The sequence below is a fragment of the Melanerpes formicivorus genome, unplaced genomic scaffold (assembly GCF_026170545.1).
Source record: "Melanerpes formicivorus ecotype bairdi unplaced genomic scaffold, bMelFor1.0.p_v2 SCAF_120, whole genome shotgun sequence".
Lineage (NCBI taxonomy): Eukaryota > Metazoa > Chordata > Aves > Piciformes > Picidae > Melanerpes > Melanerpes formicivorus.
This window is the reverse complement of record NW_027142472.1, coordinates 1,185,809-1,257,897: the sequence shown is the minus strand read 5'-3', so window position 1 is coordinate 1,257,897 and position 72,089 is coordinate 1,185,809. Positions and strand designations below refer to the sequence as shown.

The 72,089-nt window shown below is 38.3% G+C and overlaps 2 long non-coding RNA genes across 2 annotated transcripts; both read right to left on the bottom strand.

Moving 5' to 3' along the window:
- Nucleotides 1-24,101: 24,101 nt before the first annotated feature.
- Nucleotides 24,102-30,763, bottom strand: LOC137456267 (uncharacterized). The gene is made up of 3 exons (XR_010991001.1): nt 30,718-30,763; nt 27,343-27,501; nt 24,102-24,222 (listed from the first exon to the last, which is right to left on the bottom strand). It is a non-coding gene; the product is annotated as an uncharacterized lncRNA (long non-coding RNA).
- Nucleotides 30,764-43,777: 13,014 nt separating this feature from the next.
- On the bottom strand, nt 43,778-49,338 carry LOC137456275 (uncharacterized). The gene is made up of 3 exons (XR_010991007.1): nt 49,283-49,338; nt 47,060-47,191; nt 43,778-43,827 (listed from the first exon to the last, which is right to left on the bottom strand). It is a non-coding gene; the product is annotated as an uncharacterized lncRNA (long non-coding RNA).
- Between the last annotated feature and the right edge of the window lie 22,751 nt (nt 49,339-72,089).

The following is a 72,089-nucleotide window of genomic DNA, read 5'->3' as shown; positions in this document are numbered from 1 at the left end:
CCTTGACTGCTTTCACTTACTGCAGCTTTTTTTCTCCATAAATAAGAGACAATGATTGCTGGGACAGGGAGTCTTTGTATTTTATCACTTCCAAAGTTATGAGCACAGCAAGCTCCTAACTCCTGGCCACAGCTCCTCAGGTGCAATTGCAGTAAGTTATACTAACATTACAGGGAATTAGAAATTAAGTAAGTAGTGCAAAACTAAACCAATATATTTTAAAAGCATGTGTGAATATCTTTGCCACTAAAATATGCTTGTTCTCTAATACCCACAGCACTACTTCTTGCGAGCCTACAGGGAGGACTTTTATTTCCAGGTATCTCACAGGTTTCAAAGAACACTGGAGCAAACAAATGCCTGCAATAAAAATCACATGAGAAGTTTTCTCACGCCTTTTGTTATGCTGGCTTACCACACGCTCAAGGTAGGATTAGTCTTACCTAGCCTTTGGCATGTGCAGTACAGATGCCTACATCTGAACCCCAGCTTCTCTGGTAGTCAACAGAAACGGACAATTCAGTAACTACTAATCTTTCTAGCAGATGTCTCAGGTAAGTAGTGTCCTGAAAGTGCCTGTATCATTCCATTCACTGTAAGGTAAACACAGTATTATCACCCCAGGTATATCTATACTGACATCTATATTCACTTAAATGAAATCTTAACCAGAAAGGCTAGCATTTCTCAAGGATTTTTATAGACCATTTGTAAACAGAAAGAAAGAATGATCACAGCACAACCATGTTATCAGAACAGGTAAACTACAAAGTATTCCTACACATCCACTAAAGAACAGGCTGCTGATAACAACCTTTCTGTAATGACCTGCATGTAAAATATTTATTTACTTATATGCTTTATCAATGAATTGCAACCAACTGGTACATTTTTCACAAATGGGTTAGAAGCAGGATTATTTGTTCAAATACAGGGTTCATCAGAAGGTGTAAAAGCACTTTTATGAATCTGCTTTTCACAATTTCCCTGCAAAAAGGAGATTATGACAGTTTTACAGATGGATACATTTAAGTACAGAAATATGAAGTGTAAAGCCTAGCTAACAGGGCAAGTTATCAGCAAAGGTAGGTAAGTACCAATTTTCCTCTCTGTCCTATTCTCTGAATGTGATGTGACAATGTCTTTCTGTAAATGATACTTAGCAGAATACCTCTTGTTAAGAAAAAAGATAGAAAAAAAGCCAGCCTTTTCCCTCTCCCAAGTTTTAGTTAAGTGTGTATGCTTCAATATTTAAAAATTAACTTACAATCACTTCACCAAATTCACATGCTTTGAATAATCTCTCAAACTGATTCACAAAGCATGAGAAAACTAATTCACTGACCTTAACTCCATGATGAATGTGCTAAACTTTATCAGCTATACTTTGTGCTGCAGGAGCTCTTCCACTCGAATAGCAAATATTCTCTGACTCCCTTCATGTTTGAATGGCATCAGCAAAGAAGAAGTTGTTTGCTTGATTTGAGTTCGTAACTCATTCTTCAAAACACTCTTTTTTCCCCTCTCACCATGTACTGGGTCATTAGAATAAGTTATGCTGGGAAAGGTTTGCTTAGTCAAATTAAAGGATGTTGGGTTCTTTGTGGTATAGAATAGAATAAACCAGTAAATACATTCTAAGTGAAACACAATTCAAAACAAAACCCATAAACCTTTTTATACTGCTGTCTGCATCTGACAAAACACAACCAGGGTATATTATTATGTACTTGAATACCTAGTTATTGCCTGGTAATTTTGTATTTCACTTGTGATAGGCAGACATAACTGGTATAAAAAGCACGACTTCCCAGGCTGCACTGCCTCTCTACCTGCAACACTGACCTCCCATTGAAACTGTGGTGTTTACTGAGGTCAGTAATAGGAAGGAATGCCAAGAGGACTAATTTGTTTAGTTGTTATTAGTCATTTACCTTTCCTATTCTCAAATGAAAGCATCTGTCTTCACAGTATCACAGTATCACTTAGGTTGGAAAGGACCTCGAGGATCATCGAGTCCAACCTATCAACACAGACCCCATGACTAGACCATGGCACCAAGTGCCACATCCAATCTCCTCTTGAACGCCTCCAGGGACGGTGACTCAACCACCTCCCTGGGCAACCCGTTCCAATGACGAATGACTTGCTCTGCTCTTTTCCAGAATAACACAATATAGAGAAAGGGTGAAAATGTTTGGGTTTGGATTGTGTTAAAAGAAAAACAATTAATAAATAATCTTAAATCAAAGCAGTAGCACATTCTTTCATTCACTTTTTAAGCTTTATTTGCAATTCAAAGCAGAACTGTCAAAGTTCTCTGTTATCCTAGATCCATGCTCTAGAGAATTCCAACTTTAGTTGAATTTCAATATGATTCAGAACTTAAAGACAATGAAATGGTATTGAAAAATACTATACCAGATATATATAAAATATATTTTTAAAAGAGCTTAAACCTTAAAATAAATTAACAAAGTACTTTGGTTCTTATAGTAAAGTTAGTTGGGAAAGAGCTGATGGGACGAACAGAGTATCAGTTATGGAGCTGTTTTTCCTTATGCAGGCAGCCATGTTTGAAGTCAGCCAATAGCAAGAATCCAGATGCTCATGAGTAAAGCTGTTTCATAGAAATACATATTATCCTTGCTGGTTTGCATCTTGAAAATACTCTTTGCAACTTGAGTTCATGCAAACTCTTAAGAAAGGTGGGGGGGAGGAAAAAATAAAGGCAGAGAGGGGAAAAAGAGAAGTTGCAGGAGTGTTTTGGTGAAATCAACATTATTTATTAACACACTTTTCCCCCCCTCTGTTCAGAAGGAATAAAGAGAAGCCCCTTTTTTTATTGGTGATGAAGACAGGTAAAAGGATCACACATTCTTTAGTATTTTTTTTCTGCCTGTATCTTCAAAGGACTTCAGGATTTGGACTGAGAGTAATTTAAATGGTGAAGCTCTAAGCTGAGGATCAGTATTGAGAGTTCTATACAGGAGAAAAATGCAACTGTCCATCACAACAGTAAAGCTCAGTGGGAAAGAGCCAAAGTGACCCTAAGGCTGGTCTAAAAAGTCCTAGAACATTTAAGAACTAGCACAAGCTTCACCCTCTCTTCAACTTCACTCTCTACAACTACCTGAAAACAGGTTCTAGGGAGATGGGGCTTAATATCTTCTCCCTAGTAATAAGTGACAGGATGACAGGAAATGGCATCAAGATGCACCAGGGAAGGATTAGGTTAAGTATTAGAAACCAGTGAAAGGGTTCTCAAACACTGGAACATGCTCCCCAGGGAGGAGATTCAGTACCCATCCCTGCAGGTATTTAAAAGATGCAGAGATGTAGTTGCTGAGCACATAGTTTAGCATGGGAGTTGGTAGAGATAGATAATGGTTGGACTTGATGATCTTGAAGGTCTTTTCCAACTGAAATTATTTTAGATTCCACAACTTTGTTCCAAAGCCAGGAAATAATTTTTGACCTTTATTTCTCAGAACAACACAGTACACTGCACACAATTGAAACACAGAACCAAGCCAGCACCAAACTCTGTAGCCAGGTGAGAGAGAGGGTGGAAGAGAGAAAGAAAGAGATGGATGGATGGACAGAATCCTACATACAACATGGACTTCATCCCATTCAGGAAAGCTGCTTGGATATCGAGATGAAAGGTGAGGAATAAAAATCCTGCCCAAACCAACCAATTTAGCTTTCTTTGGTAACCTCTAAGACACAGATGCACACATCCCTGCCCATGGATGTCATCAGACTTGCAGAGAGCTTGACCTTTCAAGTGCTGCAAGTCATCAACAGATGGATTTAGTCAATTACATATGTAACATTTGATCTCTTACAGAAAGAGTGTCCTACAGTTAATTTGTCAAAGAGGGATAATAACTAGAGAGATATGTCTTGCAACATGGTTACTCTACCAGGTGAATTTCTCAGACACTAATCTTACTTGGAGTACATTTACTTGAAGCTTCACTTAGAAGTGTTTCTTCTGACAGACTCTATCTGCAGAAGTAGCTGTCATAACTATAAGCTAGGCTATAAATGCTGTCTCCCCAAGAGCCACCCCTAAATCAGTATTTACAAGTAAGCTACAAAAGGTCTTAGAAAAAGTCTCTAATGCTGCAATATTGATGCTGGGAAATATGTAATTGGCTCCCTTGAAAGCCTTATCTGACAACAAATATTAGTTCACATAAAATTGTCCAATTAGGAGGAAAGGAAGTTTAAAAATAATTTTCCCAAAGGCATTTGCTTATGTTTTTTCTCTAGTTAAATATCATCAATACGAATATCATTGGCAATTATTACTGAGGAAACTCATGATCTCATTTTTGAAAGCACATTTCAGCTTACCAAACGAGGTTTCAGGATTGCTAAGTAATTTTTTTTTCCCCCTGGAATTTTCCATTTCTTCTACCAATAAGCAGAAATTATTGGAAAGCACTGGAACAAGAATAACTTACATGCATGATGGCACAAAGTGCAGAACAGAATACTTCACATGGCACAAGACAGATGGATTTCAATCCACGTGCACAGCTGGACCTACAGGAGAATTTTGTGTGTGTGTGGAAAAAGCTACACTTTCCAATGCTGGATTTTTCCACAGTCATGGTATTTCAATCAGTCATTCAAGTTACTCAATCACTTACAGAGACAGAACTTTGTTTGCCGTGTAAGGTGACCAAGAAGCACGTAGACCCAGTTTTCCCTTCCCCTGCATTTAAACAGTCATTTATACAGCTGTTGTGATAAACAACATGACTTAAACCTGGTGCACAGATAAAACAGCAGCTTTTGAGGGACTTGCACAAGAGCAGGGTGGTTTCTTATGGAAGTTTCAAAGATGTGATAAAGCAGCATTTTACAATGATGAACTTGAGGATTTTCCATCAACTCTACTGGCACCTCATAGAAAACTTTTCAGAATGGCTGTGGAACTGATGTGCTTAAATATTCTTGTTCTAAATACCTGGGTCAGGAATGAAGAAATGAAGGGAATAAAAGTATTTCAGCTCTGTGGTCCATTGATTCAATTAATGTTTTTCATATGCAGCCAAGCACATGCATAACTAGCTTGAACTTCTCAATCATGTCACTGAATGGCTCAGAAAGAAACAGGAACAAACAAACAAAATAACAAACCACATAATTTCCACAGGCTTTGAATGCACTCTATAATTGTATAGTTTATCAACATTTATCTGTTTGAATAATAAAGCAATGTTTTAGCAGACCACTGACTTGGGGTCACATTCCCAGGATTTCAGCTTTCAGAAATGCTGTCTTCCAATTCAACACATTAGCATTTCCAAGTGTGATCATTTATTTGTCAAGGTCAACAAATTTGGGAAGCCTCCAAAGTATGTACTTGAGTAAAGTCCACTTTTAATCAGTTTGCAAGACTTGAGCATCACCACAACATAAGCACATACATATCTGTGCACAGGTGCAACACATCTGCACAGAGCAGTGCATGGGTAGCTGCCTCCAGAAGCCTCAACATTGCTTCTGTTATTATTTCAGCTGACACCAAGTATCTCTGGTTTCTACATCATCCATCTATGAAACCATCATGGAATATGTCCCAAAAAAAAGGACAACAGAAGTTTGCCTTAGGTATTTCCCACTTAAAAGCTGGAGATGACAGACTTCTTTACATGTTCCTTTTCATAGAATCAGTCAGGGCTGGAAGGGACCACAAGAATCATCTAGTTCCAACCCCCTGCCATAGGCAGGAACACCTCACACTAGATCAGGCTGGACAGAGCCCCATCCAGCCTGCTCTTAAACACCTCCAGGGATGGGGCCTCAACCACCGACCTGGACAACCCATTCCATGTCTTCACCACTCTCACGGTGAAGAACTTCTTCCTCACATCCAGTCTGAATCTTCCCACCTACAACTTCATTCCATTCCCCATACAGGTGAGCTGAAGACCAGCAAGGTACTTCACATTTTATGCATTTTGTTCAGCAAAAACTTATTTTAAAACATTAAGAGGGTGATCAGAGTGCCAGGGGTCACAATAACTGGATGATTTTTAGTGTATGGTTTTGCACTTGCAACACTTACGGGAAATGAAGATTTATACCAGAGCACCTACAGTTGTAAGATTTCTTTCACCATTGCCCACCCCTGTTTAGGGACTGGAGCAGTGAAATTACCCAACAAATAGGAAGGAATCTGCCAGCCAAACTGACTTCCAGACTAATCACAACCACCTGGTACATGGGAATGTTGCACATGTGCTAAGAGAGGTGAAACGAATGGGCTGTCTTACTGAATGCAATCAGCAATAATGGGATTTTACTTGCTGCTGAGTTGTGTTAAAACATTGGAAAAAGCAACATTTTTTTGAAAGAAGAGGAAAACTAATACTGCTTACATAAGAGAAAATAACCTGCAAGAAAGTTGATGAAATAAATTAAATCAATGCAAATAAAGCAGAGATCCTGCATCAAAAAAGCAGAGAGAGAAAAAAAGTAACCCAGAAAGAGTGAACTACAAGCACAAAATAGATCAATAATTCTTGACCAAACAGTAGAGAAGTTCAGTGACTTTAAATCACACAGTAAGTCTTTCATTTCATTTATCCAAATATGAGAGCCAAGCTTCTTCACTTATGCACTGGATGTCAATCCCACTATTGACCTGCAACATTATCTCACCCAAAAGCTGTTAAATGTCACTCAGACATCTGTGCTGTCCTGCAGGTAAGCGAATCTTGGCAGATTTTCAGAATTATTAGAAACCAAACTCATTGTTTGGAGAAAGAAACACGATCATTCCAACTATTTGGTCAAACACATTAAGGCATTTTGGATTATACCACAAACCAGGTTATTGTTACTTGAAAGCGGAAGTATGCTAAACAAACCATACATAATCTGGGTTCAGTGAACACGTTGTACGCATCAGATTTTGTCAGCTGTTGGTCAGATAGCCAAGTTATACCAAACAAATCCTTCTTGCTTTGCAAGGTAATGCTCCTGTCATTCACTCAGTGGGTTCCTTCTCTGCTCCACTGAAGCTGTCTTCTAGGTCCACAGTGTTAGGTGACCCTGAAAAAAGCTCTTACTAAATGATGTTACCAAGTATCAGTTGAAGCTGAGGCATTTCAAGAAACCCTGGGGCACTGAACTAAACAACATATTTAGGATTTCAAGGCTTGCTTTCATTGTGATGCTCCCTGTCTTAAAGAATAACAGAGCTTTCTCAACACAAAATGCTGTTATATATAAAGGATATATATGCATGGCGATTATGACATTTTGTGTCTTTATTTTTACCCCTCTCTCCTTCTCCTTGACACAAACTCTTAGCTCTGAATGATTACCACTATGTGAAGAATTACTCCATAAACCACATGAAAATCTTAATGTGTTATTGGAAGACCAAAGAAATTTTTAACAGACAAAGAGACGTCCCTCTAAGAGCAGTGGTTTGTGAAGACCACAGTTCTAACAGACACAACAGAAAAGACTGGTTAGGAATTTCACAAAATCTCAGGCATTTTCTGTGCCACATTTCCAGTGTTTTTTGCCAGTGTCCACAGCTGTTGGATATGGGATGTTAGCTGGTTGTCTACACCTATTCCTCTTAGTGTCTGCTGCCCACGAATTTGTAAAATACCTTTTCTGAACCTGGCAATTCCTCTTCTGTTTAGAAGTTTGCTGACATGAAAGTTAAATATGTACCTTTCATAACACCCTGAACCATCCTGCTTTTCAGTATTCAGTATTCCTAAGGTTGGAAGGGACCTCAAAGATCATCAAGTCCAACCTGTCACCCCAGACCTCATGACTAGAGTAGGGAGGACACTACTGCCCACTGCAGGGTGTTCTATTCTGCAATGGAAGATCAAGATGCCTTTTAATGGACTCCTTGATGGCTAGTGAGAAAGGAAGTATTACTCCACGTGTGTACTTAGAAATGCAATGTAAGGGCTTTCTTAAGCACTCACAGGCTTCCAGTATTTTAGGAAACACAGTTTACAAAGTAAATGGCCATTTCATTCCAGGTGTTTCTGTTTTAACTGAGACTTTTTTTTTTTAAGAATAATTTTAATACCTTCATTCAAACAGGCTTTACTCCAGTCATTTTGTACCAAAAATGGGTAAGTATATGCTTTGATTTTTAATGAGCAGAAAGTTGTTAGCCATTTTTCATAGAAGGCTGTGACTAATTTTATTTTATAACCTTGGCTAATAGATAATTAGGTGTTTCACTCAAATTAGCTCTGACACAGCTGGAGGCAAAGTGGGAGGAAGCATAAAGCTGGCTTTTGCCATAAATTTTGTACTATCAGCTTCTGAACACCTCTGTGAAGCAGCTGATAGGAAATGCTGTATTGGATATGCACAACCTGTGTTTCCATTTTTTTAACAGTATTCTCAGTTTTTAACTGAAGAGAAGCTTAATAAAAAAAGATATACAGAGGAGGAGGATCTCCCATTGAGATCATTAAGTGGATCACTGAAGCTGTACAAATTTCAAAACAAATTTCCTGGATCAGGTACTTCCTCAGGCTTCACACAGTGCACTGTCATCCATTAGTATTATTACTTCGGTGTAATCCCATCACAACACAACAGCACAAATTGTGACTCGACTCAGTCCATCTCCCTCTAGCTTAAAATCAACAGAATTATTCTGACATGCTTACATACATACACTACTGCAGTAACTGTTCCCTGATGCCAAGCACCCACCCTCTTGTGGTGTTTTTTTTAGTGGCCACCAGGTAGAGAACTAACACCACAACAGTAACAGCAATTCTTAAGCCACTTAAGCCAGAAGATGTGTTCCTATGTGCTGCTCCTAACACCATCCTCTGGGTACAAAAGAAAATGTACACAAACCACACCAGCAGGAGGTGGTCTCAACATGGTGCCCAACGTCAGCAGATCTTGTAACACACAAGAGTGGCCACTTACATGAAATTAGTACCATTTAAAATAATAACTCTTCAACTAGTGCTTTAAAAAGCACATCCATCATAGACTATCACAGTTGCCTTAAAGCAGTGGTTACATGGGTTAGTTGATTAGGTGGTGTTGGGTGATAGGTTGGACGTGATGATCTTGAAGGTCTCTTCCAACCTGGTTTATTCTATTCTATTCTAAATGTACAGTGGTCTCAAAACTTTGATGATGACACATTAGAGCAGTCAGTCAAGGAAGACCCACCTATATTTTTGTTCTGTTTATCCAACTATCACTTACCAGATCTGAAGGACATACTGTCTGTGTCTCATTTCTGCTCTCTGAATGAAGGATGTTGCAGGTTTGTTTTTATATTATGTTGACGTGAGATTCCATTGCATGACAAGTTTAGCTGAATTTAGAAACCTGGTCAGATGCCAATATATAATTTCATATTTAGGCAGCAGATTATATATTGTGCTTATGTATTATGTATTTTCTGTCACAGCCTAGTAGCTTCCTCACTAATTATTTTTCCATCTTCTGCAGCTCGTGATTCTTTTCTTATGATGTCTAAAGTGAAAATCTGATTAGTTTCCTAGTAAATGGAATAGGCATTCTTAAATTAAATAGGGAATCAATATATCAAAAAAAGACGACACACAAAGACCACAAAGAAAAATGAAGGCTAATGATCATCAATTCAAGTGTACACAACTGTCTCATCAGGAGAGATACACATATTTCAGATTACTCAGGCTCAGCATTAAATTGCATCGTTTTACTGGGCACAGTATTTGTGATTGGCAGGTAGCTGGTATCTGGTTGCCCATAATGTGTTTTTTGTCAGCATTGGTACCTATCCTTTAAACATATTTGTGTATTTATGTGCCTGCAGTCCTTCAGCATCAGGTTAGTTACTGATCACAAATAGTGCACTTGACAAGAGCTACTTTTGATTGACCAAAATGGTTAGAAAAGGTAAGCACAGACATTTCCAGGCTCATTTAAGCAGCATCTGAAGAATTTAAGAAGAATTATTTCTAAAACAGAGAAGCTTTTTTAGTGAATAAAATATTCTAAGCAATTTATCATCCATTGCTTGGACAAATCACTTCTAACCTGGCAGAACAAGGTGACCAATTGGTGTTCAAAGCATCACCTCTGAAAAGCCTTTCTCAAAGTGTTTTTTGCCCTTGAAAAGCTCAGAAATCTGTTACCTGCCCCCCTACCTATGGCCTACAATTTATTTGAGGTCTCTTATTCCAATGATGAACTTATTCACTTACATCACTTGCACATTCAGAGCACATTCATGTCAAAATAGTCCAATCTTACCACAATCTCCCATTCACATAGTATCAGACTTAGGAGAACATCATCATCACCTTGCTGTTGTACTGCTTTCTATGTAGACAACACAAAATATGAGTCAAGTACCAAATTATGTGGTCTTTCTGTGACGTCAGCCCACCTTTCTTGTTGCTGCAACTGCCAGATCTAACAGCATACTACTTTACTTCATGGATGTTAGAGGATAAAGGCTCCATGATCTTGTTTGGTAACTTCACGCATCTTAGAGTGGTTTTCTAGTAGAGTCATTTGCTGATACCAAAACACAAGAGAGAAAGTACTTTTCACATAGATGCCTTTTATTCTTAATGTTATATGCATGCACAAATATTTTTGTCTAGATGCAAAAATTAGCATCATCTCTTACTAGTGCCTTTAAAGCCTTTCCTCTCCTCCCCTGCTCTATGATCCTTGCTCTAATTCTCAATTCTCTTATGCTTCTGTAAAAGTCAGCCTCTGCCTAAGTCATCCTCTGCCTCTTGGCAACCACACTGTTTTGACATTTTCTTAGCCAAAAACAACTACCAAATGATCATCCCCACTTCTATTGATCATCTGGCATCCACCCAGCTTCTCTCAATCAATTGATCTCTTGCTGCTTCTGAGCTTCCAACAATTGATAATATGTTTTGCCCTGCAGTACCATGCTGCTTTACCCTCTGCTCTCTGAAAATTGATATTGTGCTTTCCCCAATTTATGTACTGGCTTTCTTCCAAACCAAGGAATCCAGTAAGGTGTTTAACGGAACTTCCCTTCCTCCTGTGGTTGGCTGTGATCTCTGAATACCCAGCTGAATGAAAAGAAAGCTTATCTCTGAAAGCTAATAAGGAGTTATGCTAAGAAATCATCCATGCAGCAGCTCTCCCTACAAAGCAAATAAGGAATGTCAATAAACTTTCTTCAGGTAGTGTCTTAAAAAGAAAACAAAAACAAAACAAAACAAGTCCTTCACTCAGTTTGGCAACATGGCAATCCCAGTCTGCTCCAGAAGGGTAGATCTCCCCCAAATCTGAATTTCTCTGCAAAGATTGAAATCCCCTCACATCTCACCCATGTCTTTGGAATTTTGCAGATGATCAAGAATTGCCCAACCAAGTAAAAAGGACTATTTACATAAAGGCTTCCAGGTTGTCCGAGATCCTCTTTTTGTATCTCATACTATTTTGAAGAGTTATCTGAAGAATTAGATTTGATCATGTGTAACAAAGACAAAATAACACAGATCAGTGGAAGCCTTTTCACACTTCCAGAAACAGGTACAGCTCAAGCTACAGAATTTGCACTAAATTAGTTCAAAACACAGTGGATTTAAAGTTAATATATTATGGAAGTTGGTGCAAAGTCTATGGGAGATTCATATCTTTATTTAATGAGTGCACCTTGTCCAGAATGCCTTTTTTGTTTTCTGTATGTTCATTTGCAGTCAGTAGTGCAGCAAGGAGGTACCCATGTTCAGTGTGAAGCTGTCTGTTATCAGCTCTGTTGATATGCATCTGTGTCCTGCCTTATCCTGCTGCAGACATCTATAGAGCTAGAAACTTTCTGTAAGAAACCTCTCAAAACTTTCAGCAATGACATTATTCACTGAACAGAACTTTAACACCGCAGGGAACAAACTGCTTATCTTTGAATTATACTCTACAAAAGACAGAATGAGCAATCACAACTGCCTAACATATGCATCCAACTTGAGTACCGCGACCACTTCTCCCCAATGATCCGACAGGGTGGTAACCTGAATGCTCTTTGATCTAGAAACACAGATTATGAACAAGACCACTGAAGGCCCCAGAGGGTTAGCTCTGACCACGACCAGACTCTCTCTTCAGATGTTGTTATAATACAAAATGAAACATACTGACATTTTGTAACACAACTATATGAAGTGAGAGCAACACAAAAGAGGGAATTTCTGTCATATGTGTGATTAGAAAAACAGTAAGAGCTCTGCTTATTCCTGATGGACCAAAACAGAATCTCCCACTAGATATTTATATAAAGTTTATCCAACTTATTGCTGAGATTTCTTGATGAGCATATTGTAATAATAATCCATATTTAAAACATTTTTAGTTCAAATTATCTAAAATATGGTAGTAAAATGATGCAACAGCTGTTGCCAAGCTGGTACTGTGTTTCACAGGTAACCTAGGCACACAGGAATGCTCCTGGAATTTAACTCATCTATGCCATCCACAAAAAGAACTGGGCAGCTAATAAAGCCCTTACAATATCAGTTCCCTCATTACCTACTTCTGGACTCATGCATAGATGTAAGGAAATGGAACAGCCTCCTTGCACTCCCAGCATGGTCAGTCATAGGATCTTGCCCTCACTGGGGGGGAGGGAAATGTAGGAAAATAGGACAGCAACTACGAGGGTGAACAAAAGGCCACATCAAACCTCAACACTGCTTAAAAGAAACAGTTTGCAAAGCACTTGGTCCTTGCCTGAATCAGCAAATATAATCTTTCCACAATAAGCTATCTGCCCTGATTCATTGTAAATACTGAAAGCAAAGCAATAGGGAGAGTGAACCCTCAGGTAAGAAATTAAACCTCTCCAATGAATTTAAACTTGTCTAAAAAAAATAAAATTAAAATAAATTAAAAAATCTACATTTAGGATATTATAATTTATTAATATCTGTACTAAATCCTCCAGTCCTGCTTGACTGACACGACTTCTTTTAGTCATTTGCTGAAAGTAGCAGAAAGGTCTCACATCAATGGTAATTCCCCAGCTGACATTTGTTCCTCAGTACCTAGGAATAATGAGCAAGCCCGAGGAGCTCCATTAACATAATTTAGTCATCAATGATAAACTCCTAGGTTTTAATGTATTTTAATTATGCATTTTAATTATTTAATCTATTTTAAAATAATTTTAAAGTAAACTCAAATTCAGTCATGACACGAAATCATTATCCGCCTCGCTGTTCAGCTTAAAGTCTTCCTTGTGTATGGTCGCAGCTATTATGCTAAACATTCAGAATTACTCTGCCAGGCTTAAAAACTGTTTTCATGCCACTGTGAAAAGTAATTTTTAGGGGGAGGGAAAAAAATCAATCACTAACTTTATGTGACCTTATCCTAATCTTACACGAAAAAGTTATTCCATGTGTTAATTTGTTTCAGTAAAGTTAAGTTTTAAAGGACATTCATTACACAGAACGGTTTCAGCTGGAAGGAACCTACCACGATCACACAGTCCAACTGCCTGACCTCTTCAGGGCTGACCAAAAGTTAAAACATGTTACCAAGAACAGTGTCCAAATGCTTCTTAAACACTGATAGGATTGGGGAATCAACTGCATCTCTAGGAAGCCTCTTCCAACTTTTGACGACTCTTTCCATAAAGAAATGTTTCCTGATGTCCAGTCTAAGCTTCCCCTGGTGCAGCTTTGAACCGTTGCCACATATCCTTGCACTGCATACGAAAGCTCACAACCTCACTCTCTACATCCCCTCTTCAGTGAGCTGCAGAAAGCAATGAGGTGGCCCCTCAGGCTCCGTTTCCTCAAACCAGACAAGCCTAGAGTCCTCAGCCACCCCACAGAGGACATTCCTTCCACCCCTTTCACCAGCTTTCTAGTCCTTCTCTGGATGCATTCAAGAGCCTTAACAGACTCACATGCTGCTTTTAACTGCACTTCATTGATCCTTGTCTTCAAGCTTCCCATTTCCCTTGATCAAAGCCCAAAACTAGTGAGCTGAGGTGAAAACAAACAAACATCACAACATAACCAAATGCAAAAATATAAAATTAGAAGTAACAGACTACTCTGCATTTTACAGTAGGAAAATAAATGGATTATGAGTGAACAACAAACTGCTGCTGCAAGAAATGAGGTGCCATAGTAGTATGTATTAGTAGGAGTGCCACAAGTAATGCACTTCTGCAACTCAGGACTTTTAATCCTACTGAGATAACTGTGCTTAGCTGGGTACTGCCTTTCAGAACAAATAAATGAACAAACAAGACATAAGCAAGTGTCTTCAGGAACACAAGAAAACTGATAAAAGTTGTATGTTTGTAATCACTTATGAAGAAGTGATGAAGAAGTGTTGAAGGATTTATGTGTGCTTGGTCTAGAGAAACACACCGTATCAAAGGAGGGCCTGCAACAATTTTCCACTATTAAAAGCCTACTATAAAAATTGCAATTTAATTGTTCTCCATGGCACCTGGAGGAAAAGAACAAATGCCTTCTTAAAAAAGCCTTTAGTATGACAATAGGAACACAGGCTGTACCTGAGTTAGGAATTACAGCTAACTGTCCTTATTTAAAGGTGTGAAGAACAGACTGGACAACTATTTGGTAGGGATAGGGTTACAGTTAGAAATTCAACTATGCTTAGCTGTTTTGGGGAGTAGGATAGACAGCTCTTCCTGCCATATACTGCCACAAATAAACACCAACCACCCAAAACAAGCAAACAAAACCACCACCAACAACAACCCTAACCAAGAAAACTAAAGTACCCCCAAAACAATTGATCAAAACACTACCATAGTCCTGGAATTTCCTGAGAACTAAGGAGACATCCAATTTTCCACGCATGAACATTAAGAAACAGTTGGATATCTTCACCTAGAAATTGATTTTTATCATATTTATACATCTGCATCAAAAAAAAACCCAGAAGATACCATCAAGAACACTGACAGACTTTGGCAAGCAACCAGTGTGATTGTTCCCATTTACAAGTCAATCAAGTGACCTATCCAGTTAACACATCACCTGCTTAGCAGAGCTGCAATAAATCACAATCAAATGCTGTCCTTAGACATCTTTTCTATCCAGCAGCTTTACCAAAGACCTTCTTAAAGGGACTTGTGGAATCTGTGTCAACTAAAATGCAGTAGAACCACGCCTTAGGCTCCCCTGCCTGCATTCAAAAAGCAGCATAGACCCTGCAGTCTGCCTGCCCAAATGTGCAAGCTATTTATTCTACTCATCCCTGGACAGCTTTGCCTTCCATGAACCACAATTTCACCATTACACCAAATCCCTGAGCATGACAACAAACTGTTTACTGTGAAAGTTAATGAAAAACATTAAATATCAATTCCTCCACTACTGAGCTCATCAAGGTGAAAATAGACACCCTAGAATATCATACTGCCGCCTCTCCTGCCTTCCCACTTGCCAATTAACTACTATCCGTTATGTAACCCACCTGGCAAATTCTCTTGTCAGTTTCATGTTTTACTGACTTTTGAAAGTATGGGAAACAGCACAAGGAAAATCTTGTCCTCCTATTGAAATTAAATGACATGACATGACATGCTGATTATTCTACTCATTTTACTTTGTCACTGCACATAATGCAAATTTGATATTGATGTGGCTTATTTATTTCAACACATAGATAAAAGATTTCCTTCAACACCTTCTCTTCAAAAGGCCTGCAGAATACAGCAGGGACCTCCATACCCAAAACTGTGGAATTCATAAAAATCTAATTTTGGGAATCCAATACACACACCAAAAAAATTCCAAATGTAACACAATTCTAGCAGCTTTTGTTTCTTCCCTGTTTATAAGCGCAGGAAGATACCACTGTTAATTTACAGCTGGATCTCCTTTTCATGGTTCTCTTCACATCCAGGACAGCCAGTAACACATACATTAATGGAAGTTTAGTATGATGAATCAGCAGGTGTAACTGCAATATATAATAATTTGAAAGCCTGTATTAATCACTGCTTAGAATTTAAACAGGAATGCAGCGTGTAGGTTTTTTCTTTCGTGCATTTTACAGTTTCAAGAGGGGTGAATGGCTTATCTTCACCATCAGTAATGGCATGGTTCCATACAACAAGGATTAGCTTAACATCATGCTAGATCATACCAACATATGGGGCTGGAACCCTGGACACATCTGGGCTCTCTTTTCTATGCTGCACTGTAGCAAGAGCTTGACAAATTAAGGCATGAACTTCAATCAGAAGCACCCAGAGAAATTTATTTAGGCTCTCCACAGATTTTGCTTTCTAGTTCATTTTACCGTAATTAAGCATTTACTGAGCTTTAACCATTTTTCTGAGATATATAAACATGGGTAAAAACACACTACAGTTACCACTCTTAACTCCGTAGGCAGCTGAAGAAAATATGTATCAGAACACAAGGATTTATATTACTTGCCAAGTGTTTCAAAACCATCCACCTGCCTTGATGAAAAATCTTGAAGCTCTGTATTTGGCTAACGCATGTTAAAACGCCATTTGTATTCTAAGCATGGACTTTGGCCAGAGAGACAAAAAGAGCTCTCTCCAGATGCCAACTGGGACAATCAAGAACCATTAGCAACCTGTGGATAATGCTCCAATCACTGAAGCTATTGACAGGATAGCTGGATCCTAATTATTTCTGGAACTAAAATAACTTTTTGTAGCTTAAAATGAAAAAGCTAGTACTTTTACATCAGGAAAAAGAAATAGATCTAGATAGGATTAGGAAATAGCTCAGTTTTATTCAGCACCCATTCAGACTCTCTATTCCAGCCCCTCCTGCATATACATGAACTACACTTACAAAGAATGTAGCTGAGCACCTAGAAAAATGAGGTAGATGACCTTATGAAAGTGGACCTGTAAGATGAGACATAAATCAGAATGCTGACAAATACTCATAACTGGAGGTGGCTTCCTCCCCTGCCTCTTTTCTCAGGGGAAATTGCTGGGGGGGATTGGGAGGGAATCTTCAAAATGGACAAGAGGACCTTAAGAGAAAAATGCCATTAAGAACCATGACAGTTCTGACTACGAGTAAGGTACACGCCCTGTTCCAAGCCACTGGATGGTTTATACTGTTTTATACTCCAGGAGGAAAGAAAGTTCCTGCTAAAGGTTGGTGGTCCTCAGATGTTCTATATGTGAAACATTGCCTCTTCAAAGAGGTGATCAGAAGTGACAGATGGTTACAATGAAATGCTTTAAGGATAACATCCTCATTTCTGGGTGCTTTTTTTTAGTTCTGACGAAAGCTATGTGAAGGCTGAACAAGCAAGACAGCTCACAAAGATGCTTGAGGAATAATGGTCACCACAAAAGAAGCTAAAAATGTGTTTTGCAGAAACAGTGACAAAGTATTTTGATTTACGGAGCATAAAAGACAGAAAGATGAGCACAGAATTGGATTGAGTCATACATACAATTGAATACATGAAATGTAAGACCTTGTGGACAAAACCAAGAAGTCTGCCTGTGACAAAAAGCACAGAACCTTTTCTCACTTCTGAAGAGTACTACAGTTTTCTAACTGATTAAGGTGCTTATTTCTTTAACTGTTGCTCTTGATGTTGCTACTGCATCACCCCTCAGCCTCAGTTTATTCAGCTTTGCAGAAAAAAAAAACCAAACCCCAAGAACTTAAAATACCAACCCCAAAAAACAAAACCCCAGCCTACAGTTTTTTCTTCTTCTCATCCCACACAAAACATAAAATAAAATTAAACATTAAAAAAAATCAACTCTATTTGCAGCTTTCTGTTTCTGAGCATACAGTGCCATCTATATTCTCAGGATGATTTCACAGTCTCTGCATGAAAACAATTACTTTGCCTGTCCTAAATGCTCAGCACATTTAAAGGCACTCTTTTCTACCCAGATCATAAAGTAACACATACACATGGAATTTCTAAAGTGACAACTGATTAGGACTGTTTTGCTTTATGGGTTGTTAATTTGAGAACCCTTCAAAAGTCTTGAGTGTCAAAAAGCATTAAGCAGCTTCTTTCTTGACTTTTTAAGACACTTCAGGACAGACAAACTAAAGCATTTTTTTAATCAGTAGCTGTGTGCTCTCTTTGTGTAAACTCTGTAACAACAAGCCATTAAAAAAAATATATAGCCTCTACCTGGAGGTTCAAAGCAGGCTATGTGGAGCCTACTCCCATTCTGTACCCAGTAAGAACAGTTGTGAAGGTCAGGCCTGCTTCAGGGATTTGAAAGTGAAATTAACATACAGAAGGACCTGTCTCCAGGAGATACCTTCTGAGCTCAAGTTTCACTGGAGAATAGGAATTTTGGAAATTGGCTCAAGTTTCTGGAGCTGAAACAGCAGTGAGGGCCAAAAAATCCAGTCCTGTGCTCACCAGAAGAAAATAGTCCTGGTGCCTACACTCCTGTATGTGACTGCAGAAGAAACATCATTGAATCTAAGAAGCACACAAGACTGCAGGAGTCAAACTCCTTTCTTGTAAAGGCATTAGAGCTTCTTCAAGCCTTTTTTACTTCAGCAGCCTTCCTCTAAAGATCTGTATCCTGGAAAAGACCAGTGACAGACACAGACCATGAAAGAATAACAGAGACTTGACTTTCCTACGACCAGCAGTATGCTGTATCAACCCAGAACACAGGAGCTTCTTTCCCATTGCAGCAGCTGAATCGCTCCATGTATGCGAGACAGGTATAAGGATAAATGAAACATGGCACCAGAAGCCTTTTCCATATGCAACAGCAAGTTTACTGTGATGAAAGAAAAAACATAGTGTTAAGTACACTAAAGACCTTTTCCTTCCATCCCAGATATACCCAGACCTACAAGGACAGGTAAGATGTACTCCTTAAAAAGATGTATTGACAAATTCCTTTACTTTACAAAGCATTTTGCCACCTGACTGCAGGATTCCTTGACAGTGGTGAGAGGCTTCTTCCTTCAAGGTACTTCAGCTTCTACTTTTAACAACTGACTGAATATTTTGTGAGTGACACAGGTCAGTGCCTTAATAATATACTTGACAAAGAGCTGTACAATCACAGCAAATGCCTAAGAGCATAATTATAGATATGCCATGAGCAGTAACAGCAAAAATTATGAATCAAATTCAAAGCAAGTATTAATCTTGTTTGCAATTTTGTTTTCAGTCTTCCAAATCACCAGATTAAAGTACCACAAAAAGAAATTAGTGATGAGAAAAAGCTTGTTAGATCATATTGTACATCTCCTTGGCAATATAAAATTCTCTCTACAGCACACATCTCAGTGCTTTGTCTGAATGACCGAAGGGAAGCAGATGCTACTGATCTACTGCAAAAGAAAAAAATTCTATTGAAATTTTATTAGGAGCTGGGTTCTTATATTCCATCCAAATTTTCCTTTGCTCAATTTAATCCTATTTTTCCTATCTCCTCAGACCTTCTAGGTGGTGCTTCATGACTGACATTTACCTCAAGTAAATAGTTCTCATCTTGCCCTCTTAGTGGATGAAATCATTAGGCACATGGAGAAATTATTTAGGTGGGGTTTTTTTTGATGCATTTTACTTTCTAGGCACAGAACTAAAACTGCAAGTGAAAATTTTCTGATTAACACTTTAACAGAGACCAAATTATGAATTTGGCATTAACACTCCCCAGTATCTATGAGAAATACAATTTCCTATGTTTGCATTTGACTTTTTTGTGGTTCTGTCACACTGGTAACAGATAGTAGCTGCATTCAGACAAACCCACAGACTATTAACTGATCCTCCTTTGTGTTATTAATTATTCTTGTCATTAAAATTCACTTTCTAGGCTTGCAAGATCAAGACTAACAGGCATGCAGTTACTCCAACCGTATTGCCTCTTTCACAGATGTAAAAAGGTTACTAACATTTCTCACCTGGACTGTATTTTCATAGCTTGAAGTTTTTAGGTTTTGAAAAGTAGCTTTTAATTCTACCATTAAAATATAGATCACATAATGCACACAAAGTAAGGGTAGCATAATTTTACAATGACCACCTAAATCTTATGCATAATCATGTTTTATTTTTATAATTAGCATATAATTACCTTTTTACAGAAATTTCCACTAGTTGCAAACCATTTACTGAAATAGTAGTTGAATTTTAATGATCATCCAATAAAGCATCCAGATTTTATTTCACAACCCATTTTTCCCCTATAGACACTTGGCTGAAGGAATAGATGTTATTTCCTCAAAGCAGAAATATTTTCCCCATGAGCACTGTTTTTAAGATGTGGCAATATGATTAACCTGCTTCTTAAAAGAACCATCGGCCTGTGACTATCCTTATGGCGCAGGGTTTTCCCTTTTCTATCTTCAAATTGAAGGTTAACTGAAATGAATCTTTGGCAATCATCCTATCAATAAATCTCCATCAGCAATCACCTGATCACTGTAGGGTGAAGCAGTTTACCCTCCAAAGCGTTTGTCTAATCCCTCGTGAAGACTCTGTCCCCCAACTGGATGTCCAAGTCAAAGACAGTAACAGAATTTTATGTTGATTGTGTCTTCAATCTGTCCTTTTAAAGAGCTTGCCCTTTGTCTTAACCACCATTTCAGTATTCTTCCCCTTCTTTTCTTCCCTGTAATACTGTGGACTACGAGTGCAATGGAAGTTACATAATAGAACACTCTTGAAGCTAAGAATACATTGGCTGGAAAAACAGAACACAAATACAGCATGAAGAAAGGAAAGAGAATACTCAGATCTTTGCGAGAAAAGGACCAGCAGTACAGATGGATCACCTACATCTCACAGTCAAATAAACAAAATAGAGAGGATAAAGAACAGTTTTTAAAGTACTACTGCAAAATTCACAGTGCAAGGAACAAGACTTACAGTTATCTTTCTCACTAATATTGTTTCTGTCTTCTTGTTTGGCATCTGTTATGATAACAGTAGGATCCTGAAAGTAAAAGAGAGAGTTCTGTGAACACTGTAAAACAGAATCCACATTATAGGCCCAGTTTCCTTCCACAGCTTAATTATACCAGAAATAACTGTGCCAGTATTCCAACAAGTCTGTCTTCGGTCTGACTCACTTTTCCCGTTCCTTCAGTGTTCTGGAATACAAGTTCTGTTGTACCATACAACATTGTCTATCGCTGTATCTATATGAAACCTGACACGTTCATAATAGTCTCTGCAGTATGTGTCATCTGCCAATAGCCATCACCCTTCAGCTAAACCCAACCTCTGGGCAGCTTTAACTACCATTCCAAATAACTGAAAGGAAGGAAACAATACAACAAAAAATGTGTAACAGATAGGGAACCTTTCCCTCTTCAAAAACATGTAAACACCATTCAATATAATCATGACAAAAAAAGGACAGTGCTGCATCATTTACCAGCATATTCTTTCATAACCCAGGATAATATTAAAAATCCTGTGTCATTGAATATGGAAGATTGTTTATCTTGAAAAATCATAACCCAGTTCAACAGGACCTAGTCACACAGCTTCTGTCTTAGTTACAATCTCACATCAGAGCACTCAGCTGGAAAAACCTTCACAGCTAATGCTCAGCTACAAGTGTCATCAGCAGTCTTCCAATAATACGATCACTCTCACAATTTTATATCAGTGTTGTCGTATTTGGAGGCTTTACTAAAGTGTCAGCTCTAAACGGTTACATGATTTGCAAGACTCTCAGCTTTCGTTCTTAAGCCAGGTTTACAGATCTCAAGATTCATAGACCTTAAAACCAAAAAGGACTGGTGTGATCATTTATAACTCCACACATCATTGTAGGATTTCCCTAAAGTTAGTCAAATTTGAACCAGAGAATATTCTTTAAAGTAAAAACTTGAAAACATTGAGTCTATCTATCCAATGGGAAAATGAGAAAAATAAATATGAAGAATTACTCTCAAATTCAGAGGGCTTTCTAAAAGCTACTTTTCATTTTTGTGTTTGGCACTGGAGATTGTCAGGGAAATTTGATTCATAATTTATTAATGTTGTTAATGTTTGGAGCTGAGAACAGGATGCCAGTAAAGCTTTTAAGACACACCACTTCCAAAATACATCCATAGTATCTTAGCCCTCGATTCTTCTCTCTAAAATACAGGTAAAGTGGTGTTGAAGAGACTAAGATTTTTTGATGTTGTATTTCATATCATCATCTTTTTGCTCTTACTAATTTTCACACTGGTTGCTCTGGTATTAACAAGGTATTACTCGCTCACTAATGAAATCACTGCCAGAGAATTGACAGGGAAAGGAAAACATTTCAGACTCACTCTTTTTTCTTCTCATTTAAATTCAACCAGTTATGATAATGAAGCAATTCTTTCCACAGTTATTGATAGTGTACAGATACATGTGGCAATAGGTTAGAAGTAATTAACAAATATTCACTAAATATTTGTCAAGATTTTTGCCAACAAGTCTGAGAAGCTTACATTACAGGTTTCAAAAAGGAACAGATGTTAAATGAAATAAAAACTTGCAAGCAATGTCATGTTGTTAATTAAGAAGAAAAAGGTTTCTTCAAAACATTAAATCCTTGCATGACTTTACACAATTCAAGGTTTTCAATGCTGGCAAGAACAGGGTCCAGGATTCTTCTTCGTGATGCTTAATATAGTTTCTGGATTTGTTATATTTGTTTGGTTGGGGTTTTTAAACTGAGTTTCTTCTAGTTACTGCAAAAAGCTGAAAAGCTGTGACCAGACTTGGGACATGGCATGTGCACATGGGTATTTTGGGAGACATAAAAAAATCTTTTAAGAGTGTAAAGATATTAGAGCATTTCACTGGTTTATCATCCTTCCACACTAAGGCTGAATCAGTAACTAGATTATTTGATTTGATAAATGCATACCACATGGTTGCCTGTGATGACTACACATTATATTCAATGACATTTTTTTTTCTTCCCCAGTCCCATCTTATAATGGAAAAGTCTTATTAACACAGACTGGAGTATTTGTACAATGAGGGTCCTATTACTTTCAATGGTTAGCATAGAAGAAACTTCCAATCCAGTTTGCAATTAATCTGAACAAAATTTGGGTACATTTACCCTCTTCTGCATAATTCATCATAAAAGTACAATTGCACCAGGGTTTTCTTACATCAAGGCTTTCATCAGACTGAAAATCTTTTAAAGCACAAATTAAAATCTTACTGTAGCGTATTTTAGCAGGTACAGGAGTGAAACTCCAAATCTTTACCTCTGTATTCTGAGCATTCTCCCCAACAGACTAACCTGAAATTAAAATTAATACTATATAGGTGCATCAAAATGCTGTGCAAACAGAAGGCAACAATAGTTCTGCCAGATTCCAATAATTCTTGTGTAAGGCAGAGAAAAAAAAATATTATTCACTGATTTCTGATGTTGATCTCTCAGATATAGGCTTTTAACCACAAGGACCTGCAATAGCAACACCTTTTTTTCTCTGTTTATTTCCTAAGTACTCAAATGTGAAAAATGGCTACTAATCATGCTAGACTTTACTATCTTGGCTCCTTCAACTTTATGCTCTTTAAAAATGTGCAGTTCAATATAGCAGAACACATTCCACTCCCTTCTTTGACATATAAACTTTTGAAAAAGTAAGACTACAAAAATGTGAAGATAATAAGGTGATCGATAAACTCCATTGCTTCTCCACTGGAGAGGACAGGACGCAATTCTTCACCTACACTGGTCTCTTCCAGTATTCAGAAAGTTTAAAAACTGATGATTCTTTAAAGGAAACTTCAAGTCATTTAGGTAACTAAGATCTCATTAGAGAGTAGCAATTTCAGTTAACTGGGTCTTTAATTAATATTTAATTTTAAGCCCACAGAACTGATGATAGGACCAGGTCTTATGCAGAGTTACTGTAAGAATGAGTTTACCGTGACAGAATTTAGAGCATAAGAAGCTCTGTTATTCTAGCTATTTGGTTATGAGGCATTTGTGAAAGTCATGTTCCTCAAATGTACAAGGGCACATAATCTAAATTAAAAGTCAGATTCAGGCTGAGGGAACAACTTAATACACAAGATAAGTGAACTATGCAATGACTGCAAATGTCATGTAAATATCAAGAATTATTTACCTTGGCTTTCATTCTTAAGCATTTTCCATGTATAATACTTCATTCCAAGGTACTTCAAGAATTGCAGCTTCTTAAAGACATATATAGTTTCTGACTTTATTTTCATGTTGCACCCCACACTTCCTTCCTTTGATAAAGAAAAAAACCAAAAAACCAGACCACTCATATCAAAATCAATATGGAGTAATAAGAACCTTGTGCCACAAACTAGTACACAGACTTACAGATCAGCAGAACTGTATCGACTTTGCTAAAAAGGGAAAAAAGTTACTGTCACTTTTTCTGTAGTCTTCTCTGTTATGCATATTACATTCTTCAGATTTCAAATGTTTGATTTCTGAGGGCAATTTTCTCAAAGGAAAATGCAGAAAAGGTTTGCACACAGATGCTGCTTGTTAACAGAATTCATGTACATCGGAATACATCCTCCTCAGCTTTACACTGGAAACGATGCATGTTGGTCAGTTTAGGGTCACCTGCTCTCTCTCTTCCCCACAGATGCAATCTTTGCAGCACCCCAAATTGGCATACAGGATTTCTCATTGATCGTTGTCTACATCAAGCCTGATCAAGAGCCCTTCTGCACACCCACACATCTATACTATTACAACTCTGAACAGCAACATCCTCATGGCTGGAAGCAGACAGAGCCTGCAAAAATATGCTGCTAATTCGGAAAGTGCAGTCACTTAGAAGAGACTACACTGAAAAGCAAAATTACTGAACTTAATCAGTCTGTTCTAGCTCAAACTAAGGCACTAACCAAAAGAAAACGGGAAGAAAATTCCCTTGCCAGGAGAATGTATAATATGTTAAGCATTACTCATAGAGAACTTTAAAGTATAGATGCTACAGGACCCTTACATACCATCCATTCAACCCTAATGATTTAATAATTCAAGATCCGTGCTTCCACAAAATTTCTGACCACATCACTGTAAGTTGTGTTTTTATTACAAAATCTGAATAGGCAAGGTACTTTGGGGACAAGCTTTCATTTATCATACACATAAAACTGCAACTAAAAATAGAAAATGTGTAACAAAATCCTGCATGCCTACATACATGAGAATGAGCTATCCAAACCCAATGTAACTCTGTCATGCACTGTAGAGGTGCCAGATCCTCTAATGAATGCAGACCCAGGATACTCTAGCATAATCAGGCAATGACAAAGGCTTGTTTCTGAGAACCTTGCTGCAGTGAAAATTACAGGGATAGCTGATTTGAAATTACTGCCTCTAGGGCTTTTTTTTTCCTTTTTTCCTTTTCTCCACTCTTGAAATTTGATTCAAAACTACATGCAGCAAGTTCACTTTATTCATATGAATGTGTGCTACATGCATAGTGTATGAGGTGTTCTACATGGCATTGCCTAATTTATTCTCTAAAATAATAGGACTCTACCACTGGCCATCATTTTAAAGTAAAACTCAGCTGCTGCTTTTTGCTTTTAAAAGAATGTAAATATGGAAGTCGGGGGTTTTTAACAGCTGAAACTGTGAGTGTGTTCTGATTCTTTGGTCCAGTTTTTAAAGATTTCATTTTAAAAGAATACATTTTGTTTCTATCACACTCTATTGTTCTACCACCACCTAGGCAAGAAACGAAAGGATATTTAAGAAAAGAATAAATCATCCTAAAAATAGATTTTAAACACAGAAAGTGATGCAAATATGCATTTTTACTTGTATATCATTTTAAGCAATAGAGGTCACAGAGATGTGTTTTGAAATCTGCCTTCTCATTTGGTAAATAATACCCATTTTATGAAGAGGCAGATGTAGAGGAACACCCTAAATCCACAATCACCTTTTCAAGTGAGTTTCATTTCTCTTGCAGTATTCCTTTAGATTAAAGGAACTTGTTGTTAAAGTATTTCTCACAATAAACCACTTCAGTCATGTTTGCTGGTCAAAGAGGCTCATCAGCAGTGGCAAGAAGAAACAGCAGACCCATATGTTCAAGTTGTTAAGTGAACACATTATTATTAAGTCTAGAACTACTTCTGTTCAAAGCAGTCTCTGCTCCAGGTTGTTAATGTAAACTCCTGAATGCAAAACAGAACCGCCTAGCTCCTTTAGTCCACTGTAGTGAAGAGCCTCTTTTTATTCTCATGAAAGAAAGAAATTCCAGCAGATTTTCACCCCAAAGCTCTTCCTTTGCCTTTTAATTGGATTGATAGTGTTCTTTTGTTCTTATAATATTCTATTTCATATAATTAATATGCATTGGGGGCAAAATTCTCCTTTCCAAAGCACAGACTCAGTTAAAGGAGAGAATTTTGTCTTGTTCACTACAACACAATAAAATGCTTTTACGTGGTTGGGAATAGCTTGGCATATAAATTATGTCAAGCACTGAATATCCCAAGGAAGAGAAAAAAGCCTGTGCTACAAAGTGTTTTTCTTACTACATTTTGTAGCAGAGACTTAAATAAAATCAAACCTGTACATTCTTTAAATCAATGCTATCAGGAGAAAAAAAATGCACTGTTGAAATGTACACTAAGATACAAAACAATTAAATGCTTAAATGAACTCTTAGGAGCCCTTATAGTTTGGTGGGGGGTTTTTGTTGGGTTTGGGGTTTTTTTGTTTGACTTTGTTTTGGTTGGGTTTTTTTCAGGTTCTCCAAATTATCCTCCTTTGATTTTATTACTTCCTTCTATTAACAACACAAAGAATTTCACATTTTCTAATCCAGAAGGTTGCCAATGCATACAAACACCTTGACAGCATCTCTGCCTATGAATGGCAGACCCACCTCAGAGTTTTAAAATATTCTAGAGCAGGGAAGCCCCAGCTTCTTGTTCAATGTTGTTTCTGACTGCAGAAGGCAAGGGAAGGGGCAAAGAAGGAAAATGAAGGGAAGGTGGGATAGATGCTTGCCCAAGACTGTATAATGAATGCTCATTCAGCACAAGCCCATGATAAAGTACAATGCTGAAGCAGAGGGAAAGAGGACATTAGGGCATCTCACAATGTGTCTTCTCACAAGTCCGTGACAGGAGTGATACTTCCTAGACTACAAATCTGTTTATGTAAGAGAAGAGCCACAGCACTACTCAGCAAAACACAGCAAAACCCCTTCACCTGTTCCAAGAAGCAGCAGCAGAAAGTGAAGGATCCTTGAAAGCCTGATTTCTTATTCAGGTTTTAGCATAAAAGCAAAGCTATGTACATTGTCCCAGAAGGAGTGTGACAGGCAAGTAAAACAAACTTAAGACTGTGGTCAGAACAAGTACCTGTAAGGAGAGGAAGAAAACTTATGAGTTCTGATACTTTTTTGGCAGAGAACTACGTCTGCTTTTTGCTTTCTTTAAAGTTCATGGCTTCACGGTTGTAAAGAAAATGAAGCTCATGGGTATCCATGAAATTCACTTCCTGGCAGACAGAGCATCCACCTGTGGGAGAGAGAATGCGGGAAAACACACTCATCATGCACTGCTTATGTTGCTTCTAAACATATAGTTTCTTGACTTTATGCCAGCATAAATGAAAGCTTTATACAGAGAGAGATATATTCACACACATAGATAAACATATACACACATATCCACACACACAGAGATACTTGATTTATGCTAGCTACATATCTACATGTAAATATGTATATATATGTATATAAATCCACCCAACTAAAGTTTCAGTCGGCAAAAACATAATTTCCTGCCTACTCTCAGAACAATAAGTTAAGTAGTATAACATGGAAAGGGTGATGCAATCTACAACTCTTTCATTCAAGCATCTATCACAGATACCAAATCACTGTTGCATACATGCTCAAGTCTGGGGTCTCCTCTCCTTGAGTGATCTTGGTCTTCCAAAGTCAAAACAAAAAGCAGTTCCTACGCTTTTGAGCTATATGACACTTTATTATTTCTAGAACATTCTTAGCATAAGAAACTGACAAGAAGTTTAAAAAAAAAAAGGAAGGGGAAAAAAAAAAAAGAAAAGAGAAAATGTTCCCAAATTAAGTTCACTTAGATGAGAAGGTTTGAAGTAAACACCTTTCATCTTGAAGCACGGGTTGCAGGGAAAAACGAAAACTGGTTATTATATGAAACAGTTCCTTGAGCTGCTAAATGCAGATTCACTTAAGTAAAAATGAATCCTCCTGATATGCCTTTCAGCATTCTGAGCTTTAATGATGCCTAGGACAGCAGTGTAATTAACAGTGCCAGTGATATATAACAATTCTGTGCTTTCCAGTGTCAGAAACAGAAGGCTAATGCCAGATTGCTTGTTAAAGGTACACCCGGCTGCAAAGTACACCAGATGAGACAATACCCCCGGTAGCAACGTAATGAGGTAACGACATCTGTAAGATTATTTCAGAACTTTGAATATGAAGATTTAAAGTCTTTGGTGACGCTGCAGATGTTATTATTGTCATCCCTGCAGCCTTTGTCACTGGAAATAGATCAGCCCTCCAATCAGACTGGACTGCAAATGGCTCAAAACTTCTTCTTCCTTAAATGCCAACTATTCCTAAGTTACTTAAAGCAGTTCAGACTGTTAACAGAAGATAAAACATTCCCTTGCATATGCTGTTCCTTCTGAGAATTGTGCCCTGCTACTTTAAGAGAATACTAAGTGATCACTCAGTAACAACCATAAAAAAAAAAAACAACCAAAAAACAACCAAAACCAAACACCAAAAAAACCCCAAACAAAACCTAACAAAAATCCCCAAACCAATCTAATAACAGAAACAAGAAAAATTCCATTCCAAAATAATGAGAACAAACCCCACATGATTAAAGATACCACTACAAAAGAAATACAGGTTTGGGGAAACAAACAAAGGAAAAAAAAAACCCAAACCAACCAAAACAAAACCCAGAGAACTAGGCAAGTTTAGCAGATACACTAAAAAGACTACAATTATGACAATTTTGACTGAAAAAGCAACAAAGATAACACACCTGCCACGTAAAACTTTTATGAAACCTTTCAGAAATTTTTTTCAGACCTGAAAATTATGCTAGGAATTGAGCAGGGGTTTTGTTGCTTTTACTTTCCAGCAATACCAAAACACCAATGTACTGTTATTGGCAGGGGAAGAGAAGGATCTAATTCTCATTCAAAAAACAGTGACACTTGGCATTATTGTGTCATAGTAAAATCACTTGTGCCCAGTTTCAGATCTCTTTGTCTTGGCACTGTGATTGTTGCCTACAACTACCTCAAGGATGGTTGTAGCCAGGAGGGGGTTGGTCTCTTCTCCCAGGCACCCAGCACCAGAACAAGAGGACACAGTCTCAAGCTGCACCAGGGGAAGTTTAGGCTGGAGGTGAGGAGAAAGTTCTTCACCGAGTGAGTTGTTAGCCATTGGAATGTGCTGCCCAGGAAGGTGGTGGAGTCCCCATCCCTGGAGGTGTTCAAGAGGGGACCGGACATGGCACTTGGTGCCATGGTTTAGCAGTCATGAGGTGTTGGGTGACAGGTTGAACTTGATGATCTTTGAGGTCTCTCCCAACCTTATTGATTCTATGATTCTACAGTGGTGAGGGAGTAATGAAATTTAAGCAACCAGTTTTCTTATAAGCTCTATCCAGTTTTCAGTGCTGTAAAAAGCCAAAAATGATTGAACTCCTTTCACCTGGTGAAATAATTAGACTAAATTGTATAGGGCCTATTGGAACTGAATTCATACTGTTAAAAGTAGGATAAATATTGATAGATTAGTATTACCAGTTTTTGGATTCTTCTACATCTGAATTGATCGATATAGACCTAAACTGCTAAATTTTCATGAAGAAACATTTTCAGTTACTCTTTGCAAATAAAATACATTTCTATGAGTAGAAATTATCATAACAACTCTTAAAGCTCCATAAATCACTCACAGTAATAATGTGATCAATTTAATTCCATTTCAGTTAATGAACTGTCTATGAACTGGTTTTTATAGCCTCTGCTTAATTAAAATAACACCCATAAGAAATCTATTTCTTCAAGATATCTTAACAGGTATTTGCACCTACAGATGAATGTCTAAAAGCTTGCTTGTATTTATATTCCTGTTGAATGAAATGGCTTCTGAGAAGGACTGGCAAATATTTCAAGGCTGTGGGATGGTCATCAGGCATATCTGAAACATCTGTTAAGCTTGGATATGGAGATGATGTGCTTTCATTCAGAGATTAGAATACTGTAACTTGGTTTCAATGCAGACATACAAATTTAGCCTTCATTTGCACCATCTGCAAAGTCACTCTCACCTAAATGTGACTTCTACAGTCAAAGCAGCACACAGAGACATTTGTCCTCACCAAAGCCATCCATAGCTAATTTGGATGTTTCCTATTGCCTGAAATCTCTCTACCCTTTCAACTGCAAATTCAGAAGCAAATCAAGATATTAGCAGTAAGTGGTCCATCTCATTCTTAAGATATACATTTTATGACTCTTACACACATAACACATGAGAGACAGAAAAATGTTGCAACATGAATAAATTCAACCAGTACACGCTCTTCAAGTGAATAACTGTGAAATAATACTAACAGGGAAAGAAACTGAGTGCAAGGCAGAGAGCTTTTAAAAGGAATTACAGATCAAAGAATAAAAGTTCATCACAGGGTTAGGAAGTAAAAATATTTACTGCTACTTACATTGGGAGTTTTGAGGTCTTTTTCATTAGTGTTAAGATGCAACACTGCAAGTAAAGAAAATTAATTTACCTTTTATAAAAACAAATTATAGCCAATCACATCCTACAAGCCACTGACTGCAGTATAGAGCAATAGAGTGGCCTTAAATCAGCCAACAGTAAAAAGAACACCTGGACAAAATTATTTGCCCAGTCATATTTTCTAGTCAATAGTTATGTATTTATTTCTAAGCCTTTCTTACAGGTCTCTTACTCCCAGGGTCATTCTGACAAAACATTCAAATCTTCCATCATTCTCCTCCTTCACATTTTTCTTGTTTTCTTTTTTGGTTTTCTTTCTTTCCTTCTCCCATAGGTTTTTCCCTTGAAAGACGTAAAAATTACAAGCAATAACAGGATTGGCAGGACTTCTGCTAACTCTCATTGAGACAGCATTTTGCAAGCCAGCCCCTTCTTATTCATCTCTCTTGATTACACAAGCCCATATTCACCAGCTGAATGTAATGAAACTGTTTCATATAACTAAAAGCAAGTGAATGCTTGAGATTTCCTTAAGCTTTTCCTTTACAGGATCACAAGGAAGGAACCTTCTTCAACTGCTAACGTCATAAGCAATTGCATCATAGATTTATGGACTCAGATTTTGTAACCTATTGTATACCCTTATCTAAGTACTACTGCTTTGACTGTTTCAGGACTGAATTTCTGAGAGAGTCAGAAAGCTTACATTACCTTACATTAACTTAATTTGGAGGAGTATTTGCAGGTGAAGTGAGAGAGGTGGGATGGAGAATGAAAACTCATCCCAGCAGCACCTCCTGGCCACTTGAGGCAGACTTTCTTGAAGGTGCTGGAATTTCAGGCAACATTACTATTATTAATTGATTATCTTAGTTAAGATAAACATTATGTGACCATATTACCATAAGAGAAAAACAGAAGCAAGTGAAGGGGACAGTCAGCTGAGTTAAAACTGATGCAAGAAAGAAACTTGCTTTCAAGAAAGCGCACAGTGGCATGAGCTCCCAAAGGGAGTAGAAAAACTCTAAGAGGGTTATATAAACCCCTCTATCAGAAACATGTTTCCACAGCTATAAAAGTGCTTTGTAAATATTTATAAAAGAAAACCTTTCTTTTTTTTTCCATGAGAGCCTACACAAAAGGATTAAAAAATGATGCAAGCTTTATCAAGTCAAAAAATTAAAATTCAGAGGACCCAACTGAATAAAAACCCCAACAGAACAGATCTGCTTCTTCACAGAAGTAGTTACTTTATCTTAGGGTAGGAGGAAGAACAACAATTTGTTTGCTTCTGTAACAAAATACCTACCCAACTCTAATGTTCTCCCTACAGTTTTATTCTTTTTACATTTTCACCCACCTCCCACACTCCCTTGTCGTCTATGTTAATAACCTTTTGACAGAATTTTCCTCTCTATTGTAAATTTCATTTCACAGAAGAAAAATATGAAATACAGTTACAGCTGTATTGGATCAGTGTTTCTCCATGAACAGAGGAGTGTTTCTTCACAAAGTATTTTCAAAAGAGTCCATATATTACATGTTCCCACAGAATATCATAGAGTGAAATAAATAAAAGCAATTGGGGGGGGGGGGAAATCAAGAGAACTTTTGTTGTTTTCCATTTGCACCCTGGTTGTCACTTTATATTTGTTAATATTCCTAGGCCTGATCAAATATCAACATTTCTTGCAGCTGAAGGAACTCATACAGCTTGGAAATTTCCCTTAGTCCTAAATAAGAGAGCAAGAATGCAAATTAAATGCAAAATAAAACCCTCCCAAGCTTATCTAACAAAATCCTGTTTCTTAAGATAAACATTCCAAAAGTTTTCTGTCAGTTTTCTGTGACAGACATTTTCTGATAGTTAAACATGTTGAAATTTGTCTAAACCCACAGTTTTCTTTTAGTTTTTTTGCAAGGATTCAAAAACGCTGTCAAGGGAAAAATAGGCAGTAAAACTCAAAAACAAGTTGGCAAAGGAGCAGAATCGCATATGGCCTGCAAACTACAACATTCATCAGGGTGTTACTTTTCTGGGTTCAGAGGGAACAGAAAATGATCAGCTAGCCTATCCCAAATTCCACTGCTACAAGATTATTGCTTCTGTAATGAGCACTATGGAATATATATTTCCCTTTCTTATATCCTTGGGACTAAATCAGGTCTAACTGCACCACTATGACACATTTACTTCCCCCCATCCGTCCAGCACATCATTCTCTGTTTATTTAGATCTACCTAGTGCATATTTTTCCATAGCAAACATTAAAAAAAATCAAGAGAAAAGGAGTTACTTAAGCTGAACTATCTCAAAACCAAAACAACTGCACAAAATGAAAACTTCCATAATTTTGCTTTCTTCTGTAATTGATTGTTTTAGTAAAAAAATAAACATTAATCACAGAATCACCAAGGTTGGAAGAGACCTCAAAGATCAAGTCCAAACTGTCACCACAGACCTCATGACTAAACCATGGCACCAAGTGCCGCATCCAGTCCCCTCTTGAACACCTCCAGGGATGGTGACTCCGCCACCTCCCTGGGCAGCCCGTTCCAATGGCAAGATCCTACATGGAAAACAGAAGTATCAACATTCATAACTCATTGTATGCCAGCACTTCAAGTTACCACATCATTCATTAGTAGCCTTGTGTAGGTCATATCTCTACCTGACTTGCTGTTACAAAAAGAATGAACATTTGAGACAGAAAAGCCTACACAACAAAGTGGCTGTGATAAGCTCTCTTGTGTCAGGGAGAAATTGACGTCATTTTGATGGGTTTTTTAAAATAATTTGTTGGTTTTCTTTTTTTCTGTAAATAATGAAACATGTCACAGAGAGAGTTGTTAGCCATTGGAACGTGCTGCCCAGGGAGGTGGTGGAGTCACCATCCCTGGAGGTGTTCAAGGGGGGACCGGACATGGCACTTGGTGCCATGGTTTAGTAGTCATGAGGTCTGTGGTGACAGGTTGGACTTCATGATCTTTTCCAACCTTATTGATTCTATGATTCTATGTTTGCAGGGACAGATGGCATTGGCTTAATGCTGGAACTGGACGTGGCACTTGAAGCCATGGTTTAATTAGTCATAAGGTATTAGGTTAGACTTCATAATCTCTGAAGTCTTTTCCAACCTGGTTGATTTTATTCTATTCTATGCATTATAGAGAAAAAATCTACTCTATGGTTTAAATATGAGGTCAGACAACAAAATGGTGCTCTCTACCCTTAGAAAACATAAGTGATTTTTTTTTAATTAAAAAAAAAAGATCTTGAAAGGGCAAAGAATTTCACACAGTCACTTAGTCTGTGTTTTCTCCATTCCTTACCTTCATTATCCAGTTGGTATATGCTGTCTTTTAGACTATAAGCTCTTTGAAGCAAGAGCTGTCACGTTTTATGTGCTTCCACAGTGCCTAGTACAATAGGGCCTGACCTAGTTAACTCCTAATCAATAGTGCAATAGAGATGTTAAATAATTATCATAGGACTATTGTACGTCCTACCACACAGTTCAGTTCACTGAGTAATCCTGTTGCAGTACAAGGGTACCTCTATGCTACACAAGCCAACACCAACAAAAAGCCCTGAGAGCTTCGTGCTCGAAAGCATGAAGAAAAGCTGGCATTTAAAAGGGAAAAAAGCTTATATGGAATCAGGTAGAGATTTCTAAACATGCTCTTTTCACTGTGTTCTAACCCAGCTGCACTGAAACCAAACTTTGATTGCAGGTATTTTTATTCAAAGTGATTAAAGCTCTACTGCACTGCTGAGAACAAATGCATGCATATCCAAATACTTCAAACTGAAAAGAAAACTTTACTCTTTACAATAGCAAGCAGTTTTAAATTGCTTTGCCATTTAATTCCACCTCAGTTGCACACAGAAATTAACAAATCTGCTTTCAGACATCCCTGTTATTCTTCAGAAAGTCCCAAAGGTGTTTCAGTGAAACTAAATTTAAAGCATGTTAAGTGCATTACAGGAAATGTGTTCCCAAACACACAGTCCAATTATGTGCCAAATGATGCCTTCAAGTCTCACCCATGTAAACCATACAAGGCGAGTGAGATTTTGCTGGGGAAATTTAAGGCAAAAATTAACTTTCGTTATCTAGCAAATCATGAATAAAGATTTATTTTTTTCCCTAATTGAGTTTTTTCCCATTTTGAAACTTACCCTATCCTGCAGCTTGAATTACTAATGGAGAAAAAGAAGAAGTCACTAAATCAGGAATTTGTGGGGGGCATGAAAGATGATCAGATTTTTATTTCAGGGCTACACAGACAGAAAAAGATGAAGAAGTCCCCAGAAGAAACACTGACTTGGAGTCTCTGACTTTGTTTTGTGACTCTATCAGCCAGAATATTAAAAAATATTTTGTATCACAGCTACATGCCCCTACAAACACAGTATGGGTTGTGTTTATACTGAGCCTCTAAGTCTTTTAATGTCCCAGAGACCCTAAACATTTGCTGCCCACAGTGCCAGTCTGAATGAGACAGAGGATCCTGACTGACCATCATTGTGCAGTTTCACAGACTTATTTTCTAAAATGATAAAAATCAGCTACTTCTGTCTTCCTAGTCATCATCACTGCGACATTTGTATTCTTACACACTTCCATCACAGTGCTTCTTAAAAACATCTGTTCCAAACACAGAACTCCTAAACTGTTTAGTCTTTCCTCACATACCAGCTGCATCACAGCTCTGACCATCCCTATTGCCTTGTCTAGTATTTGAAAGAGAGTTCTTCCAAATGGCCTAATGGACACCGAGAACTTGCTAACCAATACCCAGAACCAAGTTAAGACAATTTCAAGCTCTTATATACACAAATGTCTGGAACCGATTTAAGAACAAGGCAGTTGTTTTGCTATCTGTTACAGCAAGAAAACCTTCCCTAACTTAAGAAAATCCCAATAATTTCCAGCTTAGACATACAGGGAATGCAAAGCAATATTGCATTCACTGTCTCCTGTGCAGGTTCTGATCAGCAAATCCTTACGCTTCCACAATACACACAAACATGGCACATCTCCTCTCAGCTGAAAGGATCAGCAAACCTTCCTGGAAGCTAGAGAGGACAACCATTCACATGAGCTTGTAACAATTTCTCTTGGTGCTTCAGATTGATTGGTTCAGCACAGGCAGACTTGCAAGACCAATGTACAGTTTTAGATACACGTCTGGTTTGTGGTGTGGATTTGTTTCTAAATAGATGTGTGTGTGTATATTTGAACAGAGCTAGTAAAAAAACTAAAATATGATGACAAAAGTCATTGTCAATAGCATGAAAAAGTTATTCAGTTTACAAATGTGCCCTTTATATGCTAATAACTTTTATAAGTTACTTTGTTCTAGTCTGATTAACAGTTCTCAGTTAAACAAGTAAGAAGCTGTGATTATTACCAATCTCTTTCCATGTCACCTCTCTTTAGTATCTGACCTCTCAATGAAAACAAGCAGCATGCGTATTGGGGCAGAACAATGTGGAATTTTTTTCAGTAAATCTTGAAGTCCTTCACTTTAGAATCTGTAACATTGTATTTGGAATTTGTCACTGATTCCATTATATAAAGATTAAACATGACTTTAAAAGCTATGAATTTAAAAGGCTATTTGACCTTTCTGAATGTCCGTAACAAACCAAAGCAAATATCACTTACTACTGCATCACTATTATGAAGGCAACAAGAGAAGGCACTACAAAAATCCTGCAAGTGGTATTGCTTTCCTAGCAAAGGAAAACCAGAATAGTCCTCACAGAGAAATTGATCTTTTGTAAGAATTCCAGCTTGAATTTCCAGACCACATAAGTCTAAGTAATATTCAATAAGCAATGATAGCCTTAAGGCATCATCTTTAAGTGGATACTACTTAAAGGAAGGTTCACAGCACATTCCAGGGGATAACCTGCCAGTCACAGTGCAAAGATGTTTTTTTTTTCCCAAATTTGTATTGTTATGAACCATTTCTTCCATTTCATCATCTGCTAAGGCGATTCATAAGTCAGTGGCAAGCTTTGGTATAGTAGTACCTCAGAATTCTTGCAACCTTTTGTTAACATTCTCCTGCAGCTCTGACACACTCTGTATAGTTTATGCAAGCTACTCTCCATCAGGCTTTTGTGACCCAGAGAGGAAAATCTGCATGACCTGCTGGAGTGCACTTGAATTGTCTCCACTGATAGTGTGGAAGAGTATTTACATGCTAGCAGTACATCCACTTTTGTAGTGAGGACAGAAGTTCGGCACCGAGTCAACTAAGATAAAGAACTTTTTACCAAACAGGCAGGCATTTAAAGGATATGTAGAAGATGATGCTTTGCCCAGAGTGAAGAAAGATGTGATTTTAAAATCCCACTGGAATAAAAGTGTAGGATTAACCTTCTTACAAAAAAACATCTGGATAGAATTTTGGTCTCTACTACTGGCGACTGAATATGAAAATTAAAATCCCTTTAAGTTACCTAAATAGGCTCTGCATTTTGTTATTTTATCTCAGTCCAAATATCAGAGCCTGCAACTGTGATAATGCTTTGACAATGGAAGCAAATCAACTTTCTCCATGCACAGAATATAATTTAGGGTTTTGTTTTTATATTTTCTTTTCCATTTTCTCTTGTACCCTTTTGTTAACTGCAGGAAAGACGAATCCTATCAGGCATTACTCATTTGTCTAAAACCTGTGATAGCTATGCCTAGTCTCACCTGCTCAGCACTGAAGCCCATGATGGGTTGCAGGAAAAAAAAGCACGCTTTGCAAAGCTGATTCTTTGAGGTTGATAGTTGTAATTTCCAGGGAACACAATAACTTTATGAAGTCACAGTCATTAAAAGGGACCAGAGCTATTTTAGGTCACTTCCACAGAGAGCTAAAGGATATTAACATCCACGATATCAAAGCACAAATTCATCAGTATAATCAAATAGGCTAGTTCAAGTAATTACTCTTCAAAAACTATAATCACAAGTCCTCTAACTAAACCTCAAATCCACTGTAAGCCACACTGATACCACTGTGGCTTTTTGTCCTCTTGTGGCTAGACCACAACAGACTTTTATGAGCTTTTTACTGTCTGCAAAACGTAACATTCTAAATGAAACCCACAAAATAAAGTCTTTTAACTCAAGCTATAAGGGATCCAGGATTCCTTTCAGAATCTGAAGGCAGAGTAAAGACTGAACTTTTCAGTCTACAAGAGTAAAAAGCTATAGGAAACAAAACACACAAAACCAGTACCGACCACAGTTACTTTACTTATGTTAGTGACAGATTTATAGAGTATCTTTCTGTTATTCACTTGAACTCTCAAGGCAAAAGATTGCACAGAGTACAAGAAAGTTTTTCCTTGACAGCTGACATGAAATAAAAGGCAACTTGGAAATAAATGAATAAGATACAGTAGTATTTCAATGCTGATATTGAATATTCAATTCTGCTTACAGGTGGGAAATAATTTTTCAATGCTCCCTTTCTTTTTATGGTCTGGCTTAGACCACAGAAACCAGGTACCACCTCAGCAATTCTCCCATTCATGTGAAGTCAGAAAGCAACTGAAGGCCCTACAAACAGGGACTAGCCCTTTGGAGTAAGACTGGAATGGGCAGACTCAGGTACAAGGAGTCTTTGGCCTGGTCAGAACCCAGGCAAAATTAAAAACAGAAATACATAGTGAATACTCCCCCTAGAAACCAAGCAGCATGCCACAGCATGCTCTTGGCAAACTTATAGGTCGGTCATTTGCCTGAGCTACACCGATATCAATCTACTTTTCAGTTTGCATCAGTTTCCCATTCTTGAGCTTACAGTTTCAGGGCAGATCACACTCCAGAAAAATCTGAAGTGAGGGCAATGTAGGCAGCCCTTACAAATCAGCAGTCAATAAACCAGAAACTACACCGACTTTTCAGGAACTTGTAAAGATTTTTCTCTCCCTCTTTTTTCTTTTAAGATAAAAATTGAGGCTGAGAGACAAATAATAAAATGTTAGCACGGGTTTCTAGGATAAAATTTTGAATAATTGGTGCAGTGTTAAAAGAGCTGTTTTTATTAACCACTCCTCACGTGACTTGCAATATCATTTACTCTGTAGGTTGTGTCTCATATAACGCTCTGCAGCTGTGCATTGCACACGAAAGAATAATGATATGCATACAATACTTAGTGGCAGAAACCCCAAAATATATATTTCCTTTCGAATCCTAATGGAGCACTTTTTCTTACAAAGCATCAGGGAGCGTACATTCACAATGTGTTATTACAGAAGCTACATTTCTCATTAATTATTTTGTAACTGAGTTTCTTTCAACATCAGACATAAAAGTGAAGGGCTTTTTGTTTTTGCGTTAATTGGTGTCTTTGTGATAAAACACTTTTTGCTCCTGTGGCTGATAAAATAATCAGCATTAGGGTATGTGTGTGAATAGTCCCTTAGGGTTCACTTGAAAGACTGGAAATGAGGCAGATTTTCCACACGCATGAAGAATTGGTTTCAAATTCTATGACGTGTTGTTTGATAAACATTTCTGAGGCACACCTTACAGCATGCAATGTACAAACAAAGTAATATGTCCTTTTAAATTAGAGTTATGTTCTTTAATCAGAAAACCAGGTTTTCATCAGTACATCACAGTGGAAGATGATTACAGCCTAGAGATTTTAAACCTTCTGAAGATTGGTATGTTCTGTTTATTTTCAGAACACAAAAGATGTTTGTGTACTCCTGTTTACACTCACGGGAGCTTTGTTGTGGACTGAGATCAGAAAGGGTCTACAGATCCCTATGACATATAACCTCAGAAATATTTTCATCAGCCTTGTTCTGAAAATGAGTATTCATGCTTGTAAAGTGTGCCTCTGTATGATCTTGGTAATCAGCCTGAATTTTGCATGCAGAAGACTGTTAGGAAAAAAAAAATAGCCCTTCAATACATGGACAAATGTGACTTGGGATGTGTGGAGATCGATGAGGACCTTGGTTGGCGCTCTTAATCGTCTCATACAAAGTAAGTGCTGATAGATGTTGCTAGTGCAATAACATGAGGCAATTGTAGTTACACAGAAACAAAAATCACAAGGGATTATGTTAATCAGAAAAAGGATTAACTATCAGCAATCCTTTGCCCTTACAGCATTTGCAGAACTTTTAGTAAAACCACTGAGGAATTTGTAGAAAAAACCCAAGTGAGCTTATCTACCGCATCTAAATCCTTACACTTTGCCCCTTAAAAGCCTATTTTATTATGGAACTAATGCACAGCTCATGAAGTGGAACAGAGTGAAAAAGGTCACTAAGAAAAGCTACCTGCTTGCAGCACAGACTTTTTGTCTGCTAAATAGTGATAATAATGTGATGGGTTTGAGATGTATTGTTTTGTATTCATTTATTTCATTTTTTTTACAGAGAAACATGACCAAATGATGAGGCTGCCCTTGAGCACAACAGTGGAACATAAAATTACCCTTAGGTTAGGACTTTTATTTGTATATCTACAATTTTGCATGTACAAATTACACCTTGTCCACTACAGCAAAGGGATTTTCAGTGGCAGGATTACTACCTGACCATTTGTGTAATTTAATCTATCAGAATTCCTGTACATGCTACATGTTGAGTGGTATTTTCAGTTTGAGCATGGCAAAAAGGAACCCAGAGGTGTCTGAGGACTGGAAAAAATCCAGTGTCACTCCAGCCTTCAAAAAGGGCAAGAAAGAGGTTCCAGGAAACTACAGACCAGTGATTCTCACCTCCATCCCTGCAAAAATGATGGAGCAGCTCATTCTGGAGCTCATCTCTAGGCACTTGGAAGAAAAAATGACCAGGAGTAGTCAGCATGGATTTACCCAGGGGAAATCATGCTTGACTAATCTGATAGCATTCTGAGTAGATGCAGGGAGACCAGTGGATGTAGTCTACCTTGACCTTAGTAAGGCTTTTGACACTGTCGCCCATAACATTCTTAGGAGCAAGCTCAAGAAGTGTGGGATAGAAGAGCAGACAGTGAGATGGATTAGGAACTGGTTCCAAAACAGAGCGCAAAGAGTGGTGGTCAATGGCGCCAAGTCCAGCTGGAGAGCTGTAACTAGTGGGGACCCCCAGGGATCAGTGCTGGGCCCAAACCTGTTCAACACCTTCATCACTGACACTGATGAGAGGACAGAGTGTCTGCTCAGCAAGTTTACTGATGATACCAAACTGTGAGGCTTGGCTGATATACCTGAAGGCTGTGTGGCCAGTGAGACTTGGACAAACTGAAGGGATAGCGATAAGAGAATCTAATGAGATTCAAAAAGGACTGTTTGTAACTAATACCTTGTTCAGGGTTTTTTCCAATCAAATGTCATGTCTTTTTTTCTGAAGATATGACCAGAGTAACTTGTTTGGTACACAGTGATTGACATTTTGCATGAAAACATTCAGATTGTGTTCATGTTTCAGCAGGCTTTTGTCATTTTCTTCTCTGCTCTGTATCTGTACTGTAATGTCACTGAGGAGGAGTTTGATTCCTATCACTTCTGTTAGTATTAAATGTACCAATTTCTGAAACACTTTCTGTTCCAAATGGTATCTAAACTCGATGGGATTTGGGTTTTTTGGTTGGGTGGGTGGTGATGGTTTGGTGTTTTTTTCCAATGCTGCTAAAATAGTTTGGTGTTTGCAAATATTGAGAGTAACTTCCAAGTACCAGATCTGTACAGAGATGACAGAATGCGGGCTGAAAGGTTTCCACGTTCCAGTGCTGCTTCTTTGTTTGAACACAGGGCTCTGTGAGTATGTGAAGTGCCTTGGTACTTTCTCTCGCAGTTGTAATTGCTGAGTTAATCCATCCTAATAATCCTTCCATCTCTTTAACACTGCGGAACTGTGCCATACTGTCGAGTTCTTTATCTGCCTTAGACCTTCTTGTTAATCTTGAGAGCATGATCCCCAGTACATCTCAATCATACAGTATTTGTACTTTGTATAATATCCCAGAAGACATGCTATGCATTCAAACATGTCAAACCAGGCTAGTCTCTCCCTCCTCATTTTTTTTCTACTATGACATATCCTGTGATAAACTCCACTGACATTATGACTTTTTGTCAATTTAGCAAGCTTTTAATTTTGACTTTTTTTGTTGCAGTATTTTACTCCTTAGAAAAAGGTAAATATATGATCTGACATTTTAAGCTCTGTGCCATAATCTTGTATTTAATGCTTTTTGCTTTTGAAGAGTGTAGGGGGAACAGATCCAGGAAGGCTTCTCATGGCTGTGTTTCCATAGCTCTTCCCATAAGGTTACATGGCTCCACCTTGTCAGTGCTGATCTTAAGCGTAGGCAGATGAACTCTTAGTATGGGGCCTGACAGTGAGGGCGCAGTTTACTTCATCTCCACGTCATTGACAGCACTATTGCACAAGGCAAGTCCCAAGATGGACCCCGAGGAACCCAACTTCTAGGTACAGCATGAGCCATTAATCACTGCTCTTTGTTGGTTTCAGTGGGAATCCTTTGTGAATGATTTCACATTTAGCAGAAAGAAAACTTCCAAGTCTGGACAAAAGACATTTCCCTTACATTTGAAGAAGTTTTTGTGGCAAAATGAAGTCTATAAAAAGGAAGAGCTTTTCATCATCTTTTCCCTTGGAATTACTTTCGCTCCGCTTTTTACATTAGATTGCAATCCTTTCAATAAATGCTCAGCAATCTGACTCCTAACATTGCTCCCGAAGTTCTTTGCGTGCCTTATGAAAAAGGCTTCACCTAAATGAAGAGGTTATTTTAGGCAGAATGGGGATACTGTCAGTGTTTTGGGCTCAGGTAATATGACATAAGCTTCTTTGTGCAGTACATCTAAGAAGAAAATATGGTCAGTATTACATGATGAACAACTAAGCCTAAGAGTCTATGATTGTGCACCTATGAAGGTGCTGGTTTTTTTCCCTGTTTCAAAAGACTGATGTGATGGTGTACACAAATTTGTATTTCTACTTGTGGGTGTATTCAAAATTTCATTCTCAAAGGCTATATTTATCATCTCTGTTTTACTACATTCACCTCAGGAGTCCTATGCTAGTGATGGAGAAGTGCTGATCTGGATAAACAATGATATATGACACGACTGGCTGGTCATCTTTGTTTGTAAGAATGGGGACTGGTGAACACAGCTGCAAACAGTGTTTTACAGCCATTACTGAAAGGAATAGAGACAGGGCACCTGGGACTTGCTGTAATTCACAGGGGAAACAAAGTAATTAATCAAACTAGAGTACATTGTCTTGCAACTTCTAAGTTTTTCTATGCAATAAGGCTGACTATATTAGAACACTGGAAGGACAGAAAGTGATTCTGCTTTTACAATTTGCCCTTTGTCCTCAGATGAGAATTTATGACAAAATATGAATGCAAAAATTTGACGCCAAGTTCAACTAAAAAAATTCTTGACATCTCCAAGACTCAGTCTTAAGTAGAAATGAGCTCTATTAATTGCTGATATAATTTAAGCAACTCAGGATGGCAGTTCATAGGACAATAATGTGAGTTATGCTGATGCCCTTGGACTTTGTCCCCTTTTATGCCATACTGGAGTCTGTCTGCAAGGTCTAACCCAAACCTTACTCCTCTGGTACTGCTTGATATGCCTAGATCCTGCGCACTTCATCCAGACAAAGCATTGAGGCCCTCTCTTTGAAGCATTCTGGAACTCTGGCACTGCTGAGTGATAGAAGATTAAAACAAGCACACAGATATCTCAGCACCCGTCTCCCTTCTGTTCAGCAGTAAGAGAATCATTCTCTGCCTTTTCTTGACCTGACACCTCTGTGGTTTTTTTTCTCTGGTGCCTCCCATTGTATAAGAGAGAGTTCCAAGGAAAAACGTGGAGCCACAAAGAAGGCCTTACCTTCGTTCGTTCAGCTGCTACCTCAAGATGTTCCCAGTAAGTTGAAACCTGATAATGGATAGGCAAACCAAAGAGAGTAGTCTCTGCTTCTGGTACTTAAGGGTTCCATATGCATTAGACTTTGTTTTGCTGTGCTCATTTGCTTTCCTTTGCTTCTCAGCTACCTCTTTGGTAGAGGTCTGTTGCATTTAGTCTGTTCCACGAGAAGAAAATCAACCTGATTAAGGTCAGTAGGAGCTTAAAAAAAGACATGCAAACAACAGGAATGGTAACAACGGTCATAATCCTTATGATGTAGAAGAGCAGAGTACCTGGGAACAGTGGTAGAGAAACTATAGCAGTTTTCTCTGTAAGGAACTATAGAATACTGCTCTCCTCAAGGAAAAGCTCTGCCTAAAAAGAATTCTCAAACACTTCAATATATAATTTATTCTGCAGTTCAGGTGCTGCTGTTAATTTTACTTCCTGGCAGTCCTTTTTGTAGCAATTGCTATTGCTATAGCAGACTTCTGTATATCGCTTTTATCTGTTCTTGATACAGAAGCTTTGAAACTGAGTGCCAATAATGTTACATGCAAAGTCTGATATGAAATTCTTCCCTCTCAGAGCTCTGTTCCCATTCTTGGTAGGTGCAGATTCTGAAGTTTCTTTTATCCTCTTTATTTTATCACTTCCCCTCAGTAATCTAAATTTCTCCCACACTCCTTGTGCTCACTTCTCCCTTAAATTTTGCTCTCTCCTTTATTGCTTGCTTCACACACAAAGATGCAAACACCAGTCTTTAAAAACACCTCTTACCATTATCCCAGTTCACTCTCTAGCAGTATCTCTATCCAGCATCCCATATTCCTTTTTTTTATAGTTAAGCTGATTCACATATGTGCTCTGAAGCAACTTTACTCAGACTGTCCTTGGCTCGCTCTGTTCAGTGCCTTCACTTCCTATGGCTAAGTTTTGGTAAAGTCACCTTTAACTCCTTCCCAGCCAAGTTTGCTCCTCCATCACTTTCAGCACAAGTGTCTATGCTTCCTTTTTTCCTCAAATCTTTCTTCTCCTGGTTCTCTGCTACACCCAAACCCAGTCTTAATAGATCCTTTGGAGACAAAGGCAATTCCCTTTCATGTCCCTTTCAGCTTTCTCTGGCGCTCTCGTTGATGTATCTGTTTTCATCTTTCCATTCTTTTTTCCTCTTGGGGTAATTTTATTTGCAAACACAAATAAAGGAACGATCTATTTTTCTTCTGTCCAAATGGTATTAGTCTCTCCCTGACATCTCCAGCTGAAGATTATTTATCCTTCAGCTTACTGTGTTTCAGAGAGAGATTGTACTCCTGTTTCCCTCATGAGCCCTTTTTATGGTATCTGTTATCAATCATGTGAACATCAGCAACACTTCTGTGAATATCATTTCCTTGTTGACACAGACATGTCATTTGGGTTTCCAGACTATGACTAAGTTTCGCAGGCAGTTTCCACATAATGGAACTTTTCTTCATACTAAACTCTTACCTAACAACTTGATTATTATCATGTTAATTTTCCTGAATTTGACAAGTTGACTTATTTCACTGTGATCTCTCTAGGATGTTGCTTCAAAGAGCATTGATTGTTTTGATCATCTACTTTTTTTGTATCTCTCTCCACTGATTATCTTCTTCCATATTCTATTAGCGGTTTGTTTGATATACTTTCAGCATCCTTCAGGGACCATAACCAGTCTGGTGTGTTTCAATGATCTCTCTCTCCCTGTCACTCATAAACCCACCATTAATAACTTCTATTTTCAGTTGTGAATATTCACATTGTTCCTTTACTTTCAAAAGACTTTTCCCACAGATTTTCAGAAAATATTTGTTGCAGTCCTTCAAATCCTACTCTAAACTGCCTGGTTTTGTGGACAAAACAGGTTGCTAGTCTTCTATGAATGTGGATGAAAAGTTTTGGGTTTTTTTAATAACTTGTTGATAACTCCCTAAATACTGCCTTCATCTGAACTGTCAGAAATTTTGTTTGTAGAAGGTGGCTTTGTGTTGTAGGGCTCTTAGAGTGCCTGGAAGGGTGAGGCACTGGTGTGCTGCCAGGCATGTAGCAGCACGGCAGAACACATCAAAGATACACAGAGATACACAAGAGACCTTTTAGTTGCCTTTTTTCCCCTCCCAAGTTTATTTTCAACTTGAGAATGGGCTCACTGCTCTTCAGTAGTTTGTAATGAAGACAATAACTATGTTCTTGGGTGGTTTATGATCCAAACCATCTTGTGTTGAGAACAATATATTACAAAAAAGATTGTAGTCCTGTTAGCAAAAATGCACTCTCCTCTTAGCCTTTAGCATTCCTAAGACCTATGCTTTTCAGTTCTGATATATACAAAATGAATTACTGTTGCCCTTTTTAAGATAACACCTCAGGTTTTCAACATGATTTTGAAAAGCTTTGTAGAAAGGTTGCTATTAAAACTTGTACAACCCACTTACAGACTGAAGAACGCAGTTAGGTACAATTGTTTTCTCACAACATATCAGACATGCCATGTAATCATTAACTTGTAAAAGCAATTTCTGTTACCCATTTATTATCATTAATAATAAAGCTATTTAGAATTACTACTTTATTTTTAAGTATTGTTCATTCCTCTCTCTCATGCTAGTCTGGCTGTACTATTTCAGATAAGAAAAGCCATAACAAAATAGAATTCAGCAGCTTTCCTCAGTAAAGCCACATATTTCACTTTTAGTTTTCAGAAACATCATCTTTAAATGTCTTCCACCATTTTAACACCTGCACACTTTGTGTGCTGTAACACAACATACAGGATTAGGTAAAAAGATGTTCTAACATCCTTTGTTTCTTTGCCTTTGTTTACAGCTTTACATGCACCTTCCCAACACTACATCATTAAATATATTTCTAAAACTAATAAATGTTAAAAAATTCATCTCTACTGCAGAAGGACCACTTGGTGTGACTAGAATAGAATAGAATAGAATAGAATAAACCAGGTTGGAAGAGACCTTCAAGATCATCGCGTCCAACCTATCATCCAACACCACCTAATCAACAAAACCATGCAACCAAGCACCCTGTCAAGTCTCCTCCTGAACACCTCCAGCAATGGCGACTCCACCACCTCCCCGGGCAGTCCATTCCAAAGGGCAATCACTCTCTCTGTGTAAAACTTCCTCCTGACCTCCAGCCTGAACCTCCCCTGGCACACCCTAAGACTGTGTCCTCTTGTTCTGGTGCTGGCTGCCTGGGAGAAGAGACCAACCTCTGCCTGTCTACAACCCCCCTTCAGGTAGTTGTAGAGAGCAATAAGGTCACCCCTGAGTCTCCTCTTCCCCAGGCTAGATAGCACATACCCTTTGGCAGTGTGGATGGAGGGATTTTGCTTTGCTTAGCTATGATAACATGCACATACTCACCAAGAGCAGGAACTCGTTGGTAGGAGATTTGCAACTACACGTGCAACATGGTGTGGTTCCAAAGTTTCACATGTTCTCCCTTGGCACTGCAGTTATCCTCCTTGTTCTCTTGCTCAGTGACTTGTCCATTGGCTGGTTTTGATGTTTGATTACATAATTAAAAAAAAAAAACAAACCAGGGGAGGGGAGGGAAAGAAGAAAAAAAAGACATCATTTCTTTCATTTTTTTTTCCCAGATGTTTTATTTGGCACTTTTGGATCTATTTTCCAGCCACCAAGAAGTGGAGTTTTCCTTTTTTTTCAATCTTTGAAAGAGGGAAACATCCACTGCCAATGGTTTAACATTTAGTCAGAACCTTCCCAAACCCTACCACATCTATGCTGAACCCACACAAGCAAGAGTGCCATACAGTGCTTGTATCAACTCCTCTGTTTGAATAGTGCCAATATAACGGCAGAAATCTACTTTTGGGTATCAAGCCTATTATGGCAGTAGCTGAAAATAAAGTTCACAGAGTAACTTGTTTGGGTTTTGTTGGGTTTTGTTTTTTGGGGGTTGGGTTTAGTTGTTTTGGTTTTTTTTGAGAGGAGCACTATACATCTCTGAAAGGTATTTGGATGGTAAAAGTTAATCATTTAGGGCATAAAGGGCTAACAGGCAACAAAGAATGATACACAATATAAACATCTAAATAGTCGCAGTTTTTCTTTAACAGTGTTTTATCCAACCAAGGCGTCTAGATTCAGTTTGGGAAAGAATATTACTGACAGAGGGCATTCTCCAAGCTTATTCAGACGCCAGTGCTGCCTGAGGAAGCTGTTGTTTTCTGGTAGATACACTCCCATATACCTGCTTGTGTGGGAAGGATTGATGATCTTGTTTCATACGTCATAGATCAACAGCATCCACTACACAGTGGCTGCAAAAGCAGAAGGATTACACTATTTGAACGTTGAATGTTCACAGTCACTTGGTTCTCAAGGTCGTTGTTGCATGTGGTTGCCTTCAAATAATTCATAGCGGTTACTTGCTTGTATGCTGCATATGGATTATTTTCTACCAAAGAAAGCTCTTCTGACAGAACTTTTATCAGCAAAGTAGGAAATTATCTAGTGAATATTAATAAGCATGTCTAGTGCCTGATGCTTGAAAGTAAAGCTTTAAGTGTTTGATCCTTAGCTGCACTGCTGTCAGCTTGAGCCACTCAAGTAGATACCATGAGTAAAACAGAGAAAGAGAAGGAATAGCAAGAAAGGCAGTACTGGGGATCATTACTTGAAACAAGTGGCTTTACATGGGGTAAGAGAAGTGTTTAGTTCTCTGTTTTTCAGTGTTTGAACATCACTGTTTAATCCTTCGAGCACAACATATCTGCTGTAAGATAAGATGCAACCCTGCCACAAGGGCTTTGACTCTCAACTTCTCATGCCCCATAACCACACTGGCTGTATGACTGAGAGTTACCCTGAGAGGAGAAGAGAGAAATCTCCATTTCCATGATTATGAAGATCCTGTGTTTCCCACCACATAGGGGGAATGATAATAGAGTGCAGCTTTTCTACCTGCTTATGAATAGAATCAGAACGAGAGGGGGGCTTGCAGAAACTTTTTCTCGTGCACAACTGGGGCGGACGGCTGCCATTCCTACAATGCCTACTCAAGGCACTGCAGTCGATCCTCAGCATGGTGCAGGGATGGGTGAATTTCACCTTGAAAGCGTTAAGGTTAGTGTCTAGCATCTGTGATTACATTTGCAATTCAAGTTAGTCTATTTTCTGCTTTTTAGCTTTTATTCAACTGAATTTAGTGCTTGTAAAAGATGTTGGATTGTTATTTCTGGAGACTGAAAATCTTTCATTTATACATGTAACATATACTTCTTAAGCAGTGGCAACGTAATCCCTCTCTGTCCAACACTACTCCTCTTTCTGTGTTCCTGATGCTGAAGAAGTATCTCTTAGGAATGAGAAAAATGTTACAGTTTTCAGGTAGCTGTAGCAGTATTAATGAGTAGTTTTGTGTAGATGAACTTAAGAGTAATATAGACCTATCTTTATTATGGAGTACTAGAGAATAAATGATGGTGACCATCATCTAGTAGTGATTTGTTCTACACTAAAACTGTTATAATAAACAGTGGTGAGGTACAAGGTATCTAAACTCTGTAAATATCTCAGAAGCAAAGCAAAGTAGCTCAAAGGATTGAGAAAAAAAAAACTTACATCAGGATGTTTCTTTGGGGTTTTCATAGACATGCCTCCTAGCACATCAAGCAGTGACATCCAGTTAAGAATCATTTAAAGATCACAGCTATAATAAAGTGAAAATCACATGTGTTTAGAAACAGAAAAGGTATTTGTAATTTTAGAATAACATAATATGATCATGCTGTCTAAGAAAGGATTTTTTACAGGGATGAAGTATAGAGCTGGTCAGTGATATGATACCTCAGCTAAGCCAACTCAAAGCTGAAATTCATGGCTCCCATTAAAAGTTATGCTAGAATAGAGACAGACAGTTGAAGGCAAACTATGCACAGCTCTTGTGCAAAAAGTTTCTGAAGCCCTCATCTGAACTACAAAGTGCTGTGTATATTTTAAGCCATTCTAGCTGCTTGAGATTTAGATGAATTGTTGTTCAGTGATATCAGGAGAATATTCTATTCTCAGGTTTCTAGGATGGAACACATTATAATGGGAGATTCATTGGGCTAGAAAGAAAGTGAACATAACCCTGCATCTGTAATTTAGGAAACCCAGATGAAAGCTATGTCTTGGATAGCTCTTCTTAATTCAAGAAATTATGAACAAGGTAGTCTATAAAGTTTCTCAGAAGTCCTTGGAGTAGGAATAAGGTAAGAATCATGTTCACTTCCTGATCCTTAAGAAATAAAAATATCAAGTACCAAATAGAGCATTTCTTAAAGGTGTTTCTAGAGCTTCATCTCCCTCTCTAATTCACATGCATATCTATTTATATATATATATATATATACACACACACACACAGAGAAGGTTAACTCATACACTAAAAGTAAGCACACTTTTCTGAGTGGTTCTAAATATCTCATATCTTTGGTGGGTTAACTGATCTGTAAATAAAAAGACTACACCATATCCTCCAGCTCTCTTTGTAACAAATCCAAATTCTGCAGCATTTGAGCTGTATTAATGTGTAGGCTGTAGAGAGGACTTAGTTTTCCAACCTTGCTGTGAAGTGAGCATGAAATAAATGCCAGGTTCCTCAGCTTTCTTAAGACCTGAGGCACCATTACTCTTCTCCACCAGAATTGTGGGAATTAGAAGGAACCTGAGTTTTGAAATCAAATAAGCCTAAGAAGTTTAGATCTTTCTAGGCTAATGTAAGTGCATAGAGGTGACAATTTTAAATTTGTGAGCCATCTGTAAATCTCACTTTCAGACTTAATGTATGGATTTGGATTTTAAAGCGCCTGGCGTAGTCAAATGAATGTGAACTTCACTAAAACCTGGAAGCTAAAAGTGTGAAATATGACATAAGCTCAGAATGGGAAGGCTCAGTTGCTTTGCTGTTGATAATACTGAGTCTGGTGCTAGACTACTGTTTTCAGATTCTTTTTTCAGCCCAGAATTTTTAAAGACTTGTGGAAAAGTTGAGTAAGATTTGAGGGGGAAAAAAAGCTACAAAAATAACTCTTTCTGGAAAGAATAAGTTACACGTAGTAAGAAAACTCTGAGGCTGAGTTACTGAAATTAATGTATAAAGATGATTCAAATATTGTTTACAAGTATGTTTATGCAGATGAGACACCCAGCAGGAAGTAATTGTTCAGGGTGCAGGAAAATTACAAGACACAGTTGCTTGAAGTTGAGGTAAATCAAAATTAGAATTAAATGCATGCTTTTAACTTAAAGTATTGAGCTATTGATAGTTGGGGGGTTTTGTTTGTGGTTTGGTTGGTTGGTTTTTTTTATGTGAACAAGCTTTTAGAGTACATTTATGATTCAAAGTCTATAAATTCAAGACTGGACATCTTTGCAAAGTTGAACTGTAGCTCAAACAGAATTCTGTGGACAGGATATAAAGATTGCTATAGGCTCTTTGGTCTGCATGCAGGAAACAGTTCTCAACTCAGCTAACTGAAAGCTATTGCAAGCAAAACAATAGGTAAACTATTACTTTACGCTTCGTGAGCTATTAAATTTGAAGCTGGAAAATCAACACCACATCTCCCAACATCGTCATGCTAGGAGTATGGATAAACAGGATTCCTGTCGTGCATGTGACACACTAATTGTCCCCTCATAGAACCTAATTCCCCCTTATTTTTAACTCCCTGATGTAGTGTTTTACCCATGGAAGAAATAAACCCTCAAACTCTCATGAGATGAGTAAGGAACCCTTACTAACTCAGTGATACAAAGCAGAAAATAAAAAGCAACAGTCACATAGTGATCCCTGGCTTTTGCACTGTCTATAGTACCAAGCTGAAGAGAAGAAAGGCTGAGTTTCCCCAGAGGTCTCTGAACACGAAATTATTTCAGCTATGCTGCCCAAGGAGCTGTGAGAACTGAGAAAGTCTTTTCCAGGTTTAACTGACCTATAACACAAATATGAAATACAAACCCACTTGAAAGCTTTTGATAGGCATTATTTAGGTAGAACTGCAGTTTCTTAGTTATGTATTTAATTCTGCATAAATATTGTTCCCTTTATCGATTCACAGCATATGACCGGACTTATGTTTTAAAAGAAGTTTTTGTTTTGTAGCAGAACAAAGCAATTCTGTGAGATTTAAGCAACCCAGAAATACTCTTGAACAGTAACTGCTTGTTTCAACCTAGAGACAAAACTGCTGAGTTGTGTTATGAGAGTAATAGATACAGTCAACTGAAATCAGGATTGCTCCGTGAACAAATACCAGAACGAATAAATTTGCATTGATTACAATTAGTGTCAAACTGATATCCTAGAAAATGTAATCTTAATTACATTGCCAATTTAGGAAATACTTAAGCACATGCTTAAGTGTAATTAAGCATATGCTTAGCCCTTCATTGATCTGGGGCCTCTTCACTGAAATATGTGTACAGGGCTGGCAGCCTCACTGGTAGGTTCTATAAAGTACAAAACTGCTGGGCTCAAAGTCTCATTTGTTTTAGTGTTAGAAGAGAAACTGTAATTCATGAGGCAGTTACTTAGTCAAGGGGAATGGTTACTGCCGGCTGTGACTGTGTCTAAAACATGAACATAAGCACATTAGGAATTACCTTAAGTTTCAATAGAAACAGTAATAATTCTCTGGCTATTTAAATAGGTTGATATTAATTTTCTTCTGTAGAGAATAAGGTCCTAATTCATGTCCTCAAAAATTATCTGGGAAGCCTACTCTGGGCAATTGTCATGATTTAGGTAGCGCTGTGTTGTTCAACGTTAGGAATAATCATAGCAGGAGGCAGATGGAGTGTTCCTGTAGTGCTGGAATTTGATTTGATGGGCAGTGGTTTTTTAAATTGAGAAGCAATAGTCTTTCAGCATTGTATTAACCTTGTACATTTCTCTCTTTCCTATATTTGATATTTCTAATGTGTATGATAAAAACCTGAGTTAATATATACTTTCTTTTTTGAGACACTGTTCATGAAATCTGCTATCACATGGATACATGCATTACAAGGAAGCAAATACCCATACTCTCTTAGAAAAATAACAACCATGGAGATCTTATTCCTAATGGCCACTTTATCTTATAGCCTTACTGAGCTGCTTCACTTCTTCAAGAAAAATGTTCATTTAAATATGTACTTCCGTGTATTTACATCTTTGAGATTGGATTTTCAAGGCAATTTCTTCTTATTTTCAGCACATAAGTGAGAAGTCTCTGAATGAAGTTAAGAGCAGAGGCCACCTCAATACATTTAGCTTTCTATTCATGCCTTGTAGTTTTTGTTATTGTATGTCTTGGGGTTTCTTGAACATTTTCTGGCATGATACTTTCCCTGATAACAGTTTTTCAGCTTCAACAAATGACTTCTGTTGGTGACCCTGGCCTCATGTGAATATAGAATTAATGAGTGCATTTACTTTCATTCATACCTCTGCTGTCAGCACATTATTTTTGTCATCTCTCTGAATCTGATCTGTCTTCTTCACAATATTTTTAATGTACTTGGGGAAAAATCTTATCTGTTTCTTGTACAGTTTATGTCCATTTTCCATATTTGACTTATCTTTCCTCATTTCAACTTCTACCTATTTTATATTATATCTGATATATAATACCTTCTTAGTCTTGATTACATTATGCAGGTATGATTTCATCCAGGCTGGGATCCTTTTTCCTTTCCCACATACTCAACCAAATGAAATGCAGAACGACCGAGCATATTATGCAGGCATACCCTATGAACAAACACTGCTTCTTTGCTTCCACAGTCTTCACCTCCTCCAAACCTGCCATTTCAACCTTTTTTCCCCTTGGGTTTATTTGGTTTGTTGTTTGGTTATTTTTCTTTTTATGTTTCAAAAGCTCCAGGTTTACAAAACTCAGTGCCTTTTGAGGCTTCATCTCTTTGGGGTGAAGATTGTCTTTTGGATCTTCTACGTTACTTCAGAATAAGCTGGTAATTTGATTCCCACTCCACTTTCTCATTAGGAAATTGTTTTCTGTCTTAAGTCTTGGAACAGCGTGATTTCTACTACTCCTTTATTGTGCACTGATTTGTATCATAGTAACTAAAAGCCAGCTAATGATATAAAGGAAGCTTTTCCTTTCATAAACCTGTCTCACTGCTGGAGCAGACTGTGTGGCATGCAAATGATCAGCTTGCTTGTTTTGTTATTTAATATATAGCAGGCATTAACCAGGGTTTGAAGAAAAACGTTTTAATTGATATGATCAATGTAATCACTTTTACCTGTTTTATGCCACTGTTACACCACTGATTTCTGAAGTATAATTGTATGTATACATTGATCTAAGTCTGATGGAAATGTCGAGGCAAGACAAAATTTTACAGGTAACTTGAAAAATACATCTGGGAGTCAGATGACATTGAGAATTATTTTTTTGGCTGGATGAAGGGTGTGAAAGAATCTCACTATTAAGAACAGAGCTTTACTTAGCTCAGCTATGAATATCCCTTTGTATCCTCAATGATTTGATTACTCCTCAGATGAGCAATGTGACATTCTATTGCTGATCAGAAGCCAAGCAGGGTTAGTTCAGTGTAGCTACACATGCAATCAGTAACATTTTGCCTGCAACTGCATCTTTAACTCCAAAAAAAACCAGCAATAGATGGTACTCAGTGGAACAGATGCAGATTTTGCTTTTGCTTAGCATCTGCCTTTCAGGGAAATCTTTGACAGTGCCTGGATTTGTCTGAGAATCTGAAAGAAGTGCTTTCATCTACAGAGAACAGACTGATGCTGCTCATACAGCAATAATGTGTTCAGACTGCACAGGTTATTAAAAGACAAAACCAGAAACCCACACCCCCGAAACAGCAGTCCGTATCTAGACAGTAGCTTTCTAGTGACACTTAACAGGCCTTAACATTGCAATCTAATCTAGAAAGTCCACATTCTAAAACCTCATTAGCATCAGCTGAGTCAGCATCATTAAAGACCAACCTCAGGAGTAAACCATACTTGATTATAAAAGCTGATATTTATATTTATAAGCTGGGAGCAGAGGAAAAAAGAAACAGAACAGTGAAATTTGATAATCTGCTAATTCTAAACCTTAAATCATTATTTTTTCCTCTTGAGTACACTGCAGTTTATGATTTACAAGTTAGCATCTTTCTAGCTCTTTTTCAAAATCTCAGCACAAGCAAATTATGTATCCAATATAACTGCAGAGGAAAAGTGTAACTGGGAAAACTACTGTGGATAGAAGTCTGCAGAAGCATTTGCAAGGATACTGGGATTGCAGCAAAACAAGACAATGGTTTTGCTTTCTCTAAGCCCATAATTCTATTTTATTCAGGATTTAGCTTGAAATGACTGAGAAGTTTATAAGCATTTATATTCAGTTGTGCCTAGTGAGTGTGTTTTTGAAGTTCTGGGTCCTCTGTGCTGCATGAGAGGAAAAAAAATAGAAAACTACATTTGACTTACAACTTGAAAGCTCCTGAAGAAAGTGCAAAATTGGCTTTGAGGTACGGTTATCACTTGTGCTATTTCCAGGAGAATATTAATTTGATAAATTCAACTTACAAGAATAGTGAATAAATGGTATCCTGTCTTCTGCTTCTTGTAACATACTTCACAAATTACTTTCCTTTCTAACTGGGATGATGAGTGCCAGTTTCCTCCTGTGTGTTTGTATGTCTGCCTAGCTAAACAGGTGGCTTTTACTTTTGTGAAGACTACTGTGAAAACTGAAGATGTAGCACTTTGGCTCTCGTTTGAAAGAGTTGTTAAAAGAAAAGCTGACAAAGCTAGACAAAAGGGATACTGCATGAAGTACCAGTTTGCTCTCACAGATTACTCTGAATTATGAATGTAATACTGAATATAATATTTAATGCTAACCTTTTGATCTGTCTTTGGTCTTGTTTTAATCACAGTCTCAAGCTGCACCAGGGGAGGTTTAGGCTGGATGTTACAGGAAGAAGTTCTTCATAGAAAGAGTGTTCGGCCTTTGGAATGGGTTGCCCAGGGAGGTGGTGGAGACACCATCGCTGGAGGTGTTTGGGAAGAAGCTGGATGGGTTGGATGACAGGTTGGACTCGATGATCTCAAAGGTGTTTTCCAACCTGATTAATTCTATTCTATTTGAGAAGAACTAGTAACTATTCATCTGTCTTAACCTATCTGTATGTCTTATCTCAGTGGAAAAAAGTGCTTCTTACTCTAATAATACATATTTTAATACATTATAATCAGTATGATACATACCCCAAATACAGGCACTGACTGAAAATATAAAGGGACTTCTCAAAAGTGAGGCTACTGTGGGCTAAAACTTTCAAAACACCTATTCAGCTGTAAGAATTCCTTCCAAGGACATACCTTAGGAAGGATCTGCACTTATGGCACAGGACATTTGGAATATTTTTATAATTCTGTTACCCCTGTGACCACACATAACAACAAACCATAGAATCATCACAGAATTACTTAGGTTGGAAGGGACCTTAAGAGTTCATCTACTCCAACATCCTCTCCATGGGCAGGGAGGCTTCTCAGACAGACTCAGCAGTTCAGGGCCTCATCCAGCCTGGCTCTGAACACCCCCCAGAAAAAGGGCATCCATAACCTCCCTGGGGAACCTATTCCAGAGTCCCACCACCCCTGTACTGAAGAATTTCTTCCTAAGATCCAACCTAAACTACTCCCCCTCAGCTGAAAACCATTCCCCACTGTCCTATTGTTAGACACCCTTATAAAAAGTCCCTCTCCAGCATTGCTGTACCATCCCAACCTTCCTGTAGGATCCCAAACTGCTAAACCAACTATGTTAGATCCTGGTGAATGATGTGGTTGTCAGGAGTTGTTACAAGCCCTTACAAAATTCTCAAGGCAGACATCAGAAATACAGCCAACTGGAATCTGTACTGTGAAAGTCTGGCTGAAAACTTTGAAGTAACCAAGAAGAATATGAGTATTTGTAAGATGTTTTGCTGGCTGAGATTGAAAAGTGAGCATTCTCTGTAAATTACTGCTTGATACACGTGGATTTTTTTCTGGTTTGAGAGGGACTTTGGTAAGATTGTCTGCTACTATCAAGACCTATCTTTAAGATTAAGTGTTAAAAACTGAAATGGAACAGCAGATAAAGAAAAAATACTCTTTGACACACAAAAAAATGTAAATGATCGTTCTTCTGATGGAACAGCCTACAATGTAAAATGCGTTTGCTTCAGTTTCATTTCATTTGAGTTAAATAAAGCTGCAAGGCTCACACTTTCTGTAGATCACTTTATGCTGATGAATCAGATTTGTAAAGAGCTGTACTCCAGTGGGTAAAGGAAATGTTATACTCAGTCAAAGCTAATAATTGTTCACCCTGACATGGCATTAATGAAAGAGATTCCATTCCAATTACAAATATATTTGAAAAATAGTGCCACACTAAAGTTCTCAAAACAAAATGGTGGGGTGAATTTTGGGTAGCAGTTCAAGTTTTACATGACAGGTTTATTTTGCTTATTGTATTGACCACTTTAGTTGGGTGTAAACTAAATATATTTCATTTACTTCATTACAGAAGCGATAGCTGTTAAATAGGTTAAAAGACCTTTGAGTAATGCTTTGAAGTGATAGCTGTATGTGTATTTTTTTCCCTAACCAAATTACTTACTGAGAAAAAGAGGACACACTTTGATTGAAAAGTGAGTTTTCCTGTTCTTTGTGGCTCTTGCTCTTTCTTTAGAGCTTCCCCTGGGTTTTGCAGCATATGAGGCTGATTCATTGGAAGACAGCATAAACTGTAAGAGTCTGGGACACTGAGGCCAGCCATCACAAGCACTAGACACACATATAGCTCCACAAGGGCCTGTGTGGATGACAGCTCTTCAGGCCACAGGGCATAGAGTTCCTCCCTTTAACCTATCTTCTGTGCACACTTGTGGTCTATAACTAGCCTAGGTCTTAGAACAACAGCTCAAATTTGTAGCAAAAGCTGTAGCTGCCAAAGACAGACATCTTGATCCATGAACATTTAGACTCATAGAAGCTTAAGAATATTTGTCACACTATGCAAGTGGTCTGAACTAAAACTTGGAAGACAGATGACTTAAAGGATAAAAACAGGGAGATTATTTGGTTTGATTGATATGTAATTAGCTTTGTTGCAATGGTGGGCAACAAAAAGTAAAGGATGTTGGATGGAATGTTAACTGGTATCTCCTACCTCTATGCACCAAACCTTACCAACTTCCCCTTGAACAGGGATGCAGGACAGACAGGCATCAGCTGCAGAGCTGACATCTTTGCAAAGGAAGATATTTTTCCTTATTTTCCTTATCCTAACTTCTGATGACAACTTCTCTTTCACCCTTTTTTTGGGTGCTGTTATGCATAGTTTGGTCAAACCTGCAGCTCAAATTTCAGACTGAGAATGGGACTTGGACAAAGAGGGAAACTCAGTCCTTTTGAAGCATCTCTCATTTACTGGGCTAATCTATCCACTCCTTGCTTCTGGAGTATGAACCAATTCAAAGTTCACAGTATTGCAGAAGTGGCAGCCCTGGACACCTCTCCTTCCTTCAAGCCACTTGCAGCCTCAGAATTTCCCCAGAAGGAGAAAAAGAAAATCCCTTTGCATCTGTCAGCAAGTCAGTCATTCAGATAGTGCAAGTTCATTAATCATTTTGATGTACAGGATATTGCTCAACATGAATGTTCTTACAAGAAGAATATAAAAGCAATAAGTATATTCAATTAGTAAAGCAAAAGTAAATCAACAGGCAAGATTTATCTCCAGTTTAGCTTCCCTTTTAACATATGGGAGGTGCTGACTTACTGTCCACCTACTAAAATAATATTCAGCTTAGCAATACATAAGAAAGACCTGCTACTAGGTCATGAGTATACTCAGATTTGGACACTTAAACTGAATATTCAGTGTACCTTTGACAGAAGAATTCTGTTTGGGAGCAAGAAATACTTGAAGACAGTGAAAAGGCTGTCTTCTGAAATAGATGGAAATCTTTCTAATCAAGGTCAGAGTGCAGGGTGGCTTGTGGAGCTGCACTCTGCAGCTTTGACAGCTGTAGTTAGAGTTGAAAGAGATAGTCAAGGCATATCCCAGCTTGTAGCAGTAAAAACCAGGGGCATAACTTCTGCAGATTACAGACTGCCACAATGCCTGATGTAAACAAAACCAAAGCACTCTTCCCAGTGAGGCTAGAAAAACACCAGCCAGGGTGGACCATGTAACAAAAACCAAAGTAGTCACACAGAGACTCACACAATCAGGTGCGGAACAGACTGATGAAAGCAGCACACTGAATTCTTGGGTAAAACAGAAAGATACTTGACCTTACCAAATTATAAAGAGAGGTGTTCAATGGCAGCTGATGCTTCTTAGTGATTAATTTATCATTGTAACATACACATTTTCCAAGTAAAGAAATGTCAATTTTATGATTAATTTCATTTCAACAATTTTCAGGGCTCTGAAAACATGGTAATGACTTACAAAAGAGTGCAATTTCCATTAAAGATGTGCAGGTGGAAACAGAAATTTGCATATTAAAAGAACAGATTCTTTAAAAATACATAGATTTGAACTTTAGACAGGATTTTCTGTAAAGTTTTCTCATTATCTTAAGATGTTTGTCCTATATCCAATCTTTCCTACGTGGTGTTGCAGCTTCATATACAGAGTATTTTATTGTACATTATATAAGGGAAATTGATGGTGTAGAACTTGTTTCTAAACAGGTGAAAAAAGCACTGTAGGAAGCCTTATTTATGGTGAATAAGCATGCTTGGGTTAAACTTGTTTTCCATTCTACTTGCTAATAGCCTCTGTGGTATTGCAGAGATAAAACAGCATAAGTGCTTTGTTTTGAAGGAATACAATAGCTGGCTTGCAAATTATGTACAAAAAAATAACAATAAAGCAAGCTTTCCAGTGGTGAGAGAAAAAGTAAACCTCAACATTCCTTTAGATTAGACCTGTCCTTCCCTGGGAGGAATGGCATTACCTAAGTTTGTCATAGCTGAAGGGAATCAGCCCCTTAGAAACACACAGCAGGATGGGCTCACTAAAATATTTGCATATGTTGAGCAGAAAGCTGATTTTCCACAAGCAAAAGCATGATACAGCAATTGGATTTTTCTGAAAAGAAGAGACACAGATAGAACTGTTAACTGATTCCTGCAGTGACTGGAAATTTTCTCACAGTGCAGTAGCCATTGGGACTCTGCACTGAGGTCCCAGTTGTGAAGCCTAGACAAAAAATAACGTGTAGGTACAGACTCTTCATTCTCTATGTGACTGAAAACCTAAAAGTGATGAATGGGATTCAAACAGATGCCTGCAATGAGGCTAGCTGCAACCAGTTCCAAATGTGGGCACTGGGACTGTTGCTTTCCAGAAGCTATAGAGGGAGCCAAGTCTGGCAACCATGGATTTCAGGAATCTTAACAACCTTCCCAGAAGGCTTGAGCCTATACTTTGAAGTATGTAACCAGGCTCATATCAGGACAGAGGAGAGGTGCCAAGTATTACAGTGGGGAGCACTACTACACTGTTAATGCAACAAGAATCAGGTAAAGATGCCAAAAGAGTTAAACAGAACAATAAATGGGTGTAATCAGCAATTTAAAAAATAGAGTCATATAATGGAACATTAAAGAAAAAGTGATTAAAACAATGTAATGCTTCCCAAGTTTAATCAATGCTAACCAGAAACGCTGAAGACTGAACTCAAAGCAGGAAACAATCTTAAAAAGAATTTCATTTTCTCTCTTCTAGTGCTTTAGAAGTGTTCCTGAGTATCTACCCAAATCTCTCTCTGTGAGACATGCTTGAGAAGGCAGCATCAAAATGCAAGAAAGTGCAGTGTTAGAACTAAATTATAACCAATAAATTGTATTGTTTGGTGCTGGAACTCCATCTCCTTACCTTGGATGTTGTCTGGAGTTTTGCAACTTAAAACAGTAATGAAGAGATGGTTCAGATTTAAGCTACTTCACTGTTCTTATGAGTAAGTTATGAGAGTTAATCCTTATGCTGCAGGCCTAATTCAAGGTCACTGACATATGTTAATGGTCTTGGTAATACCTGGTACCTAAACTGCAAACACAGCTAAGGTTGGAAGGGACCTCCAGACATTGTCTGGTCCAGTCTACCCTACTCAAGCACTATAGAACTCACTTGATAGACTGCGCAGGACCGGAGTGGGAATTCAGATCTGATTTTCAGTTCGGTCATGCTCTGTTTACAGAGTCAGAAGTGTTTCCATCTGGTCAGTGCATGCTTTTCATTATTTCTTGGATGCCATATTTTGTTTGAACAATTTTATTTAACTTTGTAAGTATGAAAAAACTCTTTTAATTGAATAAAATCATCACATCCCTAAAGATAAGACCTGTCTTCCTGTGGACTTATTTTTATACAACCCAGGTGATATAATACAGCAGGTGATTATTTGTATTTGGAAAGCAATGTGGGGTTTATTCCTATTTATAAACTAATTCTAAATGTGGTTGTTCTACACATCACTCATTTTCACATATTTCTTTACAACCATAAAGCCTTTGTGCAATGCTTACTACACAGTGGAACTCAACATTCTCTTGGCTCAAAAAAGGATTAAAAAAAGACTGACCTCATCTGCTTTTGCTCACTGAATACAAACCTTGCATGAAAGATGAATAAAACACTTCAAAGTGAATTAGTTGAGTTAATGCTGTATTAGAAGAAACTATGAAAAGTCAAGGTCAAGGGCAGAAAGAAACTGTCTCAAGCTCAGCAAAGAAAAACAAATGTTCAGCAGGCAAGCAACGACCAGCAATACTCAATCCTGGGAAAATGTCATGAGATATAGAAGGGGCAGAAATTTTACAATACCCATTTCAAGGCCCTGCACAGTCTGGACCTGGTTCAGGATCAAAGGATAAACTGAGGAGCGTGTAGATGCAATGGGCAATTCTGTAATGTTGTGATGCGACCCATGCCAAAGATAGTCTGAAGTGACAAACATCTCTTTGTCTCTGCCATCCAGATTTTGCTGTGGAATTCTCAGAGGAACAAGCTTTTAAACTCAAGTTCCTCATTCTGTGCCTTTTCCCTATGTTCAGTAGTAAGAATTCAGAGTGGTCTCCTAAAAAGACAGTAATACACATGAAAGGTTGCAAATGAATAAGAGTAATTGCCCTTTCATCTTTCACAGGCTGTCATGCTAACACAAATCCATTGGGATTTTAGCAGCTCTTGTTTTGAGAAGATTTTGTCAGGCTCTTAGAGGAAAAATCAAAATCTTAAAATTGCTAGATTGCATATCTAATCACAGCTGCCTTTCTCTGCCTAAAATTTTTAACATGCTGATTTCAAAACATTGCAAAAAGCACTCTGTATCTTCTGTACAAAATAGAATTAAACCTAATTAAACTAGAGATGCAGTGCAGGCATTAATTCAAACTGCATCATAAGCCCCACCCACACTACCCATGGTTTATATGCTGAAGAGGAAAAGAACAGTGGGAAATCACATCACTTCTTAGCTTCAGTATCACAGGTACATTTCTAGCACACGTATTTGATTGCTATGTAGATAAATAGAAATTTGGACTCACGGTTTCAGTTCACGCTGTCTTCATCAAAGAAAAATAGGCAGGCAGCAAGCAACTCAAGGTGTCCAAATGTATTCTGTAAAAAATGCCAAGGAGAGAGATAAAGATACTCTGAAGGACAATTGGTTTTATACTTAAAATACAGGATGGAAAAAAACCCAAAACAACAACTATTATGGAAAGTCTTCAGCAAACTATTCAGCAAGAAATAATCTGCTTTCTCTCTTAGCACTGCATGAACAAAGGAAACTTCCTACTCTGCTGTGTAGTACTCTCCAAACTATGTTGTGGTCTGCTAACATTTGGTTTAGGTTATGTAAAGCTTTTGATAAGTGCAGAACTCTACAGGATTGATATGAAAATTCCTGCTTACAAGGATATTTTTTTTTCTTTGTTTCTGTACCATGCTGGCTTCTCTGAAAAGCAAGGTTTTTCAGCAAGCAGCAAAACCTAACCTGAACAGTTAAGTGCTGCCATTCGAAACTCATGGCAAAATGATATTTACAAGGGGCAGATAATTTAGCTCAGTACTTACATACAGCAAGTAAACTATTTCCTCTTTACACGTTCTCTCACTTCTCTTTGAAACTCAGTTTGTACACTGCTGCTGCCCTCACACCTAGGATGCCTTCATTTGGCCATTGTCCACATGAATTCTTACCATGAAATTAAACTATTGTGGTATTAAGATATTTTGATTGAAGTAAAGCTGACAAGATTATGCCCTGTGTAAGAATTGTTATGATATGATACTTTGCCAACAATCGTTCAGCCCAATGTGTACAAACACTTACTTTAACTACCAGCTCTAACATACAGCCTATTAGAAAAAGAAAGCAAGATCTGGAATTGCATTTCATCTTGAATGCATTCATAGTGGTCATGGAGTCCTGGCTAGAGGTTTTAGGCTCCATGAAGGATATTGCAGGTGGTACCTTGATGTATTTTTTCTGTGTCACTCATGTAACAGACCATACATATACCATTCTTAGATTTTTCATTTGTCTTTAGGTAGCAGAAACATAATTCAGAGAAATATAATGTAAACATAGTGTTTAGTTAGTATGGAAATCGGTTTTTAGCTGAATGCAGTCTGAATATAGAATGTGACCCATACATCACTTCAATTTACAGTCCAATTTCTTCAGATCACTATGGCAAAGAAAATATATATAGCCTTTAAATGGACAGGTAAATATTCCTGCTGGGGCAGATTAAGACGACAAAGTGAAATTTACAGAAGGGGTTGCTGCCAAAACTGATAAATGGGTTATATTTTTAAAATCTCTATTATATCAGTATTTACTTACTAAAGGCAAATATTTATGTACCTGATTCTCTTCCTCGTAGTCCTTAAAGGAATAGTAGCTGTACTAGGATAAAAACATGCCACAAGGCAGTTGCCCCACAGCCGTGGTCTGGTGAGGGCAATATACTTACTAATTTGCATCTAACTTCACTGACAAAAGTGAGGTATTTGGAACAATGGCTTCCTCTTCTCTGCTTTACTTTAGCTCTGGTATTTTAGTATGGTGAAACCACAGGTGCACTGCTTCTGTTCCACCAGAACCTAGGAATAGGAATGCTATCAGGGTTCAGGGCATTCCTTTCTTTAGTGCACATTCACATGACATCTCCATGCACAGACTGGCCACTGTCTTCAGACTGGCCACTGTCTTCAGACTGGCTCACCTAACACCTTTCACTGTACTGCAGATGATTATTTTCCTCAGTTTTAAGTGCTCCATGCTTCATGACTGTAACATCATTCTGAATAAACTGTGGTAAGATTTACTGTATTTGTCTCTGCTGTGAAGGCCTACAGCATTCACAACAGGAAATACTGTTTGGATTGAAAACAATTGCACACACCAGGAGATCTGTAACTAAACACTATGGAAGCTGTAAATGTTCTACAGTATAATCTCATGACACTTGGAAAGACTGTGTCCTCAGGGACAACTGTTGCTGATATCATGAAAGTGGAGCAGCTACTGACTGCCAAGATCAAACAGAGAGCTCAGAATTAACCTGAAGAACAACACTGCATCTGACTTGCTCTCTTGAGTATAGTTTGTGCCTAATGGTTCAAACGTGCACACGAATGCTTGGACACGTTACCTAGTTCAGGTTCCTGCCCAAACTTTTGTTTCAGGAGAAGATAATACAGTTCTCATTTTGTGAATTTATACTCATTATTCTCATAATTAATTTTATTTAAATCAATTTGTACTAAAGTTTCTATCAAAAAGCTTAGAGATTGCCAGCTTGGCTCATTTCATGCTGAAGAGGGATGCAAGGCCTTTCTCCTGTGTGGTATTTCTTTGTATCAGTCCAGGGGAAGCAAAAAGTTGGGCTATTGACTTGTTGCCCAGGGTAGTGCGAGAAAAGTAGATTCTGTACAATTGCAGAACTTGCCTGAGCGGATTTTTGCCCTGCACATTTTTGAAGCTGGTAATTGCCCTTAATGCCGACTTGGTTACAGAAATGTACATGTTTTGCATGCTTCAGTGATCTTCCTTCTATGATAAAAACAAGACTCTTAGCTGTCATAATGCTGCTGTTTAAAACACACATGATCAAGAAATCAGATACAAAGGAACAAATTGTTGGCACAATGCAACAACATTGAATGTAAGGGAAAACAGGCACCCTATTTTTTCCACTCTGGTTAAAGGACATGAGTTTTTTTAACACATTTGTGTCAGCAGCCTGATTAGTATATTGAGGGTTGTTTTTTTTTTTTGTCTTCTGGAAATGGACTTTGCAGGATCCAACTTAATCCCTAATTGGATATTTGTTAACATTGAACACAGGACATGGGCACCATTCAGTATAATGATTGCTCATACTAAAATGTAGGGGAGGTTATCATGGTAATATTAAAGTGCTGCATAGATAATCAAATTGTTTATTCTGGAGTAGGAAAGTGTTTTCTATTTCTGATCACATTGTTACCTTGAGCCACTAGGAAAAGAATAATGCCAGTGCCCATGGAATACTAGAATTACAAAGGTTTCTGAATAGTGTATCTACACAAAATAGACTGTTAATTTAGTGTGCTGTCCCCTCACCAGAGACTGATAGATTGGGGCAGTAAATAGTTTCAGCTCTTCAAACCTTTTAAAGGGAAGAAAAAAATTATATTGTGATATAGAAAAATAGAGATGGAGAAGACCTAATGAAGTCACCTGGTCCATTCTTTCTCTCCAAGTAGATTCAACCACATGTATATAACTGTTAGAAATTTTTGTTCTTGGGTACCCCTACAGGTAGCATTCTGTTCCAGTTTTCAACCCCCAAGCCCTTCTCTGCAGAACTGCTCTCAGTCCCATCATCTCCCAGCCTGTATTGATACCTGGGATTGCTCCAGCCCAAGTGCAGGATTTGCACTTGGCATTGCTCAAACAGGCACACCTCCCAAGCTTGCTCAGGCCCCTCTTGATGACACCACTTAGCTTGGTGTCACCTGCAAAGTTGCTGAAGATGCACTTGATGCCACCATTCATGTCATTATGAAGATACTAAACAGCAATGGTCTCAGTAAGGATCTGTGAGAGATATCACTTGCCACCAATCTCCACCTGCACACCAACCACTTCCCTCTGGATGCGACTATCCAAATGGTTTTCAATCCAATGCACAACCCATCCATCAAATCCCTATACGTCCACTTCAGATAGAAGGATGTGTCAAAGGCCTTATGGAAGTCCAGTTAGATAACATCCATAGCTCTTCCTTTATGTAGTGATGCAGTCACTCCATCATAGAAGCCTTATCTTAGAATATTCACTATGCAACAAGATGTAGGAGATGGGTGTAAAGTGCACTGATCAAGAAGTTCTTACCCAAGTGACAATGAAAGCTGCTACCAAAATTGTGCTACTGGCCCTGAAGTGCTTAGGTAATTCACTGGAATGGATGCAGGTAGGCAGGCATGTGGCATGCATAAAATGCAGGGTATGAAGCAATCATTTAATGTTTTTAAATCATGTTAACCAAAAGTAATACAGGATCCTCTGTCTTCTACCCAGATACCTAGGGATGTGCATGTCATCCCCTATTAAAGCCTGGCAAAGTGATCAGGCTCCCTGAACTATTCCATGTTCAGCTGCTTTGGCTAAACTGGAACATTTCCAGGGTTTTTTTGTTTCTTTTAATTTTTGTGTTTTGCTTTTTTTTCCCATGACATAATTAAGCATGAGTGTGCTTTTGTATTATAATAGTGCTTGTATCTCTTCCCTTACAGGACTTAATAAAGCTCTCAGGCTATGAAGGAGTTTTTAGCATTAGTGCAATATGCTGCTAATTAGTATACTGTCATCTTTGAATACAGAAGTGCTTTCAGTTTTGGCTCTTGATAATAGTGAAATGGTAGCAGGCATGGCCTCTGATTAATGCCACTCAGTTTTTCAAATATATCACTAAAAGCCTGGGTGAAGTTGTATTTGCAAGTGAATTATGACCACCATTTCAAGCATGTAAAAGACATATCTCAAGTATTAAAAAGGCTACTGATGCTTTCTCTTGAATTAGTCAGTAGGTAACACTGCAGGTGGATTCCATCACTGGAAGAAATTGATGACTGATGGTTCTTTGAAAAAAATTTTACTTGCATATAAGGAATAAAAAGACTTGTTTTCAACACTGTGACTTATCTGCCTTGACTTGTAGCCAAGATTTAAATGAAAGCTCCTTTCTCAGTTTTCCAGCTGCTTCCACATCTTGACTTTGCTACTCATCTTAAACAGAGACACAGGAGGTTGTACCAGCAGTAGTCCTACCTCAGGTATTTGTTATGCCAGTACATGGAAAACTCTTGTGATTCTCATGTGTGTGCTGCCCAGGCATGTCAAGCTCACAGCCCACAAGCTAAGTTATCTTTGACCAATTAACAGGTCTGTTATGATGGCAAGAAGCCTGGAGTAATGCCGGGACTGCAAAAAATTAATAGTCCACATCTCAAGCTGCTTCAACTGGTAGAAATACAAAAGGCATGCCAGAAGATAGTGCTGGTGAAGAAATCACTGGGACAGAGTTCCAGACTGCAGCCTCCAGGACAGAAAGATCTGTAGCAGACAACTGGTTTGAAGCTTGCAGAGCAACTGTGCATTGCACACATCCAGTCCAGTCAATAGGATGTAGAATTGCTCAGCAATTAGGGCACACCGTACCCATGGCTCCCACAATGCCAACAATGCTCCTGCATGTAGCCTATCCCAAATCTAAGTGCAACTGCTACCAAGTGGAAGGTGTTCTTGAAGGACTACCTCAGTGACATGAATCACCTTTTCTTAGTCATTATGTGCTTGAGATGACCATGGATTTTTTATCTATGAGAAAAAAATTAGAACAAAACCAAAACCAAAGCCAACAAACTTTCCTCCTTGTTGTGCCAAACTAAACAGGCAGACTGACATCTTTAGACTAGAATAAACCAGGTTGGAAGAGGCCATCAAGATCATTGTGCTCAACCCATCATCCAACTCAATCTAATCAACTAATCCATGGCACCAAGCACCCCATCAAGTCTCCACCTAAACACCTCACAGTATCACAGTATCACTTAGGTTGGAAAGGACCTCGAGGATCATCGAGTCCAACCTATCAACACAGACCCCATGACTAGACCATGGCACCAAGTGCCACGTCCAATCTCCCCTTGAACACCTCCAGGGTCGATGACTCAACCACCTCCCTGGGCAACCCGTTCCAATGACAAATGACTCGCTCGGTGAAGAACTTCCTCCTCACCTCGAGTCTAAACCTCCCCTGGCACAGCTTGAGACTGTGTCCCCTTGTTCTGGTGCTGGTTGCCTGGGAGAAGAGGCCAACCCCTTCCTGGCTACAACCACCCTTCAGGTAGTTGTAGAGGGCAATGAGGTCACCCCTGAGCCTCCTCTTCTCCAGGCTAAACAATCCCAGCTCCCTCAGCCTCTCCTCATAGGGCTTGTGTTCAAGGCCTCTCCCCAGCCTTGTTGCCCTTCTCTGGACATGCTCAAGTGTTTCGATATCCTTCTTAAACTGAGGGGCCCAGAACTGGACACAGGACTCAAGGTGCAGCCTAACCAGAGCAGAGTACAGGGGCAGAATGACCTCCCTGCTCCTGCTGGCCACACTATTCCTAATGCAGGCCAGAATGCTATTGGCCCTCCTGGCCACCTGGGCACACTGTTGGCTCATATTCAGGTGGCTGTCGATCAGCACCCCCAGGTCCCTCTCTGTTTGGGAGCTCTCCAGCCACTCCAACCCCAGCCTATAGCTCTGTAGCCAAAGTGCAGCACTCAGCACTTGGACTTGTTGAATGCCATCCCATTGGACTCTGCCCATCTGTCCAGCAGTTGTGACAGCAACTCCACCACCTTCCCAGGCAGCCCATTCCAAAGGGCAATCACTCTCTCTATGAAGAATTTCTTCCTAGCATCCAGCCTGGGACAGCTTAAGACTGTGTCCTCTAGGCTCTGATCTCCTTATGCCTCCATGTCTTTCTTCCATTCCCCAAAGCTCAACACATGGATCTAAAAAAACATTCAAGCGTGACCACCAGTAACACTAACCTGGGAGCTATACAGACATCTTTTTTCTTGGGCTGAATGGAAAACTATTAACTCAGGTTGGGATTCATTTTTATTTGTTGGGGCAGAAGGGAAGGGGTTTGTTTGGATTTTTTGTTTGAGTTGCTGGGGGGGTTTTTGTGGTTGTTTTCATTGTTCTGTTTTTTTTTAGCTTAGGGGTTTTATTTTGATGCTTGTTTTTTTCCTGGTGCAGGCCCAGCATATTCATATGTTACAGAAAGAGCCTTAGTAATAATCTGTGTCAGAACTACTGATCTGTACTTATCCAAGTTGGAGGATGCTTGCTCTCTGAACCAGCACACCGTTTGCTGAGTTACAAACATGTTTGCAAGGCTAGCAAAGTTAATTAAAGTTAATAGAAATTTTTAAAGCAAAAAGGAGAAAAAAAAACAGAGCAGTAAGAAAAATTAATTAAAAAATGATCTATCATCTGGAAGCTGCAGAAGGGGCTGCATTGTCACAGGGGATACAAATGACTGCCATTTTATACTTTAACTTCTTCCAGACAGTACAGCATAACAGACTAATCAACTGTGTCTGTGTAATATCTTCAGACTAATGATTTGGCTTAGGTTGCTAGCTAGGGATTCCTCATTCATTACTTTCAACACATCTACCCAGTCTCAAAACACTACAGACTTTTTTAGCTTCTCATCTTCTACAGAGAAGAAGAAAAGTTCTGTGATTTTGTCAGATGTCTTTCCCTTCCCTGGCTTTGCTCTACGCCGCTTCTGAGGACGGCAGCATTTCATCGACACTGTGTGCACCTTTAGCTGTCCATCTGCATAACGCAGGTGTCCACAGTATGTACAAGAGGAGAAATTTGCTAATTTTGGTGAAATACTTTGAGATACACATATTTCAGATGGTATGTGAAGCAAAACCCAAAGATCTCATAGCACTATTTGCAACTTTTTGCTTTCAGACCATTCTGCACAGGTATAAAAGCCTTGGTTAAATGCACAGGATACAGGTGCAACAAAATTTTTTTGTCAGGTTCACACACTCAAATGAGGTATTAGTGCTGAGAACAAGGAGATCCAGAATTTATCACTGGACCTTCCAATATTTTTTTTCCAATCTATGGACAAGTCATTTCTGTAAGTTGGAATTCGTCTTCCTGGGAAATTACCTAATAGAGCTGATGCAAAAAAAAACCCTCACACAGTGTTCATTTCTAAAGATGGAAACTATTACAGCTTTGAAGCCACAGATCTGTTAATTTTTGTGCCCCAAAAGGAGTCAGGAACTGAGTTCAGAAGTTGCCTTCGAAAGGAGCTGCACATTCTTAGTTCCTCTGAGAATCAACCTGTCCTTGTTTTAGAATATGAGCCAGATTTGCTTGACAGGGATACAGAGTCCTAATTTCTGTTGTTGGGTTTTTTATGCTAATATAGGTTTAAACAAAAAACAACAGCAAAAGAAAAAAAAATATCAAACATGCCCAGTATTGGTGATTACTTTCTTCTGCCTCTGGACTGTTAGTCCAAGGGCTGCCTTGATTTTCCAGCTCAAGCACTGGCTTGCTTACATCTCCAGCAAATGGAAAGGGAGCTTTGGAATGCACAAACACAATTCGTGAATGTCCTCTGCAGGCTGATAATAAAGAGTCAAGATACTGACAGGCCCAGTTAGAAGTTTTCTTCAATAAACACTAGCATAAATCAATTCAATTCAACCAGAACTGAAAAACAGCCAAACTTCATTCCCTGCCTTCATGATGTCAAAAGGTTAAAAGAAATCAAACACCTTCTCTTTCACCAGAAACAACAAAACAAAACCCCAACACCCAAACACCACCAGGAAAACTTTTCTTTCAGAACTCTTCAGCTGCTTTGCCTCCATTTCCTAGCTTTCTATTTTTTCCAGCCTATTCTCCCCAAATCCAGGGATTTTTTAACATCCTCAGTATAAATATTCTGTTATTTTAACAACAAAAGTAAACCCTGAAGGATGATATTTCTCTCCTAATTCCATCACCCATGTTGAAAGAAAAGATGCAATCTTATCTCCTCTCTTCCAGTTAACATCAGGATAATAAGTGACAAGCCAATTGTAAAGCTAAATTGTTATTAGTCACCAGAGCTGAGCCCTCCTTGCTCCAGTATTCTGGCCTTAATCTACTTGATGTGCAAGTTAATACTGCTTAAATATAATCACCCATGTTAAATTTTTGGGTAATTTGCAGCTAATTCAAATTTTGATTATTTACCCCCAGAGTTCACTTCATGCTACTCACCGCTTTCAGTAATGCTCAGTCACTGGAAAACAAACAGGAAGAGTGCAAGAGGTTCCACAACAGTCAAAATAAATTAGTGAACTAAAATTAAACAACTAGATACAAGGAACTTCTTGCAGCACTTATTAGGCTGTAAAGAAGCAAAAATCTTCTGTAAGGATTGGATTAGTTTTAAGAAGGCTTAAGGCAGCTCTTTCTATAGAGCACCAAGTGAAATTTTGTCACTCGCAAAATAGACTCTCTGATTTCAACACTGCGCTGAAAACATCACATCAATAAAGAGTGTTGTACTTGTCTGGCACCAAAATGCCAGCTAAATTCTTGACAATGCTGGGGAGAATATGGATGCTGTCAGAGCATTTATGTTTCAAATTTCTATCAGCTATTTCCATATGAATCAATTTTCTAACTCTGGGCAACAACAATGCATAATTCCTTGAATATAAATATACAATGTTTCATTGAAAAACAGCAAGGAAATATGAAGAGGTTTTATATGCTTATATAAATATATTGCCTGGCATACTTATTAGTTCAAGACATGAGATGACCTACATGCCATGCTCTAAAGGTCAAAGTGAGAGAAAAGGCAGGAAAAGAATTTAAAAAGAGGTTAAGTCCCCCAAAAAAGAAACAACCAACCTGAAACAAAACTCAAACCAATGTCGTATCAATACGTACTTGCTAACTAGGACTGCGCACATCAGAACTAAAGAATATACTGAATTACTCTTCCAGTTAGTATGTGCCACCCTAAAACTGTCATCCAAGTTCCTACTCCCTAATAAGTATTTTTTCCATTATGTAGTTTCACTTCCATTCCACCACCCATCAGTCCACCCACCACACAAATACACAAGTAGCCTGGGCTCCCTGGACCTGCATTTGCTTCTATGGAAAGAGTTTACACAGGGCTGGTAAGAAATGCATTGAGAAGCGTTTGGATTCACCTTTATCCCTTAGTGAAAGAAGTGTTTT